Below are 72,089 nucleotides of genomic sequence, written 5' to 3'. Positions count from 1 at the left end.
ATCTTGATGTTCGCTGACGATACTTTAATTGTGTCCAAAACTCCGGCTGGACTGCAGCGTGCTCTAAATATATTTGATGTTTTCTGTGGTGAGCATGGCCTCGAAGTTAATGTTGGCAAGACCAAGCTGATGGCTTTTTCCCAAAGGCGTAGACTTCGACCAAGGATATTTCTGAACAATAGTGAGCTCAAGGTAGTTAGTGTTTTTACCTATCTTGGGGTTGAGATATCTAGTAAGCCAGGTTGGTCTCACCATATAGAAAAGGCGGTCCTGAGGCATCAGTAGATCTCAGGGGCACTTCGGGTGGAGCAAACAAAATCAAAAACCAAGCCTATAAAACCGGTTCTTCTCGTATACGATGCCAAAGCTATAGGGTCAGCCCTATATGGGGCAGAAGTGTGGGGTTTTGAGAAGCTTATTCCCTTGCAAACATCAGAGAATAGGTTTTTAAGGGGTATCACGGGTCTTCCCCAGAATGCGCCATTACTCCTGCTCGGTCTGGATCTAGGGAGGAGATCTGTTAGCGACCGCGCTCGACTAAGGCCTATTCTCTATTGGAGACGCCTTTGGACTACCCCAGAGATTCCGCATTATGCCGATGGGTTTCTAGCCCTAATTAAAGCTGACACCTTTCACAAAATACCATGGTTGAAGAAACTCAGGGTTGCTTTGGGTGAGCTCGGCCTCCCTAAGCTCAGGGATAATCCATCTGGGGAAGTATTCCCAAGTAAAAACACCATTAAGACCCTGTATTGGGATTACATAGATGGAAGACTCTGGAGAAGTACAAAATTTGATACAATGGGGGGGAGATTCCTGGAAATTAAAATGAGACCTGTATTAGAACAATATTGGGACAGTATCACCGTCCCAATGGACAGGAAGTTATTTTTCCAGTTAAGGTCTGGTTCCCTTCCCCTGAGATCCTTGACGGGTAGATGGTGGAGTTTGAATACCTCATGCTGCCCGGTGTGTGGTGCAACTAATGAAAGCATAGGCCAATTTTTATTCTTGTGCGAGGCCTATGCTACCCCGAGGAGAGTATGGCTGGCCCCAGTTTGTCGAAACCTTGGGGCATCTAATGGTGTTGAGGGGCTAAGAATCATCTGTACTTCCACTGACATGCTATTGTTCTGGGAACAGCAAAGTATTTGGGGTGGGCATGGTCCATTAGGCGGAGGGCTATATCTCTTAATACAATCTGATATTTGTCTTAAAGTTTAAACAACCTTTTTATTGTTAAAGCTTGCACAACTGTTTTAAATGTTTATATGTATGAAATATTGATTTTAACCAATATGTTTTTTTTTAAATGTATGCTTGTGCTTTTATGAGTATATATCTCGAATAAAGCTTTACAACAGCAACAGCTGTGGAATCCCGATTGGGAGGAGTCGAGGCTGGGGTTAACTCTGAGGAAGTTCATGAGCTGAATGTTGACGATCTTCTCAGTGACTTTGGCTGCAAAGGGGAGAAGATGGGTCTGTAGTTTTTTAGGTCCACCAGGTCTGTGGAGGGCTTCTTGAGGAGGAGCTTGACTTCTGCGCATTTCCAGACTTCAGGGAATGTACCGGTTTCAAAGGTAGAGCTGATGGTGCGTCGTAGTACGGGTGCTATGGAGGCGGCGGCTCTGTGGAAGATGTGCAGCAGGCACGGGTCCATGGGGGCTCCTGAGTGAATGCTCTTCATGGTCATGGTGGTGGCTTCTGTAGTTACTGGGGTCCAGGCGGAGATGGTAGGCTGGCTGGCATTGCTGTAGGTAGGTGTGGCTTCAGTATCGAGTATCGTTGAAGTTGCCATAGAGGGACTTGTACTTGAGATGGAAGTAGGAGCCGTGTTTGATGCAGAGGTCCTGAGAGGGAGTGTGGTCTGAGGCTTCGCTGGGGGGTATGGTGATTGCCAGTGGTTAGACTTATTGCAAGCAGCCTCCCATCAACATTTGTGTGTTTCACAACAAACTAATGCCTCAGTATGATCTATCCATGTAGCTAATTTCACATTGCAGTGCATATTCTAAGTTCCATAATTATAACATGTGTCACCGGAGCTAACTAAGCTGGAGTCCTTTGTATGTTCCTGGTTAGCTGGCTACTTGGCCAGTTCTGCTCGTTTTACAGTGGGAGTTGACACTATGGACTCAAAAAAAAATTCTTTCCGAGCGGGTGGGAACTGATCTTGCATTCAGTCAGGCATGAATATTCTGAAAATCACAAACTCCAAGATATAAACACTACTTCCTTTCTTATGATAATGCCATATGTGGGCATGTCATAAGGATGTGCTGACCTCCTGTATCATTAAAAATGGAGGTTAGGTACAATATCACCATCCCTTCTCTGAGTGCTTGAGTGTGATTGCACAAAACAGTTTGATTGTTTGTAGCTTTGCAATGTTTAGCAGAGTTCAGGCTAAGCCACATGTTTGGAGGCACAAAAGGAAGCCATATAAATAATCCCTTCCTGGAAGGACAAATGTGTAAATTGGAAATCTTTAGAATGAGCTCCAATGTTTGATTGAGACTGCTATGCAGCGGGCTCTTAATGATTTATTTTAGAGGAGCATAATTTTATTTTCCAGACATCTGCTTTGTATTTGTTTCTCAGCAAGTGAGCAGTGAGCACTCACAAGTGCAGCTGATGGGGCATTCATCCTGTTAGACCTAGTAAAAGTAGCAGGAACCAGGTTTTATTCCTCCAGGAGAACCCTTTAAAGAAAGGACTGTGTATTGATCTAAGCGGTGGATGTTCCTGGCATGAAGTCTAATCGAGTCACCAATGGGAAGTCTATCCTGGTGTATAGTCCATTGTCATGAGTTATACCAGAGGCACAGAGGATAGAGAGGAGTTGACCGACTAGGAAATCCTAATTTCTCATGTAGGCAGTAGGTGAATGACGTGCGGAAAGTAATCACTAACAGTTACAAACCTAGGTGGGCAGAATCAGATCAGTGCATCAAGTGCAATGCAAAATTTGTGACAAGCTCTGCCCCTTGTTATTCAAAGTGGGGTAAGTACTGGCGCTTTCTGCTGGGCACTGGGCTGTGATCAGATTTGAAGTGCTCTGTAGTTCTTTCTATCCCTTGAACATACAGTTAGCAGGTCAGGCAATTTACTATTTTTTGAAAGAGATATAAGATGACCACAATTCAATTTTTAAGAATAAATGGTTGTAGGACAAGTAGATAATCATACAGGACAGTTGATTTCACTGTTAGATCATCAGAAGAGCTTGGTTAGTCATTTTTCTTCTTCAGTAGTCCTTAACGATAGGTAGTGAATAGTCAATCCATTGACCATTCATTGTATTTGTATCTCTTATTCTATTATTATGAGGAAAATAAAATATAACTTTTTCTCATTGCCAGGATGTAGGAAGAATTACTGAGCAATTATTGGGGCCTCACACTTAATTATTTACAAATCATGCACTTATAAGAGAATTATTTGCAAACCATGCACTTATCAGGTTGAATCCTAGCTTGTCACAATGTTGGATAGGTCCTGCTCACTGAATTTGGTCCACAGCAATTTCTGCTAACCTTTTATTTTCCATTCAGTAATCATTGACCTAAACTGTAATTTAAGTGGACATACATAAGACACAAAAGGACCTGAACTCACATCTTCTCTCACACACACACACACACTTGTCTCCATGTCACCATTTATTGAGATACCACTCTGGAGTAGGTGCGAAACAAGTCTGAGAAGAAGTAGTCATGGAGGTAGGAAGCACCCCTTTCTGAGAAGTATTTGTTATCTCAGATGTATCTGCGCTAGAAAGACTTATAATTGTGAGGTATTATGGGCCTCATTTAGAGTTTAGTGGAAGGGGTATTTTGGACTTTTATGCACGGTTCTCCCCAAACTTTTTGCTTCTTCCTCCTATATTTTCCTGGCCTGTTGTTGGCTATAGGACTCTGGGCACTTTACCACTGCTAATCAGTGCTAAAGTGCATATGCTCTCTGTATAAATTGTTATCATGATTGAATATCCATGATTGGCCTATTTGATTTACTGGTAAGTCCCTAGTAAAGTGCACTGAAGTGTGCCAGGGCCGGTAAATCAAATGCTGCTAGTGCTAGGGCTAGTGCTACTAGGTTCTGCAGCACTGATTGTGCCACCCACATGAGTAGTTCTGAAAAGGTAACTCAGACCTTCCACTGCAGTGTCTGTGCACAGTTGTTAATTGCCATGTAGACTTGGCAAGTACACCCACTTGCCAGGCCCTAACCTTCCCTTTTCGTATGTGTAAGGCACTCCTATGGTAGGCCCCATGTATCCCGCTGGACAGGGTGAGGTGTAAATTAAAAGTAGGACATGTACTGGTGTGTGTGACATGTCCTGATAGTGAAAAACTGCTGATTTTGCTTTTTACTTCTGAAAGGCTATTTTGCACCATAGGATAGAATGGGAGTTTATTCATAACATCTTATAAATATAACTTCCCATTGGAACAAGATACAGAAATAAAGTTTAGGCTCTCCGAAATCAGAATTTAATAACACATCTTTTAGTAAGGATGGTTTTTAAATTGTGTGCCATGCTGCAGAACCAGTAGACAACTGACAGGTCTTGTCTGACTGGACAACCCACATCTACCATGGAATGGTGGCTGAGAGAATGGTGGTAAACTCCAGAGAAATCTTAAATGTTATTGCCTACTACTGAGGACTGAGGAGGGGACGCTCCAATACTGCTGGCCACCTGCTTTACTGTTCCTTCTGGGCACAATCTTACCTAAAGCATACGCCACCCTGCCGCTGCTACCGGCGAGACCGTTCTGCAGGTGAGGACGCGGGCAATCTCAGCCTACAAATCCCAGCATTCCTGGCGGGCGCTCTCCAGTGACGACACCCACAAGCGCCAGGAGCCTTAAAATCACGCCGAGCCTCCCGCAGCGCGGGACGCTCAAATACTGCTGGCCACCTGTGTGACTGTTCCTTCTGGGTACGCTCTTACCTAAAGAATACGCTAACCTGCCGCTGCTGCCGACTAGGCCGTTCCGCAGGTGAGGACGCGGGCGGTCTCAGCCTACAAATCCCAGCATTCCCGGCGGGCGCTCTCCAGTGACGACATCCACAATCACCAGGAGCCTTAAAATCACGCCAAGCCTCCCGCAGCACGGAACGCGCTCGGGCGTGCCCGGGCAAAGCCCGGGCCAAGGGCGGGCCCATCCACGCCAGTCATAGCCTGGCAGAGATGGACTGGGCCATCCCTCTGATATTTGGACATTGTCAGGAATTTAACAGATTGGTAAGCTTTAATTATTAGAATGTTTGGTCCTTTTTTCTTCCACTGTAATTCTTGCTCGTTACCGTGCTTTTTTTCTTTCCTTTATATTTGTGCTAAAGGGAAGTACCATGAGTAAACGTAAGGGGCCTGTTGCCACCCTAGATGCTTTTATCATTAGGGCAGAATCTCTATTAAATCAGGAGATTCAAATTGCCAAAAGGAGATTGTCCCTCGAACCAACACATACACAGAGGTGTTCACCTAGGCTCTCTGGTACACCACACATTTCCCTGCTGATATCCCTAGACACAGGGAAGGAGGATGGACTGGCTCTCAATTGTTCTAACCTGTCCGGCTCTATAGGGACAAACGATACAACTAGTTTGCCAATGGGAACCAGAATAAGAAACCAAAATAAGACACTGGCAAAAAAAATCGATACTAAGTGTGTAAAAAAGAAAGTTCCAGCCCCCAGGAAGGCTAGGGCCAGGGCTGTTGGGGGTTCGGTACAAGGAGGAAAAACAAAATCTAGTTTGGAACTACTCTGTTCCAGCTAACTATCTCGGGGATCTCGAGTCTATTGTGAAGAGATCCCTGGATTCCCCTAAGGAAGATATGTTATCTGACCTAGCGGACCATATTAGTGAGGCTTTAAGGCCGCTGGAAGAGAAGTTGGGTCTATTGCAAAACACTATAGGACAGCTGAGTTTAGTTAGCCACCCATCCGGTGACCGCGCCCACAAGGGAGGAGATCCACCAAAAGTTAGTGCACAAGCAGTGAATAGGTCTATCCCGCTTGAACCAGAGATAATTATATGTCGGGATAAGGTCAGGAACAGTCTTAGTTTTGTGGAAAATGAATATTTTTCGGTATTTATGTGCCATTATACACCCTCTCTTTCACGTCCCGAGCTCACCATGATGGAGACTAGAAAACACGGGCACATAAACGTAAGATTGCACACAACGCACTTCTTCCTCTAACTACAACCACACATTCTTATGTCCAAGCCGATTCCGAGAAACGAGCCCGTTGCAACCACACACTCTTATGGTCATGCCGATTCCGAGAAATAAGCTCCCGTTTACCAAGACACAACGACCAATTCCGAGAAACCAGCGCCTGTTTGCTAAGACCCGACACCAGACATCCTGTCACGACCAGTTCTCTCTCTCTCTCTTATCTAAGGAACCTGCCTAGGGTTATTTCTCAACACTCTGCTTCTGCCGTGACTTCCTCATGATTATGACACAGTTACTCTGCTCCTGCCATGACTTCTCTTTCTCATGATTATGACACAGTTACGCTGCTCCTGTAATGACTTCTGTATGATTACCACACGAAATACTGAAATTTGCTCAAGGGAAGCTCCTTCCTCTTTTCTATGTCAAGAATGTATAAATACCATGTTTTCTTTGATTAAAGTAGAGACTATTCCCGAGCCTCCTTAGGTGACGGAGCTCTCCCTTAACTCGAGTTACTGAATAAAGACCCTTGAATTCTAACCACCACGGACTCTGCTCTTCATGCTTGACCTTATTGATATTATAGAAATTCCGATCAAGATAAATTACTAAAATATTTACCACAGTAAATTGCCGCCCGAACAGGGACTTCCCTTTCTCCCCACACGCCGGTGATGCGGACCTGAACCTGTCTCTCCATTATACCGATGGGACTTCAAAGTGCACACTGCAGGGTGTTCCTGCATGAACTCCTTCGTGTCAAAGAGGGACCGAGCCGCGGCCTAGCCATCCATACGAGGCGGTGAGGACGACAGCAGAAGTCTCGACCCAGAGCCCGAATCTCGTGAAGTTGCCGAGTCCGAGGTCTTCAGAACCCCGACAAGTCCCTGATCAAGAGCGCAGCGTAACTAGTCCAGTGTCCAGATCTTCAAGGTCTTCAAGTTCTCTGCACCTCGGTGAGTACTGCTGGGGGTGTATCAAGACGGGTTCTGATTTTTCAGAGCACGGTCAAGATGGGTTCTAGGTTTCTAGAAAACTGTATGTTTGCACTCTCATACTCAGGGTATATCAAGTTATCAAGTGTAAGTTTTATTGTTTGTTGACGCAATGCCTTTGTTTCCTAAGTTGTGTAAACTGGGTACCCAGAGGGGGGTACTGGAACAAGATGTACCAGTCCCCCCAAATGATACTCCTGGTTTCTTCATGTATACGAAATATGGAATTGGTGCCGTTTTGTACTTAGATCTTTAGGAAAATTACACTCAAGATTTAGAAATTGTGATTAGATGGACAAAGAGTGGCACATGGGATTTAAAATGTATCATGGCAGTTGAAAAAAAATGTTGGGAAAAGAAAGCAAGACCCTCGATGTTAGAGAGTATCGAATTATGGGGAAAGGAAGCAAATCGAAGGGAACAGAAAGAGCAAAGGAAAGTAGAGAAAGCAAAAAAAATGTCAGAAGAAAGTAAGATGAGAAAGTTACGGGATCAGAATGATGATATTAATTTCGAACAAAGAAAGAGGGAGGTCTCGGCCTCCATGACGGGTATATATCCCGTCCTTTCACAAAAGACAGAGTCGGATGGTAGTCCAGACCCTAGTATTCCCACAGCACCTCCATGTCCTAAAGTTCTTTCCGTATCCGAAGACTTCATTACCACCTACTTAATGGAACCACCTCCTGCTTATACTAATCAAACAACAGTCAGACGGATAGTTACCCAGACGGAACCCATCCCTGATACTTCAGATGGTGTTCTACCTATGTTAGAATGTGAATTCGACCTGACTCCAGGAGAAGGTCCACAAGCAGATGTCTCCTATCGCTTACGGGAAGCTTTAGAAGGCATACGGGAGGTACCAAATATCACAAATTGCCTAAATAAAATTTACGAAGCTCTCCGAACAGGAGAAAATTTAGAAGTCCTACAAGAGGCTATTAAAAATAGACCTATCGCTCATAAAAAATGTCCCTCACGATTTATGATTACCTGTTTTATCCATATGAGCTCAAGTGCTGGGAAAAAGGTTTCCGATGACCTACTTCAGCTAGATCAAGCAGTGATAGCGGGGAATTCTAATAAAATAAAAGAAATAGATTTCTACATCCCTCTCTTTACCAGTAAAGTTTCCGACTCTCACCAAAAAAGTGCCCCTACCCAAGAGACCGAGAATGGGGGTAAAGACGAAGACAGGGAAGAAGGAACCACTTTTCAAGGGTCAGTACGTTTCCGTATCCCTCGCTCCCAAAGTAGCGGACAACTTAGGACTAAGACTAAAAAATTGTCAGCTTCTTCAGATCGATCATTCCAACTAACACAAGAAGCTTTGGATGATTGGATGGACGACGAACCTCCACTCACCACACAAGAAAAAGAACTCGCTCTATCAAGCACCCATTCGGTGTCCCAGTACTCTATATATGGCCCTGACATCGTCGCTCAAATGTTTTTATCGCTCCCCATGACATCTCAAAGACTAGCCAGTATCTATATGGTTCAACACCTCATTACATTGTATGAAGACACTAGCTACCCACCCAAAATGTTACCTCCTCTCTTACGAGACTGTCTAGAAGGAAGGTGGGTGACAAGGGGACAAGAATTCCTAAACATTTTCTTAGATCAACAACAACGCTATGTCCAATACCTTTCTAATGTTTATGACTCCAATCCCCCTCAGTATGGCCAAGGTCAATTTGCTCTCCGAGAAGTACATCCCGTTGTAGATTCTGCAGGAAAGCTACAACAAACATTTGTCTACACTCCCCTGACAAAAATAGAGATTTTAGAAATGAAGAAAATGGTCCTTTCTCATGAAAAAGATCCTACGGGTTTCCATAGGGAACTCAAAGATATCCTACAAATGGGTTCCTTTACTTATAAGGACCTCAATATTCTCCTCAAAGTCCTACTGCCTCAAGGAACATACGACAAATTAAAAGGGAAAGATTGGGAGGTAGCAGGGAAAAAGATAGCCTGGGCAGCTTTAGAGACAGAAGAAACTACTCGTACTCCTGGACAAGGCTTGGGACCTCTAGTCCTGGAACTCCCTTGCCTTCTCCCGGAAATACTCTCCCTGTTATTGGCCACCAAAAAGGAAGATTGGGATGCTATCTCTGCGTGCAAGCAAAAACCAGATGAGGATATAGGGGACTATTATACAAGATTAGAGAAAAGTTTCCTTATCAATAGCGGTCTCTCCTCAGGTGGAGACGCCTATAGTTGATTGTTTGTTTCAAAACTTGTAGAAAATGCCTTACCTCAAATCAAAGATAGGGTATTAAAGGTTGAAAGCACTTGGCAAGCAAGTTCCCCTTCACAAGCACTTCAGATGCTCCAGTATCATCAGAACAGTATTAGAGATGAACAGGAACAGGAGAAAAAGAGGACAAAAGACACTAAAATGAAGGTACTGGTATCACAGACCAACACAATTCCTCAGACTCATAAGCAACGTCCAGAAACACAAGAAAAGGTTACCTGTAATTATTGCAAAAAGCCTGGCCATTTTGTACGTGACTGTCCAGTCTTACAACACAATATTGCTACTGGAAAGACGCAGCCTCGCACCTATACCACTCGTCCCTCTGCTCCAACATCAACTCCCCCAGATGATACTAAATTAGCCACACAACTCTATCAGTATCCAGTGGCATCCTATCCTGAATTCCCTACAATTTCATGAGACAGCTGGGAGGAACACGATAGTCGAGCACTGATCCCGGTCCCGGTCGACCAAAAGGGTCCCTATGTACCTGCTAAGCTCCTAGGTAAAGAAACAAAATTTCAGATTGACAGCGGGGCCAGTAGGACGACAGTACAACACAACGAAGTTCCCAAGGTACCCCTCTCTGGCTCAAATAGTATTTCCCTGGGTTTCTCAGGTACACCTGTCATTAACAAAGTTTTTTAACCAGTATCACTTCAGGTTGGCCCTCTTACAGCTTCCACCGATTTGGTACTTACTAAGTCCTGTCCTGAAAATTTACTCGCCATCCAGACATTAAAGGAGCTGGGTGCTGTGATATGCTGTTTCTCCGGAAGGAATCCGACTATTCCTCCAAGATTTCAAAGGTCATTTCACGACACGAGAGTTAGATGTCAGATTAAGGGACATTCCTACTACATTATGGGCTCCGGATCCAACTGACGTAGGGTTCATGGATATTACGCCACACATAGTCACGTTGAAGGGAGGTGTTGTCCTACCTCGTGTCCGCCAATACAAGTTACCTCCAGATGCCGAACAAGCCCTTATTCAGATTACCGATGACTTGATACAAAAAGGAGTAGTCAGAGAACATCCTTCCAACATATGTAATTCACCAGTTCTACCAGTGCGAAAGAAGACAGATGACGGTGTACCACCAGTTTACAGACTTGTGGTAGATTTACGAGAACTCAACAAATGTGCGGTACCACAGTACCCTGTGGTCTCGGACATCAGCACTCTGCTGACAGCTATAGATCCTGATGCCACACTTTTTACAGTTATTGACCTTAAAAATGCTTTCTTCAGTATACCCGTTCATCCAGATAGTCAGTATCTATTTGGATTCTCACTGCAAGGTCGTAGTTTCTGTTTCACAAGAGCTCCTCAAGGGTACACAGAAAGTCCCAGTATCTACAGTCAGGCACTTAAAAGACAGTTAGATGACATTGTTCTGCCCTCCAATACAACATTGTTGCAATATGTTGATGACTTACTAATCACTGCACGTTCCGAACCAGAATGCGAACAAGCCTCATGAACTGTCCTAATGTTTCTTGCACAGCATGGCCACAAAGTATTACCCTCTAAATTGCAATTGTGTTTACAGCCGGTGGCATACTTAGGACACCTGCTGTCAAAGGAGGGTAGGGCACTCACACCTGAAAGAATCCAACTCATTTTTAACATTACTGTCCCTAAGACACAGAAAGAAGTCTGTGCCTTTATTGGCCTCACTTCCTATTGTAGGCAGTGGATTCCCCAGTTCGCCAATTTGGTCAAACCCCTGATACAATTAACGACCTACGATTTTTCCACCTCTTCTCCATTGCCATGGACACCTGACCATACCTTTGCTTTTGACACTCTCAAACAAGCATTATGCTCTGCACCTGTCCTAGCTACACCTGATTATGCCAAACCTTTTGTCCTTTTCATCACGGAACGGGAAGGTACAGCCTTGTCAGTGCTCACACAAACACAGGCCAATAAACATCGTCCCTGTGCTTATTTTTCCAGTACTCTTGATCCTGTTGCACAGGGTCTGCCTGCCTGTTTAAAATCCGTTGCAGCTATGGCTCTAGCAATTCGACAAAGTGATTCCATAGTGCTAGGACATTCTCTTGAGGTACAAGTCCCACATGCGGTAGAACTACTTTTGAATAGGACACAGACACAACACTTGACCATAGCTCGTCTCACAGGTTATGAAGTCACATTATTCCAACTCCACATTATCATCAAAAGATGCAATATCCTCAACCCAGCTACACTGCTACCCACTGTTCCAGAAGACAACCAAACTCACAACTGCTTAGAGATAGTCGAACTAGTCACAAAACCCCGGTCTGACCTTGTAGAGGTACCTCTAAGTACACCCGAACACACACTGTTCGTAGATGGTTCCTGCATGCGCCTCCAAACAGGCGAGCTTTCAGCAGCTTATGCTGTCACTACAGAGAATACGGTCCTCCTAGCAGCTAGAATACTCGTGCATTCAGCCCAAGCAACAGAACTCATAGCCCTTACACAAGCATGTGAATGGTCCAAAGGGAAACGGGTTAACATCTACACCGATTCGCAATATGAGTTTGGGGTAGTCCATAACTTTGGAATTTTGTGGAAAGAGAGAGGTTTTCTGACCTCTCATGGAACTAAAATACATCATGGGGATCTTATTCTTCAGCTACTAGAATCAATACACAGACCCACAGAAGTAGCTATACTGAAATGCAAGGCACACACAAAAGTCATGGACACCATCACCTGAGGTAATGCTCTGGCGGATGCCACAGCTAAACACGCTGCTCAGACAGGAACACTGAATACTGAAACTACCATTAAGACTGTTTATCCAGTTATCGATCCTACCAAAGATGTAGTAGACATCTAAAAACAAGCTACAGAAACCAAAAAGAGAAAATGGAAAGAAGAGGGAGGTTCTCACACAGATCAGGGCTGGGTAACAAAAGATAAATCCAAATGGTTTCTCCCTGACATAATGGTTCCTGTAATCATAGAACCTGCCCATGGTCCTGCACATCTAGGAGAAAAAGGAATGTTGGACAGCCTAAATTTGGTATGGCATAACAAGCATCGGCGCTCAGCAGCCAAACAAAAAGTACGAACCTGTATGATTTGCTGTCAGTTCAATCCAGGGAAAAGTGTCTCAGTTGAACAAGGAGGGTTCCATCCCCCAAATCACCCCTTTGAAGTCCTCCAAATGGACTACATACAAATGAAGAGATGTCGAGGACATAAGTATGTCCTCGTAGTAGTCTGTACCTTGACCCGATGGACTGAAGCATACCCCGTCCCAGACTACTGTGCCCAAATGGCAGCTAAACAATTAGTTAGGGAATTTTTCCCCCGATATGGGTTGCCAAGAGACATACACTCTGACAACGGACAATCATTTTCCTCTAAACTAATGGAGGCTGTTTCCTTACTGTTAGGATATACCTGGAAATTCTACTGTGTTCGACACCCCCAAGCAGCAGGCTTAGTCGAACGACATAATCAGACTTTAAAGACCAAACTAGCTAAAATATGTGCTGACAAACAAATAGACTGGGTTACAGCTCTTCCGGTTGCTCTCTACATGCCAATGGTGGCACATTCCAGGACAGGTCTGTCCCCTTTCGAAGTCACATATGGGAGACCTCCGAATATCTGGGGCGTCCCATCCCCTAGAAAGTTACCTGATATTGATTCAAATGTTTTGACGGATTACCTAGCTTCCTTGATGTCTGCACTACGGTCTTGTCGTTCACAGGTGGCTGCAGCCTTTCCAGACAAAACAACGCCCGAGGAACACACCATCCAACCTGGGGACTGGATCTTCATGGACGTCTCCCAAGTTGATGCTACTCACGATGAGGACTGCAGTCAAGGTCGAAGGACGAAAAAATTCTTCGGACCAACTCCTACACACATTTTTGCTAACCCCGAGACTATAGACACTGAAGCAACAGACTTTGTTTCACCCCTTCCTGAACTTCCCCCCAAGACAAGTACAGATCGCGGCTGCGATCCCATCAGAAACAAGCTAGAGACACTCCATCTGACCTCGACCTACTGGTGGCTGATTAAGTCCAAGACGTAGTCTTGGTGAAGTGGTTGCTGGGAAGTGTCCGGTCACGTATGCACAATTGATTCAGACTAGTGACAAACCATGGAAAATATGTTTAAAATCGTAAAATTATTGCATAACAAAGTTTCAATTTTCCTCTGTATCATGATTCTTATTTTTTGTATCACGGCTTGCCTAGGTTGGTTCATTCATCTTGCTTTCCCACCTGCTTCCCCCACGCTTTTGAATAACACAGCTATGCATTCACATGTAGATCTCCCTCCACATCTTGAGAATGGAAGAAAAGAATTTTTCAATAACACGTTCATCTCCACACTCCACCAACATCAAATGGTTATTAACAAAACCAACTGTTGGGTCTGTGGTTTAATGCCACATTCCGTACACGGAGGAATGCCTTTTATTCCTCTCCCTTTCGGCTATGCTAGATCTACCTATGCATTCTCTATGATATTCTCAGCTTCTGTTAGAAACATTCCTAAGATCAAGGCCAAGAACACCAGTACCTGGAACGAGATAAAAACAAAGACAGTACGAGCCGTGGAAAAGATGGTAAATTTCACCGCGACATGGGGACGAGCAGATAATAATGAGAATACCAGTTATTCCCTTTTTAACGACACTACCTCCTTTAGGGAAACGTTTTCCGTCCAAAAAAGACAGACAGAACAGGGAGGATGGGCTGTGCCCCATAAGGGCCTATTTTGTGTAAGAGAAAAGGGCAAGGGTCAGAAAATGGGAGACAGCGAGTGTAATAAGACATACACTCTACCTGACCTAAATTTCCCAACGATGGCCACTGCCCCCAACACCTATTTTATCTGTGGACCTCACGCATGTACTTGGCTCCCTCAAGGCTGGTCTGGGATGTGCTACATTGCATTTCTCCTTCCCCCTACCTACACCGCCCCAGCAGATTACCATCTAAGTGATCCTCCAACCGTAATTAATAGACGGCGAAGGGGGGTCATAGATGCTGAAGATACAGCGGACCAAGAGGCTGGCGATTTCTTTAAAGGAATCATCCCTTTCTGGGGGCCTATGATCAACAGCTGCCATATAAGACAACTAACTCGTGTAGTCCAGGGAGCCATAAACGAGACCGCTGGTGCGTTAAGCAACATCACGGCTGAGATGGCTGCCGACAGACTCATGACGTTGCAGAACCGTATGGTTCTAGATATTATATTGGCTGACCGTGGTGGCGTATGCGAACTGGTCGGGTCCAGCTGCTGTATATATATTCCAGATAATGCACCCTCGGTGTATTCTGCTATTTCCCGCCTTCATGTACTTTCCAGAAAACTAGATGCAGACACTGATGCCTGGTCCCTGACGGGATGGCTCTGGGGCCTCCTGTCCTCATGGGGATGAAAGGCACTTACAGTCATAGGTATTGCTCTAGCCATTCTCTTCACCTGTTGCCTCTGTATTCAATGTGGCCCAGCACTCAGTAGTTTCTGTATCACTACCTGCATTCCCAGACCCCAAACTAGAAAGAAAAAGAAGGAAGAGATCATGTTACAGGAACAATTGGACAACCTAATGAACATAGAGGTAGATTAAGAAAGACAATGTTAAAAGGGTATATTATGGGACAAGGAGGGAATGTGGAAAATTAATATTTTTCATTATTTATGTCCCATTATACACCCTCTCTTTCACGTCCCGTGCTCACCATGATGGAGACTAGAAAACCCGGGCACATAAACGTAAGATTGCACACAATGCACTTCTTCCTCTAACTACAACCACACATTCTTATGTCCAACCCGATTCCGAGAAACGAGCCCCGTTGCAACCACACACTCTTATGGTCAGGCCGATTCCGAGAAATAAGCTCCCGTTTGCCAAGACACAACAACCAATTCCGAGAAACCAGTGCCTGTTTGCTAAGACACGCCACCAGACATCCTGTCACGACCAGTTCTCTCTCTCTCTCTCTCTCTCTCTCTCTCTCTCTTTCTCTCTTATCTAAGGAACCGGCCTGGGGTTATTTCTCAACACTCTGCTTCTGCCGTGACTTCCTCATGATTATGACACAGTTACGCTGCTCCTGCCATGACTTCTCTTTCTCATGATTATGACACAGTTACGCTGCTCCTGTCATGACGTCTGTATGATTACCACACGAAATACTGAAATTTGCTCAAGGGAAGCTCCTTCCTCTTTTCTATGTCAAGAATGTATAAATACCATGTTTTCTTTGATTAAAGTAGAGACTATTCCCGAGCCTCCTTAGGTGACGGAGCTCTCCCTTAACTCAAGTTACTGAATAAAGACCCTTGAATTCTAACCACCACAGACTCTGCTCTTCATGCTTGACCTTATTTATATTATAGAAATTCCGATCAAGGTAAATTACTAAAATATTTACCACAGTTTACACAATAAGCCCATAGTAGATAACAGAGCAGTATCAATTGTGACTGAGATTGGAGCTAGTATTTTGCTACAACAGAAACTAGGAGGCAACATACATGCTGTTCCAGCTTGTGATAGACGTGGCGTTCAAATAGACAAACCACTACTGTATAGTCCGAAAGGTACGGATTTAACTCCCAACGAAGATGTCTGAAAGCTACCACCTACATCATGCCCCTATACGCTAATCTTAGCAGGGGTACCGGCGCTTAGGAGGGATCAGAAAGAGAACTGGTTGAACTTGAAAAACAAGGTGATTAATTGGCTAGCAAAGTTTAGGCAATTTAACCCAATGAGAGAAGCTGATATCCTGATGGTACGTCGGGGAGACTGGGTGGGAGAATCTGGGAAGAACATCAGAGGGGATTGTGTGGTAGTTAACTTTAGGCGACCACATATGATCAGGGCTGTTTTAGCTTCCAAAGAGATGACTGATCTGGAGAATACCAGTATTAGCATGCTACCGCTGGGATATTTGTACAGACCGATGGAGAGAGGTAATATAAATATTACCGACCCAAAGTTCTTATTGAATAATTGTTTTTAGGTCCTATCAACCCTTGAGGATCTGGACTGACATTCTAAGTCTATGCATCCTGGGTTGGAAATATTAACAGTGTACAGGAAGGATGATTGTTTGGACTGGAGTTTTGTATTTTAGCCACGAATGGTGGTGGATTATCAGCCATATGGGCAAAGAGACTCTTGGGTTGAAGCATCTACCCCGGTGATGGCAGAACGTTTCTGTGATCAACAGGTGATAAATATTGAGGTTTCCCCATCTCATATGCTAGACACTACTGATCCAACCTCAAATACTGGGATTCTGGGAAACAATTTATTGCAGCTTAGGAACTCTAGCAATACACTAAACCTGCATGTTATATCATGGAATATTGCAGGCTTAAAGAGGAATATGTTGGATCCAACATGGAATGATTATATAGAGGCTAGTGATGTGATACTTCTGCAAGAGACCTGGCTCTTACATATATCCCACAGAGTTGGTTTTAAAACATTTTGGTTGGGGGCGAGTCCCTCAGTAAAGGGAAGACCATCGGGAGGATTAGTGATTTGGATTCAGGTTTCTTTAGAAATCCCCATTGTCCCTCTGGATGTACCGTCTCAAGATATTAATGGTAAAGAATGGTGGGGTCGTACATCTGTTTAATATTTATAATAGACCTTGCCCTGCACAATGTGAGTCACCAGTAATAAGCCAGTTGGACCTCCTGGCTTATTACTCATTAGGGCATAGACCAAATATTATAGCAGGAGGTGATTTTAATTGGAATTTTGAGCCTGTATAAGGATTTGGTAACCTGCTGGAGGTTGAAGACCAGGCGTACAATATCCCAGAGATGGAAAGTAACAAAGAATCTAGTGCACAATAGCTGTGACTCAACTACTAAGGTTAAAAATGGCCCATAATCTCAGAGCCTGTAATGGGCGTCTCCCATCTGACAGAGCCAATGCTTACACGTTTAGTAGAGGTGAATCACGTGGTAATATAGACTATATTTTAGTGTCATTGGGATGTTGGAGTCACTTGGTTGACTTCAAAATAGATGCCAGAATCGAGAGTGACCACCGACCCTTGAGTTTGTCGGTTACACCAGAATTCTTTTTTCTATTTCCATCTGGTTCTGTTGAGATCGGCAGCTTGGATGACAAAATTATATTAAAGAGAAACAACCGGGCTGTAAAATGGCCAAACATTTTAGAGAATAAAAAAGCAATGGTCAGTATCTATTCAATTTTTGCAGACACTATTGCACCTTTTAAAGAAAATCACATCGATCAAATAAAGATGACAGACCTTCATTGTATGTTAGTAAGTGCCTTAGTACCAGTACTAAGTAAAACGCCCAAAGAAAGGAAGCTAGGAGAAACAGAGAGGACTGGCCTTGGCAACCCGTGGTATAACAGGGATTGCCGAGTAGCCAACCAAGAGTTAATTAAGGCTATTCAGAGCGAAGATATAGATAAGATAAGGGAAAAAAGGCGTAATTACAAACAGATTCTAGAAGATGCAAAGAGGTTATGGGATAAGGAGATCTGGGCAGACCTAATCCGTGCAGGGAAAGCCAAGGATCAGGCCGGATTTTGGAATTTGATGGCTAAAGATAATAGGTCAGGGTGAACGCAAAGAGACCTATTTCTTGATGAAAATACATTGGATGGACCATTTTTCTGCACTTTATTCCGAATCCAACGGTAATTGTTTTGAATTATCAGAGGATATGATCAATACTGCAAAGGCAGCTAATCTGAATTTTAAACAATATGAAACAATTTTAATGTTGGAATCAGTTAAATCTGGCAAAGCACCAGGACCGGATAAAATCCCTGGTGATCTTTTAAAACATGATTTGAATATTTGGGGTCTCTATCTTAACCATCTCTGTAACGCGATAGCAAATTTTCAACCAATACCAAACACGTGGAAGGGGGTGGAAATAGTCACAATTTTTAAAAAGGGAAATAGACATAATCCGGCGAATTATCGCCCCATTAGTCTGATTGACATTCCACAGAAATTATTTGCCAGGCACTCACTATTTCGCCTATTGACCTGGATTGAAGATGTTGATTTACTCTCGAAATTTCAAGCTGGGTTTAGAAAGAAGACTAGTACCATTGACCAAGTCTTCAGATTTTTATGTCTGTGCTGGATATACATAACCCTAAGGCAAGGTAGTCTATATATTGCCTTTGTAGACTTGAGAGCTGCGTTCGATTTGGTACCTAGGAGCAGTCTTTGGGGCTGCCTGAGAGATCTAGGGGTACCAATCGAATTGCTTGTGCAGATAATTAGGTTACATGAGGGAAATTATGCTAAAGTGAGATGGGGGCCAAGGGGAGAACTTACCAGGGGAATACCTGTGAAACGGGGTGTACGACAAGGTTGTGTGTTGCGCCCACCTTGTTTACACTGTATGTAAATGACATCCCTTGCTTCCTGGAAGGTTGTAAAAATGATTCCCGAAAGCTGGGAGGGGAAGTAATACCTGCATTACTTTTTGCAGATGATACCATCTTAATCTCGCAAGCCCCCAGTGGCCTTCAAATTTTGCTGAATTCCTTCCATTTGTACTGCACCAACAAGGGACTCGAAATTAATCCCAGCAAGACTAAATATATGTCTATTAACTCACATACATCCTTCAAAAGGAATCTAGAGTGAAATGGTCAAAGATTAGGATATGTACACAGTTTTAACTATCTAGGTATTACACTTGATTCGAAATTGACCTGGAAGCCGCAATTGGAAAAAAATAGATTCGTTCTGTTCCAAAATTGCACTCCCATTATAAAGAAGCAAGGAGGGAGTACCTCTAAGGCCATTTCTCCTGCCATTGTGGTTTTAAATTCAAGGCTCAGTCAGCTGCCTTGTATGGGGCAGAACTTTGGGGACCATACTGTAAATGTAACTTTGATATTGGAGAAAATAAATTCATTCCTAAGTTACTGTCTTTACCTAATAGAACCCCGATGCTTCCGGTAATACTTGACCTTAATCTAAAATGTACTGATAGTCTTGCTGTATTACGCCCCCTTTTATTTTGGGTAAGAATTTGGTCAACGGTTGAGCTTGTACATTATAAAAAGGGTTTGCAAGAGATAATGAGTTTCGGTCTTCTAAAGGCCATCCCGGGTTTCACCATGTGTCGATCTGGTTTTAAAAAATAGGATTATCATATTATTTTGATGAGCCTTCAGATTTGACTATGGTATGTAGCAAGGTTGTAAAGTTATACTTCTGGGACTATATGACTAGTAATTTTCTGTATGATTCCAGTTTAGGACCATTAACTACATCGTTTCTCTTGTTTAAAGATATACCTCAGTTCGAACCATTGATGGATGAGGTATGCCCACAAATTGCCAAATCATTGTACCTGAAAATCAGATATGGGGTTCTACAAAGAAATGATAAGAAATCAAAATGGGTTAGTAATCGCAATGGCAAAGATTATGATAAATGCATTTTTTTGCTAAAATTTGATTGAAGTCAAGGAAGATGATGCAAATATTCTTTTCTTTTGTCCCTTATATGACACTCCTAGAAAAAGATGGATGAAACAACTCTGCATCACCTTAAAATTAAAGCATTGAAGAGAGGCAGAGCGTCTATTAAACCCTTCCATGCTCATGACGAGCTCAGCTCGTCATGCAGTACAGTGCTCCTGTGTTCATGACGAGCTCAGCTGTGGTTAATGTCTGATACCACGCAATTGGTGGTTTTTTGTGTATCTAGATTTCTTTCTAGTGCGATGTTCATTAGAGCTAAAAGTGGTTTGAAACTGTAAAATATGTTGCATAAAACTTTAGCAATATCTGACATAATCTGTTTTTAAATGTTATAATTGTTAAAAATAACCAAGTGATGAATTTTCCAACCATTTAATCTCTGTGGAGCAATTAGATATTATGTGTCATTGACAAATAGTAATTTTGAGGTGTGTGACTGAAAGATTTTATATATAAATTCTTTTTAATGTAGAGTTTTTAATTGTTAAAATATTTTTCTTGTATTTATTGTATTATGAATTAATTGATTGTAATTGTAAATATAGGACGGATCTGGGTAAATTGTGACGTCTTCCACCCAACCACTGTGACAAAGAATGCTATCGCTAAGATTTGGATGGAAATGTGTTATATTCTTTTCTATGTACTTTTATGGTCTAAAAAGAACGAAATAAAGTTATAGTTGAATTGAAATTGTGTGTTTGCAAACACCACTTTTAGAAAGCAGGCCTTTACTTGTTTAAACATTCTGTGTGCCTCTACCTGTTCATGTATTGACTGTCTTGTTTTGGAGTGCCAAGGGGCTGGGCAGGTGCATTCTCTCAGACAGCCACCGGGGGGTTGAAGGGTGTCCTGCCTTTCCTGAATGAGTCAGGGCTGGGTTGAATATACCTGGGCTGCATTCTGAGTAGGGAGAGGAGTTCTCACTAGCACCTGAATAGGCCGGTCTGCATTTAGAGTGGTGGGAGGAGATTTCCCTTGCACCAAAATAGGCCTGTCTGCCTTACACAATGATGTCTCCACCTCCTGCTGGGCAGCTGCACAAGAGAGGACAGAACTGGTTTGGATTGGGCTCAGAGACCCTTGCACAAAGAGAACAAAGTCATTTTGGGGTATAAGTATTAGACCTAAAACCCCTGAATTTTAGACTACTTCTGGAATCAAGACGAACCTTTGCCAGGGAGAAGATCTGGAGAAACTGAGGAGAAATACTGTCCCTTTGCTGTGTGTCTGGGGTTGGCCGGAGGTGACTGTTTTTGCCAAGGAAAGGAGAAGGTCTTTGCTGTGTGCTGTGTCCCCTTCTTGAAGAAGACCTCCAAGGGATTGAGTAGAGCTTGCCTTCTGTTTTGAAGTTTCAGGGACACAAAGACTCCACTGTACTTCCTTGCTTGGAGTTCTGACCTGCCAGGAGGTGCCTGTGACAGTCTTGGGCCTCAGGAGGTGGTTTCTGCTGTTGGGAGCTGGAAAAGCAATGCAACTACATGAAAATCAACGCATTGCTCTTCTTGCAGTAGTTTTCCTGAGGCAGCACCGCGGTGCGAGAAGAATCTCCATGCATTGCCGTGCCACTGCCAAAAACGACACAGCGCCTGTTTCCATTGCAAGAACTGATGCATTGAGGGATCGCGGCTAAAGAAACTGGCGCATCCCAGATTTCCACACATCGTACCTGTGCAGCAAGTTTTCCCGACGCATCACCTGTGGATTGGAGTCGCCTGTGAATCAACGCATTTACTTTGCCCCTACAGACCGGACCCGACGCACCTCTGTTCTGCGTGCAGCAGAACTGTCGCATCACAAGCTCAAGGTCTCAGGAAACAATGCATCTCTTTGTTTTTTAACGCCTCCCATCGCTACGTCTGCTTGGCCATGTGAATTTTGTCGCAACAACAGGTACTTTGAGAGAAATCATGCATCCATAGTTTTCTATGGACCCAGTTGCTTTAAACCTTTTGAAAGTCATTTTATTAACCCCTTCCATGCTGATGACGGCCCGAGCCATCATGCATCACAGTGCTCATGTGCTGATGACGGCTAGGGGCCGTCATGAACCCGCCCACTTTTAAAAACGGCTACACAGGCGCAGAATCGCGGCCGCGCCCAAGGGGTTAATACTTGCATGTTGGATTTTTGTTGTTTTATTCTTGTTAAGTTTAGATAAAGATACTATATTTTTCTAAACTGATGTGGTGTCCATTTGTGGTGTTTTCACTGTATTACTGTGTGTTTTGAGTACAAATACTTTACACATTGACTTTTGGATAAGCCTGTCTGCTCGTGCCAAGCTACTCAGTGGGTGAGAAGGGGTTATCTAAAGTGTGTATCCACCTTAACCTTACTAGAAGCAAGGATCCATATTTGGACAAAGGTTCCTGCCTGTGCAAGCTAGAGACTCACATTTCTAACAGGTAAAAAACACTGTAACTCTATTTAGTGTTAGGTGGGCCACTTTATTTCTTAGCAAGGCGCCCCTGCTAGCTCTGCCTCTGAAAAATTTACGCCAATACTTAACAGACTTGAATACATTGGTGTAAGTACATCCGTCCATCCATCCTATTTTGAGCAGACTAACTGTATCTTTCAAGAAAGAAGTCAAAGTACTCCTTAACAACACATTTCTTCCCTAGATCCTAAGATACAGATTCCTCAATCACACGCATGAATACTTCTCACCTGCTACTTTAGAGTTTTTGATTTATTAGGCCTGACATTACGCTCCCTTTTCTTGACACTGTTTACTCCTGCAGTTTTCTTGCCTATGATCACTTTGTTTTAATTGGTTTTCTCCACTGCTCTCTGAACATTGTAAAGAGTACCCCCTTTTCTGGGTACTACCCTATCCTGTATTTTATTTTTCTTCCCTCAAATATGATATTATTGGTATTACAGCTCTGCTCGCAGTAATTTTGTAAAGCGCTCTGATACCCACAAGGGTCATGTTCGTGCCTTAAAAATCTATCTAAATAAAAAAAAATTAAATAAATGATATTTTCCTTTTTTTTTGGGACCGCCAAGGGAAGCAGGCTATCCCTTGCCGAAAAAAGAAAAATTGCCTCTCTTGGGAAAAAGCGCCCAGGGTGTCAGGGTCATTAGTATTTTGTTTTATAAAAACAAAAACAAAATTCCACTTAGGAAGTTTGTTTTTGTAAAACACAAAACTTTTCTGAGAAGTGGCATAAAACACGGCATCCACCAAGCAAACATGTAGCACCTTCAGAAGAGCTGCAATGGCATCAGCACCTTTAAAGGCAAGCAAAGAGATTTCTATATATGGTGGTCAATAGTCCACCGGGGGGGAGAGATAAAGACCCCTCCAACCTAGCAGACAGTGGGCTACCACCAAACTCCTAATGAAGCCCTATGTGTGTTACTTAAATTGGTAAATTGAATGAAGGCACTAACAATGTTTAGACATGAGAAGGATTTACATCCCTCTCACGCAGTGTCCACCAGACCAGGACATGAGACCCCTCTTGTACAGTTAACTCTAAACCAAATCATAGACATAGGCTTGTCTCCTTACGGGGTAGTTAATGCAAATATATTAAAAGAAGGGCTACAAGAGGAAAACATTTCTTGTAAGCACAGTCGAAAGAAGATTGCAATTACTGTGGCCATGTACAAAAACTCAAAAGTTCTTCAAAAGCAGAAAGGAAAACAGCTTGAGTTGGATTGAGGGGGGTAATTGGGTCATGCTGTGATAGAAAGAAAGGTAGAACATTTACCACAATAATTTAGGGAGTGTCTGTGTGCATTAAAAAAAGGGTGGGGACACTAGGGAACGCCATTATAGTCTCACTGGATGCCTGAATGGCATTTGACATGGTCAAGTGGCCTTTTCTATTTGCCGTCGTTGTGAAAATGGGATTCGGGCCTAAAATCTGTGCCTGGGTGAGACTGCTCTACACAGCTCCTCTTGCGCATGTTGTAACTAGGTAGGCTGGGTAAGAGCAATGGCTTCAAACACTGAGACAACAAAGGGATATCTAAAGTTGGTGACCTTTGGGTGCGGAAAAAGATGATCCCCTTCGAGCACCTTCGGACACAATACGAGATGGCACCAACGGTGCAGTTCTGTTATCGCCAGATCAAGCACGCACTGGAGGCGGCGATTCCCTCCGGCACTACTTCATCTGAGGCCTCTCCATTAGAGGATAGACTGCTAACGGATCATACTTTAACTAAGGCGATCTCCATGACATACTGCAAGATTATCAACAACATGCCCAACCCCATGCAAAGGCTTCAAGACAAGTGGGGGGAGGAGGTGGCAGAACTGGATTACACTGACTGGCAGGAAGTGCGTGCATCACCCAGAGAGGTTGCGATCAAGTCCAAGCTTTTATTAGTACAGCTCAAAATACTCCAGAGAATATACTATACTAGAACCACGCTGTATAAAATAGATAGAGCACCTACCCAGCTTGGCCTACAGCAATGTGGGGAGATCGGTACCTTCTACCATAGTGTGTGCTGCCGGACATGCCAGCACAATGTGTGTCCGTAGATATGATGATCCGGCAATACAACTTATGCTATTTGTGATGATACGTATTATGATGTACCTGAATGATGTAATTGTGCCATATATATGTTTATTAAAAATATTTTCTTAAAAGGGTGGGGACAAGACTGTCTTCCAATAAAGATTTAAACTTACTTGGGTAAATATTGTGACAAGGATGAAGCATGAGAAAGCAGTAACAACTATTAAATATCTTTTTTTATAACACCTCATATAGATATATTCTGTTTCAAAGAGCTATACTGCCAGCTTAAAATGAACACAGTTCGAAGATACTTTCTAAGGAAATGTGTTTATTTGTGCTCCAGTATCACATCAAGATGCCGAAATGCGTATGTGTTAATTATACTATGAGAACATGACCAAGAACAGCGTGCACCACCACAGTGACAACTCCTACACGTGTGAGCTCTATTATATGCTTTATGGGGAGGGAGTAAAACCACACTGAAGTAATGTTCCTTACCATTTAGAGCCAGCCTTCCGCAAAGATACCAGACTGAGTTCTCCTTCTCGGACAAAAACAAGGCAGTGTTTGGAGAAAGTGGGGTTGCAATTGTGGCCTGTTCTAGAGAGAGGGAGAAAGAGAGGAAAATAATGTGGTTTGTCATTAATCTCCCACTATGGCACACAAGAGCTGACTTGTTGAAATTTTGCAGGCCTGTATTTATAGAGAAAATAGAGGCCTGATGCTGTTCAGAGACCTATCTGTCCAGAGGTCTAAAAAAGAATCACACAGAAAAAAAATGGAAGACTTGAATCATAACTTGTGTGGATAATGTAATCCATGAGGGAATGGCAATTGCTTCACTTCTGTGAGTTTGAATAAAACCCGAAGAATTTAATTATGTATGTATTATTTGTGAACACATCCAGTGTGGCTCCATAGGCAACGGGGAGCTAGCTACTTTCTGGTACTGCAGTGATGAATGTAATTGCTATTTGGTTAAACGAAATACATTTGCGAATTGCACAGACAACATTAGTATTTAAGGGGTAAATGTATCAACATTTGCTTTTGCGATTCCTTATTAGCGATTTTGTGCGAGTCGCTATTAAGAAATCGCAAAAAGCGATGCATGTAGATTTTTGTGAGAATTCTGCGATTTCTTAAATATTGCAGAATTATCTGCGATTTTTTCTGCGATTTCTTATTTTGCAAATTTCCCAAAATTAGAAATCGCAAAAAAGTGTGAAGCTGCTAATGCTGGAAAAAACTGATTGAGTCATAGTCAGGAACTGCTCTTGATTAGCTGCACCTGCTTGCCTGAGCCACACCAAGTGGCAGTTGGAAGCTTGTTAGGCTGGAGAGAAGACCTGTTTCACTGCAGTATGGAGCCATACAATTCTGAAGGAGGTGCCTCAGGTGAAAAAAGGAAGAGGAAGCAGAAATTTTCAGAGAGGGAGTTGGAGACACTGGTAGAAGAAATGGCTTGCAACCATGAATTGCTGTTTGGTAAGCAAGCCAAGAATGTTCCAGAAGTGAGAAAGAGAAAGACATGGTTGGAAATTCAAGAAAAAAGTAAATGCTGTGGGAGTCATACAAAGATCCATTGATGAACTGAAGAAGCGATGATATGATATGAGTCTGAGGTCCAAAGAGAAGCTTGCAGAGCGAATTAAAGAAGCAAGTAAAACTGGTGGAGGAACCTCACATGTAGACCAGCCAACTCCACATGAAGAGGTAGTGGAAGCAACAATTTTGCATGAGAGTGTCAGTGGAGTTACAGACATTGACAGTTCGGAGCCAAGACATGCAGAAGAAGGTAAGAAGGATGCATGAGTCTTTGCATTTTTCTGGGTCATGTATGTTGTTTTTGCTAGGAAAGTTTTACCTGCAGCAATTTAATTGCATTGAGGATTTTTGTCATTTTAATGTCTGACTTTATCCTGTCTTATTTAAGCATTTTTACTTTCATTTGACATTAGTTGGCTTATTACATATTTTTAAATATAAAATTTAGCAAAAAAACACACTAAAGGAGTGCATTGGTGGTTTGAAGCTTTTAAAAAAAAACAGACAGGCAGACAACAATCTCATATGTCTCTTTTAACATTCACAGAACATGTTCGAACATGCAAGAGATGATTTTGATGCCCACTCTGCACATGCACATGATATAGCACCAGGTGAAGATAATTATAATGAGGATGAGGAATCTATTAAATTGTGAGATCCAAAAGAAGAGCTGTTGCTCCTTTACAACCTTTTCTGGATAGTGATGAAGAACCTGAGGGGTCAAGACAAAGTGCCCATGAGACATTGCATGAAGATGAACATGTTGACAATAGGAATGCTGCCTCAAGAAGAAGTGTTTACACTTTAAATACTGCCAGGCTTAACAGGGGTGATGTTACAGACAGTTCTAATGTTTTCGAAGGGTTGGAGCAAAACATGCTGAAAGTGCAGGAGAAACAGCATAAAGCTTTAAGATCCATCAATAGACAGCTCTGCAAATTAATTAAAAGCAATGCCAGCATGGGGGATGGGATGAGGCGAATGGCAGACTCTATGGATAGACTGTGTGTTGCAATGGAGAAGTCTGAGAGTGAGGGCTGCAAGCAGACAGGATAGCAGAATGCTTACATACTACACTGCAATCAATAGACTGTGTACTGTCACTGCACAGTGCAGTAGGCGCAGTATTTCAATGCAGCGCATGGTGAGCGAATGCACCAGGAATGTGGCCAAAGGCCTTGATAAAGTTTCAAATGCAGTAGAATTGCTAAAGACCAGTAACACAGGGGCTTGTGGCTTTTATGAGCCAATGGAAACAGAGGACATTGCAAGTAGGAGCAGCAGCAACCCTACTCCAACATCAGACACAAGTGACCACAGGAGTGGGAGACATGCCACCCAACATGCATCTGTGAGGAGCAGTGGGGCAGGGCAGCGCACAAGCAGCAGGCAGCGCAAGAAGTAGATTCTTAAACCTATAAAATGTTCTCTTAAAATAATTTATCATTCATTTTTCTCACAGTTATATATGAATGTCCTGTGTATTAACAGGTTCCAAATTGCTAATTACAATGTTTCTTCAATTTTTGGTTACATGAAGTAAAACTTTCTAAACTTAAAAACAGTTGTCATGCTTTTCATTCTTACCTAAAAGTAATTGTTTGTGATTTCTGCACGTCTTTGTCGTCCTGCTGCAGCTCCTACCCCTCCTTCTTGGGGGAGGTACATCATCATTGTCTGAAGATTCTGCGTCACTTACATCACATTGTGTTCCTTTTCTCATGGCCATGTTATGTAACATTGCACAACTTGTGATGATTTTGCAGCACAAGGATGGTTTATACTTCAAAGAACCTCCACTTTTAAGAATTCTTCTAAATCTGCTTTTTAAAATGCCAAAAGTCCTTTCTATCACTCCACGTGTAGAACGGTGAGACTTATTGTATCTCCTTTCATGAACATTTGTTGAATTTAGGTAAGGGGTCAAAATGAAATCACGTACTGATGCAGAAGTCTAGCCCAGGACCAGGGTTCAATTCCCCGCCTCGGCGGGTCTTGGGCTCAAAAAATTCCACGGACCTGATAATTCTCGCCTCAGTGCCTAATCCAATCATGGAGTCCCACTCTGCAACTCTGGGCAATAGCTTGCTTATTCTCCACAACGGCCCACACAACGCTAAGGATGCCTGGCCTCCACCTTGGGGGTGCCCAGGAGTGGATGCCTCACAGGGCAAGCCAGGATGGGTTCCACAGCGGTATTCGTACAAGCGCCTTGAGACCCTTGCGGGTGAGTAGTGCGCTATACAAGTATCAATTTACATTTTTTACATTTATATAAGAAATAGTTTACTTTCAGGAATGCCACCGGTTATCTTTGAGAATATGGAAAATGTAAATGAAATATCCACTTACCAAGAAGAAATTCTTCTCCAATTTGCCCAGCACTCAAACGTCCATGCAATCCACTGTGTCTGAACATGTAAGAGTCATGAGTGATTCCAGGGTACTTTGCCACTATGTCAGTGATTATGTACCTGGCATTACACACCATTTGAATGTTTAAAGAGTGGTAACTTTTCCTATTTCTATAAAAATATTCAGTTGCAGCAGGAGGAGTAATGGCAATATGTGTCCCATATATGATCCGATCACATGTGGGAAATGTGCAATTTGATAAAAAATCCAATTTTGTTATTTGGCTATTTTGTGGTATGCTGGAGAGGTAAATATGATGGTGCAGCCTACTCATCATTGCATCAAGGGAAACTCTAAAAAATCGTGAAAAAGCACTCTGGGACACTCCACCAACCTCTGCAATCACCCTTTGAAAAGATCCAGAAGCCAGAAGATGCGGGGAACACAGAACCTGCACATGAGTAGGTATTGAATTAGTTCTGTGTGTTTCATGCTCCAAAAAAGGCTTCAATTCCACAATAAGGTCCAAAATGGTGTGTGGATGCACTCTATATTTCTCAAAAATGTCTTCTTCAGTCTGCTGAAACAAGGTTATCCTCAGTCTGAAAATCCTCTCCTGCCTCTGTCTCCTCTGTGCAAGAGCTTGAATGCGTAGCCTCCTAGCTATCAGGTAAAGTGCAGCCATTGCTCTTTTCAAAAAATCAGTTTGGACTGTTTTTTATACTTTCAAATTGATTACCACCTGCTTGAATTTAGTGTTAATAGTGATTTCTTAATTTGCGATTTTCCAGATTTCGCTAATTGCGATTTCTTCATACATCTTAATGCGAATTTCACACTTGCAATTTCATATTTGCAAGAATCGCCAAATAAGAAACATGCAAAATAGAGAATCGCAAAAAATAATTTTATAATAGGAACAATCGCAAATAGGAAATCGCAAAAAATGTGATTTCTACATTTGCGATGCGAAAAATTACATACATCTTGAAATTCTATTTTCTTGTCGCAAACGGAGAATTTTAGCGATTCGCACCGTTTGCGACAAAAAAAGATGCTTGATACATCTGGGCCTAAGTGTTCGAAATACCTCTTCAGTGCCGTGAAGAAACAAATGCTGGGATAAGAAGTATTCAACTGCAATCGTGATGTGCTTATAGTCCCAGTCTGAGGAGAAGCCTGAGGTTTTTGACTACACCTATTGTGCGTTGGTAGGCCCAGCACCGTAAACGAATAGACACTAACGAGTCGAGTGGGTGGTGGCTGCGATGGGGTAGAGAGACATAAGGGTGCTGGATAGAGAAGCAACTGCATGGAACCCAGTATACTGAGGACTCCGGACATATTGGGCGGAGGCGATGCTATCAAAATAGAAGACATTATGGGGTAGATGCATCAAGCTAATTACTGGTCACAAAGCGGCCCCTTTGTGACCGGTAATCAGCCTTTTGTGATGCATCAAGTCCAAAGCCATTCGCAAAAGAGGTAATTGCAAAATATGCAATTACCTATTTTGCAAATGCAGTTAGGGGATCGCAATTACCTCAATGCAATGCAAGAAGCATTCTGAGAATGCAACTTTGCATTAAGGAATCACAAATCACTGTCAACTTCAAGTTGAGGGTAAGGTGCCATTCCTTAGAAAAAGGCTAAAAATTGCATTTTTCTAAGTGACATGTGGCTCACACACATGCCCTAAGGGCATGTCTGTAAGTGCACATGTGCACTCATGCCATTTTTGGAGGTGCATCAGGGTGGCCTTTTGGCCTCCTAGCACCTATGAAATTGCATGAGCAATTTGCGATTACTTTTTTGAAAATAGCAAATTGCGAATGGTTTCCCATTCATTCCTATGAGCCTCTAGGCCCATAGGAATGAATGGGAAGGCATTCACTATTAGCGAATTGCAATTGGGGATTCATTAATAGGGAATGTGTAGGATTTGCAATTTATTTAGTGATTCCAACATGCATAGGGAATTGCGAGTGCTTAATAATGATTCCTTAAAAATTACTAATAAGGAATCGCAATTCCTTACATTGATGCATGTGCCCCCTTATTGGAGCCAAACACTGGAAACTAAGGGGCAGATTTAATAAGATGTTATGCCATTTTGAGTCACAAAAGTGATGAAAAACGGAGCTAAATAATTTTGTCCAATTTTCTTTCCAGCGCTAAACTTGTTTAGCCTGGAAATAATGTGGAAGTAGGGCGAAGCAGCGCAAAGCGCTCCTTTGCATTAATTAGCACCAAAGGGGCATACCATGTGTGTGCATGGGCATTCCAATGCAACCACCTAGGGTTTCTGATGCTCAACCCAATTTACTAACTAAAGTAGACAAGGTTGAGTGTCAGAAAAAAGCTGACCCTTCAACCAGACGCTATGAAGGAGAAATGCTTTTTTTCTCCTTTATTTTACGACTTTGCATGTGTGCTGCACTGTACAGCAGACACCCAAAGTGGGAAGATGTTTCAAATTAATCTAAGCATAGTATTTTGTACTGGAAGGGTATCCTTCCAATACAAAACCTATGCTTGACTCACGGAGACACGGAGACACCCTTGCACTATGGTGCAAAGATGTCTCTGTGGCGTACAACAGTTAATTTCAGCACCAGCGCTAGGGAGAGGGGAGGGTAGTGCCATACTTCAGTAAATTTAGCGCTCTCCTGCTCTCCTTCTCACACAGTGCAGCATTTGCATCTACTGCACTGTGCTACATGAGAAGTTGGTAAACCTGGCCCCAATGTCTTTACGCACACCGATAATCCTAATCCTAATCCTAAAACAGAACCAAAATAGATTATTTTAAATGAGATACTGCAATATGAACAGATACTCATGACGAGCCGGACTAAAATGCTGATTACCTTGTCTCTGCCTAACAGAATACATGATATTTCTTGGGTCTTTCTTTTGGCTCATTAGAGCCTCACAACCTATAACTCCCTCCCTCAATATGACTCTCGCTGAAACAGATGCCTTGAAACAGCCCAGGTACACTAGCCAGTTGGGGCAGAATTACATGTTGGCTGAGTGAGTCTATTTCAATTCAACAATCTAAATTGAAGAAACACTGTGCAAATTAACTCAAGGGGAAGATTTAAATGTTGGAAGTAAGGTTGGTTGCAATGGTGAGGAAGTATTTTTACAGCCGATGTAACCAATGAATTAAAATGTAAATGAAAAAGTACCATATTGTGATTTTGGTACCTTACACACTTCATTTATAGAAAATGATCTACACTGAAGGGGCAGTGAGCCCATCCCGTGTTTCCTGAGTGTGTTAACTACAACCTGAATATCGTTTCTGCCACTAAGAGGAAATTACCTGCATTTCCTAGTCCATGTGACCCTTTACTAGACCCAAATCATTCTGAGAGATGGATACATTGTCAAAGATATATCAAGCCATCCTTACCTGCATTCATTCCATACTGGCTGACAAGCTCACCAACTCCTCTTGCTCCCAGCTCACCCACAGCAACAGCCCCTTCAAACCTAAGATGGGAAGTGAAACAAGAAGGGAAAAAAAGGAAACATACCTTATCCTTCTTCTGTGGCATAATTTTATAGGTAAATTAACAACATGGATAACTGTACTCTAAATAGCTCTTAGATTTAATAAGAGTAGGGAACTGGGTTCTTGTTGAAGAACCCCCTCACCTTTTGACTGGTATTTGATGCAACTTTGATTGTAGTGTACTGGGTTCCTGCTAACCAGGTAAACAGTACCAATGTTCTTTCCCTAAAACTGTGCAATTGTTTCCCCCACATGAAAGCACTTTTATTACCCCCTCTAAGTCCCTGGTTAATGGTAGCCCTGGTACCCAGGGTGGGAGTTACTAAAGTGGTTACTTAAGGGCAGCAGCACGAATTGTGCCACCTTAAGGGACCCCACGCAAAGCACATGCAAAGCTGCTGTTGGAGGATACAAGTCTTAGTGCAGACAAAAGTGAAAAATTACATGTCACACATTCCTGTGTGCTATGTCCCCTAACACTGCATGTAATATTTGTAAGTCACCCATACAGCAGGCCAGACTGTTCTAAGGCAGGGTGCTGAATATTACATGTGAGGGCATACCTGCATGAGCAGATATGCCCCTGTGCTGGTCAGTCCTACTACTGCCAGTACAAGTGACCAGGGAACCCACTTTAAAAGATGTGCTGGACCCTGGTGAAAACGAGTACCCCAGCTACATCATGGCCTCACTAAAGATAGGGATGTTTGGTATCAAACATGTTGTATTGGTAAACCCACACTGATTCCAGTGATGAATTTACCAATACATGCAATCAGAGGCCGCCTTAGAGGTGCCCCCTGAAAACCGACCAGACTCTGGTGTGCTTCATTACTGGTTTCTGCCAGCCTGCCACAAAAGACACTGTTCTGACATCTTAGGATGAGAGCCTTTGCTCTCATGAGACCCAGAGCAAAAGCCTGTTCAGCAAGAGGGTACTGCACCCCCTCCCACAGGATGACCAGATGATTAGCCCTCCTAGGCTGGCACACTTCAAAGAGCTGCTGCCTTTGAAATGCAAATCTGCCTCCCCTCACAGGAGGGGAAGCTGACCCCTTGTCCAGAGCTCTTTTTGCACCGGGAAAGTGGAGAAAATAGGCTAGTCAGGTAGGTGTCCACCCCCAGGCTACTACCATCCCTAAAGGTGGACTAAACTGAGGTGGACACAACTTTTCAGAAGTAGCCTTCTTTCTGAGGTCATACTTAGAAATTCTAGGACAGGATTATGTCCACTTTCAACAGGAAGTGGTCACATAGGGGCGTAGTGACCCCAAGAGTAAGTAGCCCATTGGCTACTACCCTAAACTCCCTAATGCCCCTAAATTCAGTATTTATGGTAGCCCCTGGCACAAGAAGAGCATAACCTGATGACCTGAAGAAAGAAGACAGATGAAAAGAGTCGCACAGGGAGAACAGAATACCCAGCAACTAACTTGGCGTCAACCGTGTAGGTCTCCCCGCTGACTTCACCTATTACACCAAAAGTCGACTTGTCTTGCAGCTGAAAGACCTGCCAGCCTTCACTCAGGAACCAAGACCTCCTGAGGGACAGCGGAACTGTCTCCTGCATCCTGCAGAACAGCCAAAGAAAGACCAAGAGGACTCCGACTTGCCAACACCCGACGTCATCAAGCATCACTGCACCTGAGCCCGCAGCCTGTGTCGAAGTGGCCCATTGGTGTCAGCATGGTGTCCAAACCCTCAAGGTACAGAGTCAACTGTGGAGTGACTGAAGTCCCCGATATCGCCTGCAGTCTCTGTAGGCAGGTCTCCTCAATGGCTAGTGTTGCTGGACAGTGAATACCGACACCTAAAAACACCCTCTGCACCAGGACGCCCGTCCTGAGAAGTAGAGGACCAAAGGTGTCCCCACATCCCCCAACATCGCAAGAACCGAACAACTCATTGGTTTCAACGGACTGATACCCCAATCCCCTCCTGCAGCCTCTTTCTATCACAACCGTTTTCTCCATTGGATAACACTGGGCACTCAACGCTGTTTGTCACCTCTGCAACCGGCCACCCTAGTGCCGCTGGTGATGTTCTGCTGGTGCTGGCTTGGACCTTGCCTGCCACTCACCTTAGCACCTGGAGAAGGGTCCCGTAAGTTACTGACAAGAACTGGTAAACCGCATATGATCCCCCCCCCATAGGTTACCATTGCAGAATTTGGAATTTTTTTAATGAAAAATATTTCTCTTTAAAAACATACTTAGCTGAATGATTTTCTTCTGATGCCTTAACATATATAAAGATACTTGCCATTTTTATAAATTAGTATGAGTCATGTGTCTCATTCATTGATCATTGTGTGTTTTTTTAGATGTCTTGCACTCCCATGTGTGAAGTCTAAGGCTGCTCAACCACTCTGCCCCCTGGCAGAGCACCCTGGGATTGCCAAAGCAAGCCCCCTGTCCACTCATAAGGGAACCCCTGGAATCTCTAAACAACATATCTCCTTTTGATTTATCATATAAAGAGTCAGCTTTCTACAATAAGAAAGAAAGCTTTACACATTATAGAATGAAGAAGTATAGTATTATCTATACTACTATAATAAAGGAAGAACTTTGAGGCTTTGAGGTGGGTAAACTCTGGAACCATAGCGCCAATCCACACACCTGATACACCGTTGTAATCGTCAGGGTGTGTAGATGGTTATAGGCTATATATAAAAAAAAAACTTTATTTAAAAAATTTACATAAAAAAAAGTAGTCCCTCCGAAGTATTGCCGGCCGCGATGGGCGTGCTCACGTCAGGAGCGCAAGTAGGAGCTGTGTACAGGAGCGCGACGAGGAGCGGCTGACATGGTGCGGGGAAGGAGCGGTGATGTGAGGAGCAGCGGACTGGCCGGAGGAGCGGTGACCAGCGGTGGTGAGGTGACAAGCAGCGGACAGGCGGGAGGAGCGGTGACCAGCGGTGGTGAGGAGCGAGGAGCGGCGAAGCGGTAAACTGAGGAGCACGGGGGAGGAGCGGCGGCTAAGGTAAGGGGACCCACGAACAATGTCGGGGCAGGCAGGGGACGGGCCGGGCAGGGGCCCGGGCTTCTGGACAATGTCAGGGCGGGCGGGGGTCGGGGAAGCCTGATTGATCCCGGACAAGGTCAGGACGCACTGCTAGTAGAATATAATATATATATATATTAATTTAGAATTATAGAATTATAGATGCAGAATTCTGGCCCGGGCCCAGGGTTCAATTCCCGCCTCGCCGGGTCTTGGGCTCAATTTCCTTGGACTTGTTAATTCTCGCCTCTGTGCCTATTCTAATCATGGGTCCCACTCTGCAACCCTGGGCAATAGCTTGCTTAATCTCCACACCAGCCCCAACAACGCTAGGATGCCTGGCTTCACCTTGGGGGTGCCCAGGAGTGGGCACTTCACAGGGAAAGGCCAGGAAGGGTTCCTCAGCGGTATTCGTACAAGCGCCGAGATGCCTCCAGGTAGTCGTGCGCTATACAAGTACCTCTACATTTACATTTGACATTTACACATTTAGCAAATTCCGCTCAAAATTTTATTTCCCAGCAATCAACATTTTTGTCTTGTATAGAAGACATTCTTCTGCCTACTTCCCACATAGATTGTGTAAATCATATACAGTGTTGCACTTGACAGAAAAAAAACAAGCACTTATGCAAAAATATAAAACTTTTTTTAAAAAACTATAATGAATTAATTTGCATATTTCAGTTATGTTCTAATAATTATCTTGAGTTGTGAGTTTAGGTGGCACTCAGACTGCAGAGCATTTAAAATTTAAGAAACATGTCTGCAGAAAAGTACATTACCTGTATTGTTATTATGTGTATGTTTTTCCTAATTGCTCAAGACATTAGACCTTAACAAAGATACAACATGTATCGGATACTTATAAAGTATGTGCCCTTTTGAAATAATTGCTACTTTGAGAACAGCATGTGCGATGTAACCATGAATGCCAGGGAATAATAAAATACAACATGCCAATGAATTAATAATTATTCAATGCCTGTTTAATTTAAATTGAAGTTAATATGGATAAAATTTCCTCCTGCACAAAAACATCCCTTTGGTTCCATTATCTGGGCAAACCTATCAATGATTTAAATGCCTGTACACATCATAATAATATTAATAAAAATAATAGGCACATTTGTAAAGCGCATGGTTACACTCGGCCAGTGTGTCCCCGCGCTGCGGTGCAACTACCCAGATTTCTGCTCCCGCCGCCTCCCACCCTAACTATCCAAAAATTTTTAGATTTTTAGATTTTTTCTAAAACAACTCTCCTGGCCCTCCATCTGGAGACCCACGGGGAGTGCGTTCCAGTGCTGGGCAGGCGAAAAGAACGACCGCCCATCCTAGCTCTCTTGACAGCGGGTACACACACCAGGCCCACCCCGCCTTATCTCAGCTGGCGTGTGGGGACATAGGGGGTAAGTAGCTCAGACAGGTATGATGGAGCAGTCCCCTGCATGATTCGATGGCATACACACAATACTTTGAATAGGACTCTTTCCCTTATTGGCAGCCAGTGAAGCGGAGCAAGAAAATCAACCGTAGTACACCGGCTCCCAAAGTGAGAATTAACGGGAATCCTCCAAATAGGCTGGAAAAAGTAGAATTGAAAAATACTGGTATCACACCAATTATAGTTTGGAATGAGGTCACAAGGTCAGAACTTACTACTTTAAAAAAGTGTGCCAAGCCCGTGGTGGATGAGGCATTGAATATTGTGTGAATCAAAGCACTGAAATACAGGGGCAGATTTGTATTTAACAAGGCATGTACCTCAGTAGGATTGTTAGCAACGTGAAGGACAAATGTTTCACGCGCAGATGTAAGGGCGACTTCTTTCTGGAACAAAAGAGCCCTCATTCGACTCATCTTGTTGAACTCTGCTTTCAAGGTCGGAATAGGAGGCTTGATGGAAACATTGAGCCTCCCATGCGGAGGGGGAAACAGCACATTCTTACAGCAGACAATACGTTGGGAAACAGTCACAATGTACGGAATTCCTGCAATTGGAGCCCACAGCAATCTTCATTATTTAATAACAAATAACTACTGTTTTCTAACAATGTGAAAGTAGGTGTAATAGCTGGGGCGGGGTGCCTTTCAAAACACACGCCAGATTTGGTGCTGGCATGTTACAGGAACCGTGCAATTGCAAATTCCGACAGACCAATGAGTGATCCGGAGTGGAAGTGCAGTCTTCACCCTGTGAATAAACTTCCTTTCCTTCCCTCAAGCACCTATATGTAAATGGGAGATTCGACACTTCATGGAGAAGAGCGCTACCTAAAGGCTCAAATCTGCCTTTGGCATAGTATTTCATGCAAGCTTCAAATTTAAACAGAGGGAAAGGGAGAGTTAATAACCCATGGATAAGCCAAACTGCAGAATTAGTCTCAGTCACAGAAAACGGTAATGGCTCTACCTTCTCAATATGTAACAGAGAAAACGTGGCATCTTTCATTGACATCAATTTTTGTTTAACAGTTAAATTAAAATGCAAAAATAGTCAAGTTGTTTTCATGTAATCCCAAGGCACCTTCACAACCTTTAACATCTGAAGGGTCCATGCAAACTGCATAATAGAACGGAATTGATTTTGACCATGGTACAGACCTGCAACATCTTCTTGTACAATATCAACAACAGAGGAAACATTATTATCTAACGTGTAAATACAGGAAGAAAGGGTGTTAATGCTATTATCTACAACTGCAAACACTTTTTCTAAATTAGCTTGATCAACAGCCCTGAGCCTAGATAGCATATATCCATCTTTTCAATCTGCCAGCTGCAGGATCTTTCACAAAGTCATTTAAATCAACGGTGTCAGTCAATTTGGATAAATGTAATTTCACTAACTCGAAGGTAAAGTGCTTGAGCTAACTGTGACATAACTTGCCCACAGAATATGTAAATGTAAATGTAGTATACTTGTAAAGCGCACAGCTGCCCCAGCAACGGGGCGTCCCAGCGCTGTATAACGCTGTGGAACCCTTCCTGGCTCTCCCTGTGAGATGCCCCTCCTGGGCACCCCCAAGGTGAAGCCAGGCATCCCAGCGTTGTTGGGGCCATTGTGGAGATTAAGCTAGCTATTGCCCAGAGTTGCAGCGTGGGACCCATGATTAGAGTAGGCGCCGAGGCGAGAATTATCGAGTCCGCGGACATTGAGCCCAAGACCCTGCCGCGTCGGAAATTGAACCCTGGTCCCAGGCCTGATCTCTGCTTCAGGGTCTGCCGCTTCTAACCAGTGAGCCACACTTCTCCACAATATGTGGTGACCGAATGGTGACTCTCAAATTGGGGATCTACTCTAACCTCTGTATAGCCAGAGGTCAGACCTAGAAAAGGGTGCTGGCAGGAATCTGCACTTTTTTGCCACAGCAGCCAGATTTCAAGATTCATATTGGAAACATTAAAAGAAAAGTTTCGCATCAGGGTCTGTAAATCACTAAGGGAAGTGCTGGTGTAATTATTCCATTGTGGGTATTTACCCAAATCAGGAAATGGAGGCACATTTTATGTTTTAGACGTAGCCAATCCAAAGCAGGTGGTTGTGAAATAGTAGCATTCAGAAACAACATATGGTTTGGGATGAGACACACACGATGCAAAGCCTCAGTGACTTGCACTTGTCAACTTTTAGAACCCCAAACAGATTTAGGATACATAGTATCTTTCGACAGCTCATAGTCCCTTACAGCCAACTGGTCAATAAAGGACTTCGAATACAGTAATTTTGTGCGGGTACATCTAACCTTGGAAGAGGACTTCTCAGTCATTCTAAAATAAAAATGCATCAGGGTTTGACTGATTAAAATCAGTAAAATAGGAACACTTTTTCAAAAGAGTTTTGGAGCTACCTTCAACAGGAGCGGGACAATGTTCCCACTGTGTTTACTTACCCACATTCCTAAAGGTGTTTGCTTTGAGCAGGAAGTGATTTCCATAGTGTTGATAAGAAAATAAATCACCATAATTATCAGAATCTAAATACACATCTTCAGCATCAAAGGCAGCATAATATTTCAAATCAGAAAGCAAAGCCTCTACGGCTTGGACGTCCCAATCATCAGAGCGTATATTTTGTTTTACCACATCCCCCATTGAAACACAAAGTACATTAGGGACATTAATAACCTCCCATACTATCCCATCTAGGACAGGCCAAGCAGTGATATTCACGAAAGTCTGGTCCCTCTTCGTTCTGTGTGAAGAGGAGTGGGGTGCCAAAGTTCCATCAATTAGTCTAATTGTAGTCCTTTCTTTAACATAGTGTCAGTTGACAAGACGGAAAAAATACACCACAAATCCAATGTACATGAACAAAAATTTTTTAAAAAGCACCAGCCAAATGTAAGTCCAAGGAGGAATCAAATTTTTATTTTTAAACCAAGCAGCAAAAATCGAAACTTTTGAAGGGGACTTCGATGTTGTAGAGCCAGTGTCAAATGAAAAACATGATTGAGTAGCCACACAAGTCTGACCCTCGTCTGACAGCCGATCATCCGAACTTCACTGGTTCCGAACAGACCTCTCTCGAGTGATCTACGGTCCTGACTGGGAACCATCAGGAGTGCCGCGAGGATCACGAAGAATAGAGGACGATCGGGCGCTGGATTCGGAAGACAAGAAACTGTCCATGCGGTCCGGGTAAGGTCGTGTAAACACGACGAATTGCGAAATGATTGTTTGATTGTTTGGAAAATACTAGTATTACTCTTTGGTTGATTTGTTTGGAGATTCGCTGTCTGCAAACGGAGAAACAACAGGCTCTCTCTTTGCAAGCAGTGAAGGATAGGTAACGCAGACTTTTGTCCCCATTGTAATCCGTTGTGCCTATCTTTCTCCCCCACTGATTGATTGTTTTGCCCGAACTACTGTTCGTGGATTGTTCTCTGGAGATTCTCTGTCTGCAAACAGGGAAGAACAGGTTCTCTCTTTGCAGGTAGTGAAAGGGTAGGTAACGCAGACTTTTGTCCCCGTTGTAACCCGTCGTGCCTACTTATTCTCCCCATTGATTGTTTGATTGACCGAACATTGACTGTTCGATATTGGTTCTTTTTGAGGTATTCACCGCCTGCAAACAACGTAGAATAGAAATATTCTGTCTAGTCTTTGCACGCAGTGATAAGATAGGTAGTGCTGACTTTTGTCCCCGTTGTAATCCGTCATGCCTGTCTTCTCCCCACTGATTGGTAGCCTGTTTAGCCCGGACCGCTTATTAGAGATGAACCATCCGGCTCCACTAGAAGGCACCCCTAATAAGGACATGTTCATGAAGCATGGACTGATCGCTATAGCTTATAGCAAGCTGTGGCATAAATATACGAAAAAGGATCGAGAAAGTCAGTGGCCACTGATAGGATCCTTCGATGAGGATAAAATAAGCGCGCTAGAAACTGCCCTTGGTAAACACAAGACAACGCCCACTATGCTTGATAGTCTCGGCATGTGGCGCAAAGAAACCGAACAACGTAAAAAGAGAACTGAGAGTAGGTTGGGAAAAGAGCTGCGAAAAGCAGCCCACCTAGCTGCTCAGAAACTAGAAGAAGAGATTAAGGAAAGAGAGGAAGCCAAACAGAAACTAGAGATGGAAACATCAAGCCAGTGTCCGGTTAGAACGCCCTCCGCGCTCTATCCTGAATTGCCCTTGAAACAGCGAGCCAACGATGATCTGCTGTTAGGTCCCCCGATCATCTACATGCCCCCTCCATATGCCCCTTCCCAACCCTTAGCACAGCACCCACCACCCCTAAGCACAGGCGAGAGTAGCACCAGAGCTTCGGCCCCCGTGGCCTCTGTGCCGGCCGAACCCCTTGTATTAGGTACAACTCAAGAGGCAGTGTTAAATGACCCGGAGACCCGGAAGGCTGATTCTGCAAGAACGAACAGATTAAGCAAGGATGAGCGAGCAGGGATTGACAAGGTAGTGAGGACATTGGTAGAAAGAAAGGAAAGTGAAGAGCACGTCACGGACATGTTCAACACCTATACAGGGAGCCACAGACGACATTTTACCGTACGACTGTGTTACCATATCTTGAATGCGTACGAGGACCGATATCGAGAAAAGGGTCCCGAGAGCCTTACGACTCTATACAGAAAGGTCGATATCGGGGATGAGAGTGAGTGTGATGTGACGGACCTCCTTACGCGTACGCTTGAGGTTTTCCGCCACCTCACTGAACAAGAATCGGAAGCTAAACCCCTGACACCTGTAGCAACCGAACCCCAAACTGAGCGAGCTAGCACCATGATGCCAATAAGAGAGGCTGCCCCCTACTGGGTTCCTCCACGAGGTCTGGGAACTCACGATGACGTTAACCACAAAGATGCAAAAGGGCGGGTGGTGTATAATTGGGTCTACCAGCCATGGGATCGGCAGGATATTCTGACGTTCCGAAAATCTCTGCCTGATTTACGTAAAAACCCCACTGCCTTCTATACTGAATTAGGTACAGCCCTAGGTTCGACGATCATGACCCTGGCTTATATCGATTTGTTTTTCGGGTTATGTCTCCCAGCTGATGTGTGGAAGCAAATCCGGAAAGTCGACCACCTTGAACTGTTCGGACATACCTGGTCACAACTCAATGACATAGATAAGCAACGAGAGCCTGGACAGAAACCTTTGAAATCCATTTTAGACCTCCCAGATAAGATCGTACAGAAATTGAAAACCTTGATTCCAGAAAAGAAAGTAGACTGGTCGATAGTAACGGCTTGTCGTCAGAAACCCCAGGAGGATGTATCGGAATACTTCTCCCGGTTTGAAACGGTGTTCTCCGATTACAGCGGCCAGGACATGACCACTGCAACCGGACACCATCTGTTTGTCCAAAATTACGTTAAAGGTTTGTCACCGGAGGTCTCCCAGAAACTGCAGGCCAGCGAAAGTAGTTGGGCTGCCTCCAAACCTGCGGCTATCCTCCAGATGGCCCAATATTACGAACACCAGAAAAACGAAAACGATAGAGCGACAGAGAAAAAGAAGAAAGACTTAAAAGAGAGGGTGATGATTGCGCAATTGCAAGGGGTGACTATAGGATGAGAGCAATACAAGGGAAGCTATCAGGCGAATGTCCCTAAGAACGCACCTCCTAAAGACCGCACCTCGACACCCCACATTGGACGTACAGACATCAGAGAGGACCAGTGTGCCTTCTGTAAAGGATATGGCCATTGGAAATCCCAGTGCCCGGTTCTCTCAGAGATGAACAGAAATAGGGACCCCAAGGACGTAGCGGGTGGACCAAGAAATAGAGGACAGCAGCGGGGGCTCACAAATGACATGACTAACGATAGATCAAACAGACCGAATACATTTGACCGACCCAGACAGAATCAGTACCAACAGTCTGACTGCGACGATGCCCACGACTTTGCATAGGACTGCCAAGGGCAAGGGGGGGATCAAGTCGAGCTCTATGTTGACCAGCAAGGTCCTTATGTCACTGCTAAGGTCCTGGGTACAAAGTCTCCATTTCTGGTAGACACTGGCGCAACACGTAGTGCGTTATCTAAACGACTGATTCCAAGGGCACCCTTGTCTGGCTCACTTGTGACATCGATAGGTTTCGATGGAACGCCCTCCACTAACCCTTTGTCCGCTCCCATCCCCTTCGACTTAGAAAACAATACCACTGACACAACGTTTTTGCTTTCCTCCAATACTCCTGACGCCATTATGGGACTTGACCTACTGAAACACTTCCGAGCGACCATTAGATGTTCCCAAGATGGAGTTCGAGTTTTCCTGTACGACAACCCCATTCTGCTTAGACATTGCCCTTCCCGACGCATGTTTTCTATCAATGACGCTGACACATCCCTGCTTGACACTCTGCCTCCATATCTGTGGGCCAAGACGGATTCGGACGTAGGGCGCATGATGATTGACCCAGTGCACATTACTGTCCGACCAGACGCAACACTCCCAAAACTTCCACAATATCGGATATCGCCCGAGGGCGAGAAGGCATTGGTAAGGATTATTCAGTCACTGATAGACGCAGGAGTGGTAGAGGAAGTGGTTGGCAACGTTTGCAACAGTCCTATCTTGCCCATCATCAAGAAACAAGGAGAGGGGGATGAGAAAGCATACCGCTTCATCATCGACCTTCGAGAGATCAACAAAGTGGTTGTACCCCAGTACCCCGTGGTCTCAGACATCACCACTATCCTGACCTTGATTCCTTCTACTGCCACCACCTTCACTGTCATTGACCTCAAAAATGCGTTTTTCTCAATCCCCATCCACCCAGACAGCCGATATCTCTTCGGCTTCACCCTGAAAACCCGCTCATATAGGTTCTGCCGAGCACCCCAAGGATACACTGAAAGCCCCAGTATCTACAGTCAGGCCCTCAAGAAACAATTGGATCAAGTCCAGTTACCCGATGGAGTGGTGTTAGTACAATACGTCGATGACATCCTTTTGGCGGCCGACACCACTCCACTGGCAGTCACAGCCGCTATTCAACTCTTACACTTTCTTGCGGAAAATGGCCACAAGGTCTCCAAAAAGAAGTTGCAATTCTGCCAACCCCAGGTCACTTATTTAGGCCACCTCCTGTCCAAAGACGGAAGGAAACTTACTCCCGACCGGATCCAAACCATTCTTGAAACCCCTGTCCCTAAGACTCAGAAACAGGTCCGCTCCCTACTAGGCCTCACCTCCTTCTGCCGACAGTGGTTACCAAATTTCAGCCTCATTGTGAAACCGCTGCTTTCTCTGCTAGCTAAAGATGTCCCCTTCCCACTCCCTTGGACCCCTGAGTGCCAAACCTCCTTCACGAAACTACGAGATGCCCTTTGTTCAGCCCCTGTCCTAGGTACCCCCGATTACTCAAAACCCTTCTCACTCTACACTCACGAAAGGGAGGGGTGCGCCTTATCTGTCCTAACCCAGTCCATTGGCCCAAAGCAACGACCGTGCGCTTACTTCTCTGCCACTCTTGACCCTGTAGCCAGAGCCTTACCTGCCTGCCTTCGAGCTGTAGCTGCCGCTGCTATCTCTATCCGACAGAGTGAGGGGATTGTGCTCTCGAATTCCCTCACGGTACTAGTACCCGATGCAGTTAACACCCTCCTGAACCAAACCAAGACGCAACACCTGACGAGTGCACGACTAACTGGATACGAGCTGACTTTGCTTGCACCCCATATCACCCTGAAAAGATGCACCACACTGAACCCGGCAACTTTGCTACCCCTACCAGAGAACGATCCCAATGTGCCCCCTGTACACGACTGTGTGACTCTTACAGATGAACATACTAGAAGTAGGGTTGACCTCAGAGACACAGCTTTTCCTGACCCTGACGGAGAGCTGTGGGTGGACGGTTCTTGCATCAAACTCCCCGATGGCACCACTTCAGCTGCCTATGCAGTCACCACGGCCCGAACTGTAGTGGAGACAGCCCGCATCACACAATGATCTGCCCAGGCAGTGGAACTGATTGCCCTAACACGAGCATGCATCCTGGCAGCAGGAACCACAGCGAACATTTACACCGACAGCCAGTATGCCTTCGGGGTGGTTCACCATTTTGGGCTCCTTTGGAAGGAAAGGGGATTCTTGACCTCACACGGCACCCCTATCTTGCATGGAGATTTAGTCTCCGCCTTGATCGAAGCTGTCCTTCTCCCCAAAAGACTTGCGGTCATCAAATGCCAGGCACACAAGAAAGTGACAGACATTATTGGACAGGGAAATGCACTAGCGGACCTCACTGCTCGAACGACAGCTGAAAATAGGACGACAACACGCATGTACGTGACCAGACCACAAGCAGAGAAATGGACCGACGCTAGGGACACTGTTAGGGACATTCAAATGGCTAGCACACAACGCGAACTGACTGAATGGGCACGGGTGGGACTAAAGGACGATAAAGGCTGCTGGCGGACGAAAGACGCAAACAAATGGTTGTTACCTGACTCATACCTGATTCCCATACTGACTATGGCACACTCCCCTGCTCACATAGGATCAGCCCCCATGATTGAACTTGTCTCCAGAGTTTGGCACAACGATAAAATCACGGACTCCGCCAAACGTCTGGTCCAACAATGCCTGATATGCCTGCAACATAACCCTGGTAAAGGAACTGTGGTCCCCCGGGGAGGGTTTGGGGTTCCCAATCACCCATTTGAAGTCCTACAGATGGACTACATCCAGCTAGACAGATGCCAAGGCCTGAAATATGTGCTTGTAGTGGTATGTGCATTTAGCAAGTGGGTGGAGGCATACCCAACCCGTGATAACACAGCTATGGCCACTGCAAAAGTACTGCTGAAGGAATTCTTCCCTCGCTACGGCCTTTGTCGAATTTTATGGAGCGACAATGGCCCCCACTTCATAGCCGAAGTCATCCAGCTCATCTTAAAGGGGCTGGGTATCACACAAAAGTTCCACGCAGTCTTCCACCCCCAGTCTGCTGGACTAGTCGAGCGACACAATGCCACACTGAAGTTAAAATTAGCCAAGATAGTGGCTACCACAGGACTAAAATGGCCAGACGCTCTCCCACTGGCATTGCTATCAATGCGTTCCACCCCCACCAAACACCACCTGACACCATACGAGGTCGTTTTCGGCCGGCCCATGAGCATCTGGTCCGCACCTAAACCAACCTCCATTCATGACGTCCCGGACATCCTAATGTCTGATCGTTTGTACAAGTTAACTGAAACTCTGTCTGTCATTCATCAGCAGGTGCAGCAGGCCATCCCCGATGCTTCCTAGGGTCCTGGCCACGACATCCAACCGGGGGACTATATACTAGTCCGGAATTTTCAGCGGGCGAAGAGTTTGGAACCCCGGTGGACGGGCCCCTGGCAAGTGCTGATCACCACCCGGACGGCGCTTCGAGTGGAGGGGAAACGGCACTGGCTGCACGCACACCACTGCAAGGTCTCCTCGACCCTGGCCACAACAGAAAACATCGACAACCAAGAAGAGCTCCTGAACAAGGATCGACCATCACTGAACTGCTATCCTGACACCGAGGCACTTGAACTTGCCAAATTCTCTGATCCCACTGTGCCAACCAGAGAAGGGTATTTCCTGCGTCGAAAGGAGGGAGCTTCGGCTAAGTAGACCACGGACTGAGTTAAATCTCAGAACGGTGACCTAAACACTACCAAGGGTTACCTGGAGAGAAGCTAAACAAAGTCTGTGGTTCTGCCCGCTACCGAGCACTTTGAAGGTGATGGAAGCGCCAGATAAGAAGATGATGGAAGCGCCAGATAAGAAGATGATGGAGGCGCCAGATAAGAAGATGATGGAAGCAACAGGAAATACCCACTACAGGAACCCAAAGACTGACAATATGCACAAATCAAAGACAATCGCCTTCTTCATTGTCTTCCTCTTTTGCCGCCTCCTTATGACTTCCTTCTGGATCCTGGAAGAGAGCACGCCTGCTCATCAGATACTGTTAACCACTGCACAGCCTACCACCATGAAAGAACATTATTTGATCTCACTCTCTCCTCAACTCAGAGAAAGGCGAAAGGAGTTCTGGAACAACTCTTTTGTGCAGCTACTCCACCAGCACAATCTCGCCACCAATGCCACCAACTGCTGGATCTGTGGGTTGCTACCCCACGCCACTGGACATTCGATACCTTTCATCCCTTCACCCTTCTCAATTCACGGCTCCTGCCTTGCTTGGCTGATCCTCCTGCAAGAAAGCTATAAAGACAATGCCACCTCCAGCAAAACCATGACGCACGTCTTTCATGAGGTCTGGCGAAACAAAACAAAGACACACTTCTGCCCGCAGACCTCCAACGACTCTATCCACATGGACATCCCTACTAAAGAACGAATTGAAATGCAGGTGTTCAACAATCCAACCAGACCCACCTTCTCCTACCTGCGGAAACGAATGGCTGCCACTCTGACTGTGGCCCTGTCTGTCATCAACGTCACAGGCCACATGCGCATAGAAGGGCTTGGGACACAGCTGGTAGGCCGCAGTGCCTGCCGTTTCACCAGAACTTTGGACTCTACCGATCCACCGTCCTTTGTATCCTCTCCAAATATGTACTTCGTTTGTGGCACAAAGGCTTACACCTGGCTCCCCAAAGGCTGGGGGGGCACTTGTTTCATCTCCTTCATCCTTCCTCCGACCTATGTGGCCCCAGCAAATCACCATAGACAAAAGCGAGCCAAGGATATTGAACAAGCCGACTCAACAGGAGCACAGTTCCTCGATGCTATGAAGGGACTTGTTCTACTCTGGGGCCCGATGGCAAACAGCCGTGCCATCCGACATCTGACTCAGGCAGTCGAGACAACAATGAACATCACAGCTGGTATTCTTGCTAATAACACAGCCGAACTTCAAGCGGTCCGCCTGGTGGCTCTCCAGAACCGCCTGGTTCTAGATGTGGTTCTTGCGGACTGTGGTGGGGCATGCCGCATCATTGGGTCCAGCTGTTGTACATATATACCGGACAATTCACCCTCAGTATACAAGGCCATCGAACACCTCCACAGACTCTCTTCAGAAGTCCACCAAGAACTGGAAGAATGGTCGATTGGTGGTTGGTTCTGGAACACCGTTAAGAACTGGGGCTGGAGACTGTTTACGATTATCCTGATTCCTGTAGTTGTTATATGTGGGTTGTGCTTAGGAATCCAATGCTTGCCGCCTTTGTGTTCCTTATGTATGAATTGTATTTGCCCTAGGACTGTGGACTTTGGAAATGAACGCATGGGAGCATTATATGATGCCGAGGTTAGGAAATTGATGAAGATTGACATTGAGTAGGCAAGTTGGCTAGATACGTTGAAAAGGGAGGACTGTTAAAACTTAGGCCACAAACGTCAACATTATCGGCGCCATCTTGCCCCCTTTTCGAGCCCATTCGTGCGCGTAAGCGGCAGCCATTTTGAGTACCATGGCCTCTCTGCCCCTCGCTGATAGCCAGCGTCTCTCTCTCTCTCTCTCCCTCCTAACCTCGCAAGCATCCCCCGCACGCTGACAACCCCCCCGCTCTCACATGCCTTGGGTCATAAACCCCTCTTCAGCGCAGCTCTGCCTCGGAACCCCATCCTGTTCCCAGCGCGACACCTCCCTTCATTCCTTTCATGGTCCCGGGTCCTTTGATAAAACCCCTTTTTCCTGTGTGCCCGTTTGTCCTCCTCATTCCCAGGCCGCCACCTGGCCCTGCGGATACTGTTTATTGCCCCCCCCCTGTACAGTAGGAAGCTTCCCCCATCAAAGGACCCTCGAGTTGATCAAAGCCCCCACCCTATGAGATCCGATCAACCCCACACATTCCGTGAATCGGCGGAATATCCAGCTGCGCGATAATCATCACCTGTTGTGACCGCGGTGGGGACTCCAACTGTAAATGTGTGTGGGAACGGGCCTGAAGGGGGGATTCCGAGGATGTCTCTCCGTACATCAAAGTGTTGACAGAGATGTGTTTCATACAATAAAGCAATAAACTCGTGTATAAGAGGCCAGGCCTCAGAGATGCGGTTAGAGCACCTCGAGAAGATACTCTGTTGTCTGATTTGATGTGTTCTGCTCCGTCGGAATAAAACTTCTGTTTCCTGCCTTCCAGTCTCCAGCGCCTGCCTCTTTGTTTGATAACTTGAGTGGGTATAGAGGCGGTTAACGCCGGGCAACTCTGAAAAAGGTCATCCGCCCTACCTTTTTCCACAATAGATCCATTCAATTTTGCGTCGTAGCAGGAATTTGTGATTGTCTCTCCCTTCATCCGGTAGATTCAATAAAGGATTTATAACTGTATTTATCCCAATGGCAATATCAGGCTTGGTGGTAGGTTCCGGGACTAGAACAGAGTTTTGCAGCATTGCTGTACAAGAGACTGCAGGCGTCATACTAAGGAGAATTGGCCACTCTGTGTAGTTTGACATTGTCAATAGAGTTATACCTGTTCCCATTTCGTCCAGGAAGAGGAGGTAAAATGATTGTTCTTTTACCCTGCACGCCAAGCACAGGAACTGGAGCTCGATAGGAGGGGCTGAATTCCTTCTTGTTCTCGACCTTCTCTCGGACCAGTTCTCCCATTTTGGGTAGCCAGCCGACTACCGGAATCTGCAACGCAGCATCAGATGTGGAGGGCAAATGTTCCTTTGCAAGACTGTCTCGGGTCTTTTGTAGATTCTGGAAAACAGTACAATGTTCATCTACGTCAAAGGGAGTGGCCGACGCCACCTGGTCTAGACCCTCAAGGTCCGGAACAAACATTTTGATACCAAAGAGCATTTTGTATGGGGTCCGCCCACCAAGAGACCTTCTGGAAGATTATTAAGTGTGCGCTGTATGCTATTGAGGTGGGTTAGCCGGTTCCGGCCTGTACCCTAGCTGTCAAGGATTGCTTTAAGTCACAATTCATCAGCTCCACAACACTATTGCCCTCAGGCCGATATGGAGACAAAAATTTGACTTGGACCTCAAATAACTCATGGCATTCTTGTATGCCTTAGAGGCAAATGCCAGACCTTGGTCAGAATGGAAGGTACCACATGGAAAAATTCCCACAAAGACACGCAAATCCCTTACGACAGTTCTGGAATCAGCACTGCGTTTTAGCCACAGCCAGACAAAGCACGTGCAAGAATCAACTGCAACTAAGATGTTCTTATAAGCAGTATCAGAGGTGAAAGGACCGCAGTGATCTAAGTAAACACAACCAAGTGGTCTATTAGATATGTACAACTGTGTCTGGGGTGGGCGTGCAGCAGTTGAAGGTTTAATCTACTGGCAAATGTCACAATGAAAGACATACTCATGCTTTTGTTTGTACAAACAGTAACGCTGTTGAAGGAGAGGTTCAGTAGCTGACACGCCGGCATGCGCTGAGGCCATCCCTTCGTGAGCTGCTATCATCAAAGCCTGCCAGCGGTCCGCGTTGGGAATTAACCTGTCACCACGTCGTTAATTCTCACATAAGGAACTTCATCAGGACTTAAATGATAAGAGTATTTAGAAGGGAAACCTTTGGGGTAATTACCTCCCTTCTCTGTTGCAGCAATAGCTGCCAAGATATCATCATTAATCTCACTTTTGGAATGTGCAACTGCTGCTACTTTATATGTTGCAACTGCTGTCTTGGGGGCTTCATTGGCAAGACTGTTGCCAACAGCGTGGACTCTGAAACGCTGGTGACCAAGAGTATGAATTACAAACACGATAGGGAGCCGTTCTTTAAGCTCAGACACTCAAACCCACATCATTTTATGTTTTATTGTTCGACCTTTGGAATCACAATAGTAATTTTGAGTCCAAAAGTACAGATTGCCATTGTATGATTGAACACAGTAGTAAGAGTCACTTACAACAAGAGTAGTCATACCAGGATCTGCGTACTCCAATGCAAGCATCGGAGCACAAAGCTCTGCCAATTGGGCGGTTCAGTCCCCTAATGTCTGTGCATGCACGACATCGGACTTGAACTCCCCGTTCACCATAGTACCCACAACAATTGTGGGGGCCTCAGAAAATGCATGCTTTGAACTAAGTATGGGTGAATTTTGCGAATCAGCGTTTCACGAATTCACGCAAAATTGCAAAAAAATCAGCGAATTTCCCTGCGAAATCGCAGATTTTTTTGCGATTTTGCACCATACTTAACTGGAGTACTTTCTACTGGCTAATCAGTAAGTGCTACCTCGTTGGGTAAATGAATAGTGCTTTTCCTGCACTACAGCTGCATAGGGCCAGAAGAGTTGCCTCCAGTGACCATGTGTGTGTAACTTTGCCATCGCACCGAAGGACGCCGGGGTCCCTCGAGTGAGCTGTCCATCATAGTGTGTAAAGGGCGGGAAGACGGTACACAATGCTAGTGTGTGGGGGGGCAAACGGGAGGGCTTCTTTGCGAGTTCACATGCCTCTTGTGTGTATAAAAGGTCAGGCACAGATCTGAGCAGCAAATGAGAAGAAGCTACTGGTTACAGGAGCTGCACGGGGATTGCACTCATGAAAGTCAAGGATGCAAAGGCCTCCATCAAGCATCATAGCTAATTTTCAACTGTGGATATGGTGAGAAAGCACACCTGCCCAGCCTCAACAAAGCGCATGATTTTTTGGGGCTGATTAAGGAGTTACTGAATTTGACCCTCAACTCTGGCACCTGCTTTATCTATATCTGTAAGTGCTTCCTGTTCATGGAGCGTCGTTGTCTACTTGTAACTATTCTCTGACCCTGCTTCGAGGGTCAGAGCAAGGTCAGAGAATAATTGCAAGTAGGCAACGAGGCGCCGCTCAGGAAGCACTTACAGGGTTACAGCAGGTGCCCAAGTTGAAGCTAATTTCTTTGTAACCATTTTGTAAATGGTTAAAAAGAAATTAGCTTCAACTTGGGCACCTGCTGTAACCCTGTAAGTGCTTCCTGAGCAAAATGTGTCCCGCTCGCGATTTCGCGCGATTCACGGATCGTGAAATCGCAGATAATCCGCAAATTCCGCGAGCAGAACACATTTTCTGTCCATACTTACTTTGAACCCAGCGCGCGCTGCACCGCCCCGTCAGTATAAATTATACAATGGAAATCCTCCAGCGGGCACATTGTCAGAGGAGCTGGATGAACAAATTCATACTGTAAAAACTCCTGTGTCTGCAAAAAAATGAACATGGCATCAGGGGATGTCAAGGACATGGTCTATTGTATCCACCGTGGGTGCAAAGCTTTAGAATTTGGTACACTAGCTTTCGTCACTGCCTCAAGGTGCAGGATACGGGATAACAACCAAAATGCATTTTCCCTGCAACAGTGCACGTTCCTTAAGAATCGCCATCTGCACTGCTGCCAAGACTTTTTCCACAGTGGAAAACCGCAACTCAGCCAATGTGTACAGGTGTGACTTGTAAGCTATAGGGACGGTGTCACCCTCATTGAAAGTCAGGTAAGTTAAACCCACTGCCCCAGGGACGATTCTTATCACCAGGTTGGTGTGGTTATCACGAGTCAACAAGAATTTAGATTAAAGAAGATCAGCCTGCAAAGATTGCAAAAACGCTGAATGTGTCGGCAGCCAGCAAGATTTGGAGAAAGTAGGTTGTACCAAAGCATAAAGAGGCTTGATACACTGGGCATTTCGGTAATGTAAGAACGCCCAAAATTTAAAAAACCTAGTAAAGACTGTACTTTCTTCAGCGTTGTATGTGTGCATAGCCATGCACACTTTTCCGGAAAGTGAGGAGCCAAACCTTGACCCTCATTGTTGAGCTCATAGCCCAGGAACAACACTGTAAACTCTGCAATGTGAGACTTTGCAAAGTTAAATTTGTCACCGAAGTCCACAAACCGACAAATTATGCGGTCAATGCGACACAGATGCACCCACAATTCATCAACTGTGAGATAAATGTCATCCACATACACAAATGCATCTGGGTCGAGCCCCTCCAAAAGTGAGACTATGCGGGCGGCAAAGATGCCAGGACTGTTCTTATAGCCCATAGCCAAACATCAAAATTGGCATTGTTTGCCAGTAAAGACTGTACTTTCTTCAGCGTTGTAGGTGTGCGTAGCCGTGCACACTTTTCCAGAAAGTGAGGAGCCAAACCTTGACCCTCATTGTTGAGCTCATAGCCCAGGAACAACACTGTAAACTCTGCAATGTGAGACTTTGCAAAGTTAAATTTGTAACCGAAGTCCACAAACCGACAAATTATGCGGTCAACGCAACACAGATGCACCCACAATTCATCGACTGTGAGATAAATGTCATCAACATACATGAATGCATCTGGGTCGAGCCCCTCCTAAAGAGAGACTATGCGGGCGGCAAAAACACCAGGACTGTTCTTTTAGCCCATAGCCAAACGTCAAAATTGGCAATGTTTGCCACCACTGGTAAAAGCAGTCCATTGACTACTAATAGAGGACAGATTGTGGGCAAAAAAAAACATTGGATATGTCAAGTGTAGTTTTAAACCTTTTACGCACAAGACTATCCACAAGAGCAGAACTGTGAGTGTTTTGTACCGCGCACGTACAACAATTGAAGTTTAAGTGCCGGTAATCCAATACCAAACGGTACGAGCCATCAGGCTTAGTCACATTAAAAAGAGGGTAATTCATCGGAGACACACATGTTTCAATTACACTTTGATATTCCAATTGCTCAAGGATTTCTGCTACGGGAGCCTTTGCTTCACGTCGCATGGAGTATTGGGGTTGAGGCTGTGGCATAGACCGCAAAAGTATCTCACGTCTGAGGAAAAATGTGTCCCACCCACAGTGAGTACGGTACAAAGTTGGCGCAAGCGCATTAGCTCAATATTCTGCAAAATGCAGGGCCTGCTCCTTCAGCACACTGTGCGCGAAACTAGGGAGGATTACCTCCTCCCCTTGCGGAGCGCCAAGACAAACGGTGGGGGCCAGTCGACCTCCGCCAATAAAATGTCATAGGTAGTAGTTAGATTTCCCAAAATACCCCTTTTATGGTACGTTGTATGTCACCTTCAATTAAAAGGTCAATTAAAAAAAACCTTTATGGGTAGCTACTCTAGTGTCAGCCCTCTCAACAACATTAAACCTGTCAGTCGCTGTCACCTTCAGTAGTGGACGCAGGGCCTCTCGCACTATGGTAATCTCCGCCACGCTGTCCAACATTGTCAGCGACCATGTCAGATTCCGAAGCTGCGTTCTCACTATCTGTGGCATATCTCGCTGTTAAAGCTGCAACTTTCTTTTTTGAAACTGAGGCCTTTGACGCGGTGACTCGTTCTGCTTGACTTTCCGGTCAGCTTTGTATGTATGTATGTATGTATGTATGTATTTGAGCTTATATAGCGCACAGCTACCCGCAGTGGGTTTCCCGGCGCTTGCTTAGGGAACCTGTCCTGGTATTCCCCTGTGAGATAACCCCAGCAGGGTATCCACAAGGTGAAAGCCAGGCATCCCGCCGCGAGGAGCCGTTGTGGAGATTAAGCAAGCCCAGAGTCGCAGAGTGTGAACCCGTGAGTCGAGAAGGCACCGGAGCGAGAATTATCGAGTCCGTGGAATTTTTTTTAGCCCAAGACCCGCTGAGGCGGGGAATTGAACCCTGGTCCAGGGCCGATCTCAGCTTCCGGGTCTGCCGCCTCTAACCCCTGAGCCACACTTCTCCAGCTTTGCGAGGCTGCTCACGGCTCTGTTGAGCTCCCTGTCCTCTGCTGCCGCCTCCTCCACCGGTTGGTGAGACCGATGTTTCCTGCAAAGAGCGAGGAGAACGTTTATCAGGTACCTGAAATCTATCAGGTGACTTAATCGTAGTACAGTCGCGCAACTCATATGTACGCTCAGTAGGCGCAGGTATTGGTAAAGCAGGACGGGACCCCTGTTTCTGTTGCTGTTTCCCCTGTTTTTCATTCTTACTCCAATTTTGTTTCAGAACTTTTTGGTGATCATCTTTATCTGAAGTCACCGACTGAGTTTGCTGCTGTGTTTGTTTTTTAGCAAAAGGCTTAACACCCAAACTATTACGGCAAATGGTCTTATAAGCCGCCGTAATAATTTTCGGTAACTGACGAGGCTTCTCTGCATTGGGGACATCGCGCAAAGCATTAGACATCTGGAAGCTTACCGCATGTCCCTTAACATTAGCAAGGACTAGATTGGAAACTTCGTCAAACACTCCCACGAGTCTCATCCCCAATTCACCAGCTGCCTCCGGCCCATATTTATCTTGAACGCATTTAAGGATGAAGGGTAGGACAGTCATAGACGATGTGCTGAAGCACCTCATATAGACCGCTGCAAAAATCATACCCTATGTGGTACAGTCAGTCACTTCTGACACTAAGTCTTTCTGCAAACTGATTGTAAGGATCCTGTGTTTCTCCACAGGAGTGGTGTTGGGAAATACTGCCTCCAGTTGGTCAAATTTCTCAGCAAGCCAGAAAGGCATCTCATCCTTATCCTGGGGACGCTTGCCCATCACAACATTAACCATAACGGGACTAAGCTTCAGCGCATTTGGTCCAACTGGATGCGCCGCACCTCCCAGTGCTCCACCCAGGAGGTTGCGGGAAATGTAATCAACTAAGGCACGTACAACCGCTACAGCAGAAGCATAAATGGGCCTCAACTCAACAGCTGTACACCGGCCCGCATCCGGGTGCAGGGTAAAACCAGCCAAATCAGGCCAAGAAGCGCCTGCAATGGACAACGGTCCTAATCTCACCCCTGTCAGAGTGTGGGGGAGGGCGCCATTTAACCAAACGCTGTGCTGCCAAGCAGAAATCGGAACCTCCTGTGTCCTATATGGAGTGTACTACGTGGGCACTGCAGAGGGTGTGTAAGTATGGAACACATTAGTATTAGCGTCGACCACAGGAATCGTAACCCATTAGTAAAACAGCTCAAACGGGTAACCTGCGTCAGCAGATGCAACAAAAACTACCACCATGCCCTACAAGGAGACGTTGCAATCCTGCAAATGATTACGTACAAATAACAAAAAGAACCGGGGGTCTAAAGCCAACAAATTAGCCAACTTCAACTCCTCAAAAAGTGAATCGGTACACAAGTCACATAAAAGCCCAGAAGAGAGAAACAAAAAGAATTAGAGAGCCAAAATAGAGTGATTTTTGGTAAGATCCAGAAACAACTTATTGAATTCCCATCAATTTATCATAGTGATCAATCTTATCATTTGGTCATCTATCTTTCGGGATGGTGTGTCTCTTGATCATAGAGACTATCTACCACACCAAAGGAAATTAGCTTGATTGGATCAAACCCAAAATCACTTGGCAAGAGAAACATATAATGTGTTTCTAGATTACAGACCACAAGGGAATTGAGTGCAGTGCAAAACACAAAAAGTGGTGATTAAAATAGGGTAATGAGGCGAAAAAGCAAGACATTTTATTTTAAATATCAACTCACCCCCTAATTTACAAACAGAACAGTGAAAGGGGCAGTTTCTACAAATAACTGCATAAATCAGGCCAACATGTTTCAGCCACTCGGGAGCAAAATACCCTTGGCTTTCTTCAGGGCCTCTACTCTCAAACTTTGCTACTGCAAACCAGAATTTATACTGACTTAAAGTGAAAAAATTATTTATAAGAAAAAACTGTTAATAGTGAAAATACAGACATATTAAGAGGTTGGAACGAATACAATTTACTTGCACTGATCCTCCGCATCAAAGAATGCAGAAGGCATCTAGAAAAAATTAATAAAACATTACTCCAATATAGCTTTCTTATTTGCTTGTTGCTTGAAATTATACTACTACTCATTCAAAATAATTGTATATGCTTACCCAGCTTGACCGGGAACTGGACTTCACCTCACCTGGATCTAGCTCAGGAAATAGAGGCCCGCTTTGTAAGGTAAAGCACAGGGAAACCATAGATTAGAGAAAAATGTCTAAACATTGTCAGTCCTTATCATAATCATTCTATAAACCCTCCGCTCGTCGATCCTTCTCAGAGATTACCAATTCAAGATAGCCATGTGACGTCTCCTAAATACCTCTTCACAGCAATGAAACTCACAACATTAATTAAAGCATGGCCTTACTCTTACAGCAGATGTACAGATAAACACCATTCTAACCATGAAGATCATTGTCTGCTCATATGTATTCTGAAAAAACATATACACTCCAAACTGAATTGAATATGTATTCCATTAATTCTGGAATGATGAATGTGTGCACCCGCCCATACTCGATATAATAGAAGGAGTTAAACTTCAAGAGGGCTTATTGCACAGTTTGTTGTTGCTGCCAAAAAAGCCAGTGTATTTAAACACTTAAAAATACTGTTATTGCTCCCAGTTTGAAAGACACAACTCCAGCATCAAAAGTACTAACAAGCACAACCACAATACACCAATGAGGGAGACCTGAAGATCTCTGTACAATAACTAATTCTAGTTGAACAAACCAACATACTGCCTACCTGTCCGTCGTTGCCTCAGACAGATTCTGTGTCAAGGGGGAGGCAACAAACGGATCAGGTCAGGCATTTTTATTGGCCTCCTATGTAGTTTGAAATGTGCCCAAAGAACACGCCCAATCTCGCAGAATGTTTACAATCTGATTGAAGGAATTTGTCAAGACTCGTTGTAAAAATACATAATCATTGGGATATTATGCCCTACAGAAGCTTCAATTTGAAAAGCGAAAACCTTATTAGAAAAACGCCTTTCTCTCTCTCACAGTTTGCTCGAATTCTCGCCTATATGCTCGCGATAACACGCAGAACACTATAATAAATTGATGGGAATCCAATAAGTTGCTTCTGGATCTCACCATTGATCACTCTATTTTGGCTCTCTTATTCTCTTTGTTTCTCTCTTCTGTGCTATTCTGTGACTTGTGTTCCGACTCACTTTTTGAGGAGTTGAAGTTAGTCAGCTAATTTGTTGGCTTTAGACCCCCGGTTCTGTTTGCTATTCGTATTGTAGTACAACGGGATGGGAACCTGGGCAGGTCTTTAGATATCCCTGTGACCCTATATCTCTCTGTGGTGTTTATTATTAATGATTACGTGCAGCCAAACAACTGTGCTGAGGGATATCAACGGCAGCCATACAGACACAGAAAGAGATAAGGACAATGCAAAAAAAATGAAGCACAACTAGGTAGTAATTCAAAAGAAAACGTTTTAAATATCAAGCTTGAAAGGACCTACTCAACTATAGGTAGGTTTATCTGTCATCACTGTCATTCGGAAACAATAGTGAGGGGGTCGTGGACTGATAAAACACTACTCGAGAGTCTCAAATTAAGACCATTACGTTAGGTGCACCATGTTACAAGGATTCTGCTCCTACACAGAACTGTGCACAGAGACCCAGGACCTCCGTGAATCGTGCTGTACCAAGAAACTCACCTCAGTACCTAGAAAACCCCAACCAGCTAGCATCAGTGTCACATTAGCTCTTCGTCCTATAGCAAAGTAACCAATGATTAGACAACCCAGAACATGCGACTTAGGATATACTCAGGAATGGTGGGAAGTGAGAACACTCTTTCATTATACTCTCATACAAGTCTACAACAGGAGTAAATAAGAGACGCAGGTAAGGTTAAAATATTTATTTTAACAACGTGCTCTCAGGTGCAGTATCTTTGCCAACATAAGCAGACATATGATTAGAAATACTATGATCAGCATTGTTACAATTCCATAAAACAGAAAGGGAGAAATCATATTACAATGATGGTGAAAACAGGTCTCATAGCGCCTACTTATAACACCCTCACTATCTAGGAACTATGTTTATAAACTATAGAAGGTCTCCCAGGCTTGTACAGGGGACCCCATTACCTCTCAGCTCAGCAAGAGTGAATGACATCGGGATCAGTAAAAGCTCTCTGCATCAATGGAAACAGAAAATCTCTCAAGTGTGTGAAATCAGGGCTACTGTTCAATAACATAGGCGCCAGAATCTCAGTTGGCTCGCAGCGGCCATTTGTTGTGTCTAAAAACGTCAGCCGATCAGTTTGAACAACAGCTACCTTGTTATTATAACCTTAACGGCTTCAGCACTCACTGTGCAGACTAGGGTCACAATGTAAGTCTAGGGGATGTCGAAAACAAGCCTTTCTCATGTGAAGACATTCGTGCAGCCTAACTTACAAAAACAGCTATATGCAGTGTTGTGTGCAAAAGCAGCAAAAGGTAAAATGGCGGTTAAACCTCTAATAAGCCATGCTACCATAGTGATGTGTGCAAACCAGGCCTAGTCCACACTACACTGTCTAAGCTAAAAACAATTTCTGTTTAAATTCTGATACATGGAGTGGGTTCAGCAGATTTTTTCACCGGTCCCAATTATATGCCACGCTTCTGGAATGTCTCTTGTCTTGCATGTCCTGATCAGTTTTTGGAACATACACATTAACAGAGATGGGACGTTGTCTACAGCTGATATTTGCCAAAAGACATGCATGTAATTTCATAGCATCTCATTGCAACTATCTGGAGCCACGTCTAGGTGTAAAAGTTAATTTAAAAAAAATAGGGGCAGATTTACAAGCCCCCTGCGTCACCAGTACGTCACTTTTGTGACATACTGGTGGCACAGGGGGCTACTCCATATTTACAAGGACAGGAAAAGCCACCCTGTATGACTTTTTCTCTCCTTGTAAATACAGCCCATTCACACGCAGCAGTTTGCGGTGATGGGGCTTTCCATGGATGTTGCTGTGGGTGTTCCCACGCAATACCCATGGAACAAGACACATCTCCAGATTTAAGAGAAATCGTAGATCTGGAGATGCGTCTGAATGCTACTCCACCCTAGAGGTGGCGTAGGGAGGCGCAACGAGAAGAAATGTTTTCATTTCTCCTCGTTTTTTCCTCTTTCAATGCGTGCTGCATTCTACAGCACGCATTGAAAGAGGAAAAAGCTTTTAGTGATTATTTTTGTGCAGGAAGGTGCTCCTTCATGCACAAAGACAATCTCCCCATGGCGCAGGCCTCCTTGCACCATGGTGCAAGGGTACCTTAGCCGGTGCTTGGCAGCTGTTTGTGCACTAGTGCAGGGGAGAGCACAGGAATGCGACATATTCTTGTAAATATGTTGCATTCCTGTGCTCTGAAAGGGCTGTAGCGTGGCTCAGCCAAAGGGTTTATGGTGCCACACTGCAGCACTTTCTTGTAGATCTGTCCCATAATATCTTGTTATCTTAAGCTTCAACAATTTAAGCTATTTATTAAGGATTGTACTGATTTTACTCAGTTGTATTTCCTCAGGGAAGATGCTCTCATATATATTCTCCATAAAAAAGTTGTAAAGCCTGCTACCCAGTGCTTAATTTGAGCTGTGGAATGTCGGTGGGGGCCACTGGTAATCCTTTTTGGGGACTCGCACTTATTTGCCTCATCAGACATTTCCCGAGAACAAGGGAGTGATAAACATACAGAGGTGAAGAAGGGGGAGGCAAATGATGGAAAACCCATCAGAAAAGGAGAAAGCAGAAACCTCCAAGAGTGAAAACAAGATGAAGGGGCTGTCTGGTTGTTAGACCTGTCAGCCTCAGGCTGGTCTTCCACTAAACCTTTTTTCTTACTTCTCCATATTTGCTGATTTCATTTTTGTTGGCTTTAGGACTCTACGTACTTTACCACTGTCAACCTGTGCTCAATAGCTTGTCCGCTCACTTTTAAACAGAGTTGAATTGGCTTACACCCAATTGGCATATTTAATTGACTTGTAAGTCTGAGTAAAGTGGTACTACCTGTGCCCAGGGCCTGTAAATTAATACAACGAGTGGGCCTGCAGCAATAATTGTGCCACCAAGTTAAGTAGACCTTTATACATGTCTCAGATCTGCCATTGTAGCCTGTGTGGGAAGTCATAAATTGTCCTTTCGATCTGGCAAACTAAACCTTTTGCCATGCCTAAACCTGCCTTTTTAATACATATAAGTCACCCGTAAGGGTAGGCCCTAAACAGCCCAGAGGCAGGGTGCGGTTTATTTAAAAACTTGGACATGTACATTTAACTTTTAGTGAAAATCTCTTACATTCGTTTTTCACATCTGCAATGCCTGCCTCTCCCATAAGATAAAATTGGGTTTAACTGATTGCATTTACGAAGTAATAACTTCCAAATGGGAGCATGTGTGAATGTTGAGTGTTGTGTCTAAAGAATTGTACCCTCTTTAATGGTAAAGTCGGATTTTAAGTCACAATTCTGCAAATTACACTTTTAAAATGTTGGCATTTTCTTGTCGCCAATCATTAGGTGTCTGCAGCATGCATCCTGGGTCACATGACTAGATGTTCTATCTCTGACTTGATATGGGGTGGAACTGTCACCTACCACACTTGCACATCACAAGGGCTCTGCCGAGCACACTCACAAAGGTTTTTGACCATAGTCATTTGTGTCCTTAGATAGGCTAAAGCCAGGGAAGTGCGGCAGGAGATTCCAAACACTTCTGAGTTCCATTAAAAAAGACAATCAGGTAGCAAGGACATTGGCTAAAGTTTTATTATCTAAGTTTAACAGGGAAAGGGGTTGATAGGAAGGATAGAGATGGAGATCCTTACCATGTTTCGGCAGAAGTGTAAGAACTGCTTTCTGTGGCGAAGGGGGCAATGTACCAGTAGGTAGAGACTCAGCATACAGTGCTAAAAGGCAGGGGGTGAGTTCTTGTTTGAATGTTTTATATAAGGCCCCTGTTAAGCCATCAAGGCAAGGTGCTTTGGACCCATCCAAAGTTTCAGTTGCCTGAATGATTTCCTCAAGGGTGATTGGTTCACTAATAAACTGTCACTTTGTCACTGACCATCTGCAAGCCAGACCATTGCAAGCTCATCAAGGTAGCACAGAATTTCCTGTGGAGTATCAGGTAAACAAGAGTAATACGACAAGTTACTACATGTACTAATACCACACATGTCATGACAGCCCAGGTATTACTATGCGTAGTCATTCACCACAACCTACCATTACAGTGTATACTTTTACCACGAATATGCCTTTACCATGCTTGCCATTACATCGCACAGGCATGCGTGGTAAATGTATACTCTTGGTAAAAGTATCTAAGGTAAGTTACACTACCCTGCCCTACCCGAAACCCTAATTTAGTACCCCTGCACGACCCTCCCAAAGCCTCAATCCTTTCCCTGCCCTAAACCTTAAATAACTACCACTGCATTACCCCCAACCACAATCCTTTCCCTACCAAAAAAAAAACTCCTGCAAGACCCTCCCCCAGCCCCCAGTCCTCTCCTTACACTAAAACCCTACCCTGCATGACCCCCGACCCTACCCTAAACCCTACAACACTACCCCTGCACGACCCTCCCCAACCCCAAGTCCTCTCTCTACCCTAAAACACTACCCTGCATGAACCCTGACCCTACCCTAAACTCTAAAACACAACCTCTGCACGACCCTCATCCCGACCCCCAGTCCTCTTCTTACACTAAACCCCAACAATGCACGACTTCTAACCCTACTCTAAACTCTAAAACACTACCCTGCATGACCCCCCCCCGCCCAGTCCTCTCCCTTCCCTAAAACACTACCCTGCACGACCCTCCCACCAACCCCCAGTCCTCTCTTACTCTAAAACAGTATCTGGCACAACCCTACCCTAAAACAGTACCCTGCATGACCCCCCCCACCCGACCCCCTTTTACCCTAAAAAAGTAACCCCCCCCCAGGCCCAATCCCCTTACCTCTCTCTCCTTGTGGTTCTCTCCTTCCTCCTGTTTCCTGCTGCACATTGTGTCTGAGGGGGTGGTGCATGTCATTGTGAGGAAACGGAAGAGCCTCTGTTTCCTCACAGTGACGTGGATCACCTATATTTTTTACAAGGTATGTGCTTTTACCATTTATACCTTTACAATAAAATTCGTTGTGAAGGCATGCATGACAAAAGCACATTCGTTGTAAAAAATGTGGAGTAATGAGTACGCGTTCTTACAACGCATGCGTGGTAAAGCATGTGTTGTAATGGTATGTGGGGAAACAGCCACGTTGTAATAGCTGTTTCCTACACCAGAGGCATAGAGATGTTCATAGTATCATTAGAACTCGCCAAGACATTCTCAACTCCAAGTAACATAGCTATTTAGCTGGTTTGGGCACAGAAGCATTGCAAGGGTGCGGCCAGGAGGCTCCTCTTCTCCATAACTCCAGTCTCTAGCATGCTTCATCATATATACAGACTCCTTATCAACAAGATCATGGAATTCAGTCAGTAAGACAGAGCAGTGATGCAGCCGAGGGTCCCCACCAGAAGCGGCGGCTCGGTCTATATTGCGCAAGTCTGCCCCAATGCGTGTAGCTGGGTGTGGATGGCGCAAAGAATACCAGTGTGCTTAGAAATGCACACCACATGGATGAAGGCCTAGAAAGCTTCCCACAGGGCTGCCTGTGTCGAAACTGTTCTTGTATTCAATGTAAAATATTCAATTATGGTGTCAATAATCTTGCTACGAAACACTGGGTCATGAAGAGCTTCACGGTGGAACCTCCAGGTGCGGTGATAATGTGATCTCTGTGGCCTCGAGAGACGTATTCAAAGAAAGGAACCAGCAGTCAAATCTTGTCCAGATGATATGGGGAGAGGAATATAAAGTAAATCCGGGGACAGACGGGTATCGAGTAGGGTTGGGTGGAATTTGCGTAGTCGCACTACGCAAAGCTCCGCGAAATAGTAAAAAATGTATGCGAGCACGCAGAGCTCTACAAACACAATGAATTGTTTGTTCCGCCAGTTCGAGATGTTTTTTCCTGTTCGCAAACGCTGTTTGCATGCTCGGGGGGAAATATCTAGCAAACACGCATTTTGAAAGCGCCAACAAGCAAAAAATTCCACGAAGCCGTGGATCGCGTCATTTTTGGCAATTCTGCGTTCTCCGCGGAACGCTAAATTACCTAACTTCCGCAAATTCCGTGAACGGAATGACCTGCCCAGGCCTAGTATTGAGTACACCAGACATCCTGTAACGTATTCCTGTCTATGACATGTCAGAACACGTCCTGCGATCGAGGTTTGCTACTGGATAGGGTGCTGAGGTGAGGACAGTACACCACCCATTATCACATAATCAGTATCTAGGCGTCCTATATGGGCATAGATCTCCTGAAAAAAAATCATCTACACTTGGGGCAAAGACATTCATCAATAAAACACGTTTGTCATCAAGGATACCCTGTAGGAGAATGTAGTGACCATTTGGGTCGGAATGGCAATTGTGGAGAGAAAAGGGGACACTTTTATGTCTGAGGATGCATACGCCACTAGAACATGAAATATAACAAGAGAAGTAGCCATGTCGTCTCCAGACTTTTGAATAGGAAGGGTCAGCATTGAGATGTGGCTCCTGAAGGAAGGATATTTTGGCACCATGTCTGTAAAAATAAGACAGTATCTGCTTACCCTTGCGTGGGTTGTTAATTCCAAATATGTTCCAGGTGATAAGGGAGATGTCTATCGCCCTATTTATGTGTAAGAGTGGCATAACAGAAAGATGGGGGGTATAGGATATGATGCATTATCAAGCAGTGGTGCAGAGGCCTAAAACAAGCAAAAATAATAATTATGTGAGAACATAAACAAAACTCCGTAACCTCAACCTCCCACCCACACCAGATAGAAATCCATACAGTAAATCCCAATAAAGAGAAATAAAAAACAAAACAATCCAAACAACTTAAGAGTGGTATTCGCCAGGGGGGCTAGGCGACAGCTTGGCGTGGCCTACTAAGGAAAGGGTTCCTGAAACGTAACGGAAAATCAAACGCAGGTATACAACAGTAGCATGTACAGAAATATAATGGTTGAATCATAAATGATGCACAATATCAAAGTCATAGCTTTAGTATCGTATTTCTGCAGCTCACTGGGAGAGGAAGGGTCAATTGCATCAGACCAGCTTAATCCGGAGTTGTTGACTGTGAAGGAGTGTAAGGTCCAGCATGTTCTGGTTTTGTCTGCTGAGGCGAAGAGGGTTGGGCGGCAGCTTTTTACACAAAACAGTCACTACCGCTGGAGGGTAAAAAATATGGATCTTTCCTTTGTGTTCGATTCACAGTTGTGCAAGGTAGAGCATGGCGTACCTGAGGTCAACTTTGCGAAGGGAGTTCTTAACGTCATTGACTTTTTGAAGGGCCTCCATCACTGTGATGGTGAAGTCTGGATAACGGTGGTGCCTTGGTGGCGGAGAGGGTCCTTCTCTCCGGCAAGCAGTCTCTGTCCTTACATTTGAGGAGTCACACTGGGCCGAGGAAGCGGTGGGTGTGTTCCACATGCAAAGTTAGATGAAAAAATGGCACGATTGAAGAGGTCAGTAAGGAGCTGCTTTACAAACGCATCCGGTCTCCCCATATTTGTAGTTTCTGCAACACGTGAAATTCAAATGTTGTTTCTATGGGACCTGGCCTCCAAATCCTTGTTCTTCATAGCAACTTGCTTTAGGATACGTTTCATCTTATCCATGCATTTCAGAGTGGTAGCAGCGCCATCCTCCAGGCCCTATATCCGTTCTTCAGAGACATTGATCGGTGCCCAGGCGCTCCCCTATCATTCTATTTGGCTCACCAGAGTGTAGAAGATTGCATCCATGGCTTTGAGTTCCGCAATAATGGCAATAATCCGGCAATGTGGCAGGCCCAGAGGAAACACAGGCCTCGCCGGGTGCTTGCAAAGAGGAATCAGTTATGTGAAGAGTTATGCAGGACTTCCCAAGGGAGCGAGAACTTACCACGCTCACTGGATCAGTGAACGGGGCTGCCATACATGCCATGCACAGGCCCCCAGGCTAATGACTGGTGGTGCAACAGGTTTCACATATTGAGGGCCTCATTTATACGAAATGACGCATTTCTGCGTGAAAGCAGTGATGCGTCACTTCTCAGTGCGCACTCCTTGCGACATACTTGATGCGTCATATTTAATGTATGACGCATCATGTCGCAATGAGTTACAGATACGTCAGTATTTCTGACGTATGGGTAAGCGCAGAAGTGGAGCAACTCCAGCAATGCGTCCTTGCCCCATGTGAAAGTGCTTGTGTCAGTCTTACGCCTGCTGTGAGGCAGGCACAAGATTTTGATGCCACGCTCTTCCTAGAAGTGATGCAGTAAAATCTCATAGATTTCTGTGCGTCACTTCTACGAGGCTCTTTGCGGGGGAACGCCCCCCGCCTCTGCATACATTATACCTGACGCAGGTATAATGTAGCGCAGGGGTTAACAAAGTGACGCATCTGCTTAGATGCGTCACTTTATAAATAGTGCGCAACAGGAGTCAAGTTTTACGCCGCCGGTGCGTCACAAAAAGTGACTCAACGGAAGAGCAAAACTGACACAAGGCCCCATAAATGAGGCCCTAAGTATTTAGGCCATGGAAAGAGTGCGCCACCTGCAACCACATCACTAAAACCAGCAAATAGGCAACATGCGCAGCCCGCGATACCAGCGGGCCTGAACGGACACACAACGCAGGCATGCCCGTAGTCTCAGATGGCATGGGGCCTCACAAGCCACAAAGGCTCACCTATAATGGGTGGCCCGGCATAGCCCCAGGGCGGCAGCAGCAGCCCGAATTGATCTAAGGACATGATGCAATCCCCTCTTTGATGATATTTACTATCATAACTATAAATGGAACCAGATGGCAACTTGTCACATGGGTCCCAATTCAATCTCCTCAATCATTCGATTCATCTTTTCTTTCATTTCTTTATTAGGGTGAGAATTTTTCATCCTTTTATAAATTTGATTATTCAGTTCCTCCAGCTCTAATTCATCCACGTTTCTCTTCACTCCTCTCTTATTCACAGTATACTTTTTCTGATGTTTGCGACATTTACAACAAATGAATATGAGAAACACTACTATACTTATACCCATGATAGGCAACAGTATTTTACTCAAAAGACTTTTCCTTAGGTTAGTAAACCAATGACCTACAGAGGAGAGACCATCAGTTAGTCTCTTCCAGGCACTGTCAACTTCCAGTGGTTTAAGCTCTTTTTCCAAATTTGTAGTATTCCTCACATACCTTTTGATCTCCACACTTTTGTCAGGTATGTAAGTGCAACAATGTTGTACTTTCAACATTCTACAGACTCCGCCCTCTTTCGCTAATAAGGTGTCAAGAGCAAGCCGGTTTTGTAAAACCATAGATCTGATCGCAACCATCTCGGTATTGACCATCAGGAAACCTCCAGCAGTGTCAGTAGATAACCGATCCACTACTGTTGACAATTTGCAAATTCTGTGTGTATTCAGAGTCACTCCCACTGCAGGTATCAATGCACTAAAAATATCTCCCACTATTTCTCCCGCACTCTCTCTCTTTGTGCGTGCTAATGTGTTAGTCTTTTCAATGCTTCCAGTGCTTTTCCCCACATGGTATATCTTTGGAAAGACAATACCAAAGTAACAGCTTCCGTACCAATGGTCCGGTAATTTGAAGTAAGCCTTGTTTCCGCATATAAAATAAATTCCAGGAAACACTGGCTCTGACCCATCTTTGAATCCCCAACCCCCAATTACTTTATAATTATGTTCGCACTCACTGGAACCAATGAATATGTTATTATAGTAACTAGTCATTTCTCTATGAAGACAAAGCTTCCCCTTCTTTTCGAAATCCAGCAACAAGGCAGCATTTGCTTACCATTTGAGGTACTTTCTATATTTTCTGGCCATTTAGAAACTTCCTGAGTTTTATCTTTGGCCTTCCTTTGGAAGCTTTCTCTTCTCTTCTCTGCCATATCTAAAAATTATTTTTCCTTCTCATGTAGAGAACAAGTCAGGTTATTCTTGTGTGCGTCATCTATGTTAATTTTTCCTACAGTTAGAAAATAATCACCCATATATTTAGCTACATCTCTCGTCGTATGTACAGGATTCAGATATCTTCGTACAGGAAGTTCAGAAAAAGTCACGTCAAGGTTTGAGTAGTAATACTGTAACGTTCCTCGTCTGTAAATAAGCTAGTCAATATACTACAGGAAATTCCATAGGTCAAGGGTAAGTGGTGGTAAGTCACGCCTTCAGCTACTGAAGTGGGTAGCTTCATGCAGACATAACAGTCATTTATCTCCATTGTCTCTACATAATGTACCAATAGGTTTGCAAAAACATTTAAATTAGTTTTGTTCCGGATTTTGTTAAAGTGTAAGTCTTCCTCATCTGATGCCTCTAAATCTAGCTTTGTCTGTTTCAGGCTAAGTGGTCTGTCTAATGCATCTATACTTTGTGGTGTATTTCTAGTATGTGATTCTACAGTGTCGTCCGGTAAGTTATTATTGGGGTACAGACTGGGGTTTTCGCTCATCATAGATGGAATGGTTATAGTCAGTCCTATCCAGAGAATTGGGATTAGTGCTATACTACATACACATATTTGACAACATGTTTTGCAACAATTACGCTTAGGTCTTCCATTTACACTGGAATCAGACATCTTGGGCTTAAAAGAAGTTTTTTCAACCCCTCTTTGTAACTTTATACAGGTTTTCTTACACCGAGCGACTTCAGGTTGGCTCTTCTTCTTCGGTGCTCTGAATAGCAATCACCTCTTCGTCACTTTCGTCACTTATATCAAGATCTTCGAACTCCTCCAGTACCAGAAAAGTCCATTCAGGATCCTGATATTTACTGTTTTGTCTCTTTAGTCGGGCACTTTTTCACTTAGGCTTGGTTCCAGATTTCTTCTTTTCTCTAGCAGCCTGTTTCCTTTCCTCAAGCTTTTCCTCTACAGTTTTTAGTCTTAGTTTCAGTCTTTTGATGAATCTTGGTTCACTTTTCTTTTTCTTGAATCTTTTAACTGGCACTGTTACTGGGCTTTCTTCTAGTGATCTTTTATTTTCATTCAGTTGTGGCACATCTGCTTCGATGGTTTCTTGTTCCCTACCTGTCTGACTAGTTCCAGGTCTTGGGTCTGTTTCTTCTGCCTAGTCACTAAGCTGGCCTTGTTCAGGTGTAGGTTGGATTTGGCTTTGTTTTATTTCAGTTTCTTCTTCCTGAACACTTTTATCTATTTCTATCTGTTCCTGTTCAAGCTCTTCGAACCCTTGATTTTCTTCTGCTTGAACCTTTGCTCTATTTTCTAATTGTCCCTTTTCAATCTCAGGAGTTCTTGGAGGTGTGTCGATAACCTGTTCTGTCCCTATCTGTCCTTCCTCGTTGTCTGGTTTGACATGGATCTCGATGATCTGATTATCACCGTCTATTCCTATCTCATCCTCACTATCCCACTCCCTATCTAAGTAGGTTTGTCTTCTGGTTCTTATGGGATCAAAAGTCAGGTCGATTACTGGGATCCGCTCGTCTTGACTGGTGCTCGGTTGTTCATCATCAGCTACTTCATGACCAACGTCAGGAGACCCCTCAGCTGCACAACCTTCAGCCTCAGTTTCTTCGTCTTCAGTCACTCTTTTCATATGACTGGCATGGATCCACTTCGGCACAGCTGCACACTTCACCGCTGTTGTGGTAACAAGAATCACTTGTCTCGGTTTTCCCCACTTCGGTGCAAGGCAACTCGACCGGGTGTGTTTCTTTAGCACAACCCAATCCCCTGGGTTCAGATTATGGGCTGGAGTTGTTGGCCTGGCGACGGCGTCTTCCCCAATCTGGTGAGAGATAGAACGCACTTGGTCACCCAGTTGCTTGCAGTACTCTAGCACCAAATCATCAGAAATGCTTAGCAGTTTGTGTCCTGGTACCCATGCTTGTCGCATTACTCTTCCCATCAGTATCTCATGGGGGCTCAAGCCTGTCTTCAGATCTGGAATACTTCTGATTCCCATCAGGACAAGGGGCAAGGCGTCTATCCAATTCATTCCGGTAGACTCACACATTTTTCCTAATCTTGATTTGATAGTGCCATTCAGTTGTTCTACCACTCCAGAAGCCTCTGGGCGATATGCACAGTGCAATTTTTGGGTAATTTTGAATGCTTCACAGAGCTGGCCTATTATCTCATTGTGAAAATGCCCACCTCTGTCTGATTCAATTGTAACTGCAAAACCGAACCTAGGTAACAGTTCCCTTAGTAACAACTTGGCTACAGTAATGCCATCATTTCTCTTTGCGGGATAAGCTTCTACCCATTTTGAAAATAAGCAGACAATAACAAGGACGTACTTCATTCCTTTACAGAGGGGCAACTGTATAAAGTAAATTTGTAATCTGACAAAGGGACCTTCTGCTTTCCCGATTGTACCTGATGTAACTACTGTTTTCTTTCCAGGATTAAACTGCTGACAAGTTAAGCACCTCTGGCAAAGTGCCTCTGCAATGTTCCTGAATTTCGAATTGTACCATGTCTGTTTAAAGACATGAACCATACCGTCCCTGCCTATATGTCCATCTCCATGTATTAGCCGGGCCATAGGAGCAAGCAAGCTGTCAGGCAATACAGGCATACCATCAGTGTAAACCATAACACCATCCTCACTCCTTTCCTGACAACCAGACTTTGTCCACTTTCTCTTCTCCTTTGGTCCTGCTGCGTTTTGCAAATCTTCCAGTTCTTCCTATGATGGCACATCCTCAAACACCATAAGTTGGCAGCTGTTTCCATATCCCCCCAACTTGATGTTGACTGACATTTGATCCAGTGCACAATATTGGGCTAGTTGGTCCGCATATCGATTACCTGCTGTCACATCGTCATTGCCAGATTTGTGAGCAGCACACTTGACCACTGCCATTTCTTTTGGTAACTGGAGTGCCTCCAGTAGCTCCTGTACAACCTTCCCATTTCGGATAGGAGTACCTGAAGAAGTCAGGAACTCTCTTTGCAGCCATAATTGGCCAAAGTCATGCACAACCCCATAGCCGTACTGGCTGTCCGTATATATGGTTGTCCTCTTATTTTTCCCTACTTTACAGGCTCTTGTCAATGCAATTAATTCGGCTACTTGTGCAGACTTGACTCCAAACAAATAGGATGCTTCTATTGCACGTTCTAAGGTGCACACTGCATATGCAGCACTTAGGCCTCCGTCCTCATGTCTTAGACACGAGTCATCTACAAACAGTTTGTAATCTTCAACAGGCAAAGGCATTTCTTTAATGTCTGGGCGTGGTTTTGTACTGAACTCTGTCAGATCTATGCAATCATGCTCGACCTCTCCCTTCACTTCTGCAATGAGGGAATCAGGTAATAGGGTAGCTGGATTCAAAAAGTTACATCGGGTAATGGTTACATTTGCTGCACCCACCAGAATCCTTTCATACTTAGTCAGCCGACTAAGAGTGAGATACTGGGTTTTAGTTCGGGTAAGTAAGATTACAACTGCATGTGGAACATACACAGTTACAGGATGCCCCATAGCGATGGATTCACTCTGCTCAAGACTCATGCAAGTTGCAGCTACTGCTTTCAGACATCCAGGTAATCCAGCAGCCACTGGATCTAAAGTAGCAGAAAAATATGCCACAGGACGTCTAATCAAACCATGCGCTTGGGTCAGAACTGGCAATGCACAATTATTGCGTGTGTCACAAAACAGTGCAAACTCTTTCGAGTAATCAGGCATTCCCAATGCAGGAGCAGTACACAGCCAGACTCGTAATTTGGTAAAAGCTGACATGATTTCTTCGTCCCACTCCACTGGGTCTTTTGCTCCTTTCTTTGTCATTTTTATTAGTGGTTTTGCTAGAACTGCAAATCCCACAATCCACTGTCTACAGTACCCTACAACCCCAAGAAACATTCTGATCTCTTTCTGAGTACGGGGTAGATGCATATTTTTAATTATCCTGATTCTTTCTGTTGTTACTTTCCTAATACCTTTCTCTATCTGGTGCCCCAGATACTTCACGGAAGAGGTACAGAACTGCAATTTGTCTGGTGATACTTTATGCCCTCCTTCCCCTAAATGGTTCAGTAAGGCAATGGTGTCAACAACACAGTCTTTCCGACTTTTAGACGCCACCAAGAGGTCGTCTATGTATTGCACCAGAACTGATTCTCTAGGTAGGACCAAAGATTCAAGGCACCTTTTCAAAATCTGATTAAAGATTGAAGGACTCTCTGTGTAACCCTGAGGGACACGATTCCAGACGTAGACATGACTGTCAAATTCAAATGAGAAAAGGAATTTGCTGTCTGGATGCAATGGGATTGAAAAGAATGCATGACATAAGTCAATGACAGTGAACCATTCAGCATTCCATGGAATTTGGTATAAGATCACGGCAGGATTTGGTACAATAGGACAGCAAGCAACAACGATTTTGTTTACCTTGCGCAGGTCCTGCACTACTCTGTACTTACCACTCGGTTTCTTGATACCAATTATGGGTGAATTACAAGGACTGCTCATTACCTCCTGTATGATGTTTGCTTCCAATAATCTTTTTACTTCGATGACAACCCCTGCCTTTACTTCTGAACTCATTTTGTATGGTTTGGTATTTGGGTAGACTGCATCTTAAGGGTATTTTAATGGGGTCAACATTTGCCATTAATCCTACATCTTTTCCAGTAAAATCCCACACCTCGGGTTTCACTGTCTGTTGGAGTTCTTCAGGTAAGTCTTGTATTGTCAGTCTTTTAATTTCTGAGTCAGGCCTTATTAACATTAGTTTGTAAATTACATCTTCATCTGGGGTCTGAATTTCAACGCCTTTTGGTGTGCAAAAGATGGTGCAATTCATTTTGCACAACACATCAAGTCCTAACATATTTACAGGACTGGAGTCACAGACGACAAATCTGTGCATTTCTTTGAAGTTCCTTATTGTGATCTCCATGGGCTCGGTT

This window comes from Lissotriton vulgaris, chromosome 7 (genome assembly GCF_964263255.1).
Source record: "Lissotriton vulgaris chromosome 7, aLisVul1.2, whole genome shotgun sequence".
In the NCBI taxonomy this organism is placed as follows: Eukaryota; Metazoa; Chordata; class Amphibia; order Caudata; family Salamandridae; genus Lissotriton; species Lissotriton vulgaris.
This window is presented reverse-complemented; position numbering follows the sequence as displayed.